Raw genomic sequence first — 72,089 nt, 5'->3', positions numbered from 1 at the left:
TGAAGTATCATGCTAAAAGCTGAACTCTTTATTTTCGTTTAATTCATACTGTTGTGAAGCGGGGGGTTTGAAGCTACATCTGAGCAGGTTCAAATTTAACGGGCAGTCGTGTTAGCGTGCTAAAAATGATGACCTGCTGTTTTTGCAGGTTAACGGTTACGGCTCAGTGCGCGACCAAGTCTGTCTCGTCTCAAGTCTGCCTGCCACGGACCACGGAGCTGTGTACACATGAGCGGAGGAGCTACATCTGTAGCACTGGTAAGCTAACCGTTTATTTTCTTCAAACTTCAATTATAACACGGTGTGTTGTCAGGACAATACTAACTTCTGTTTGGGATTGAGTGCATTTTGCAGCAAAACGCTACAGACGAGGGGTTATGTTCTGCATTGCATAGAAACCCCAGTGTTTTTCAAATGTGTTGGCGCGAACTGCAAGCAAACAACGGTGTGTTGCCAGGACAATACTAGCTTCTGTTTGTAATTGAGTGCATTTTGCAGTCATAGTTATAATGTCTACTGAGCGGGGGGTTTGAAGCTACATCTGAGCGGGTTCAAATTTAACGGGCAGTCGTGTTAACGTCAACGCCGTCAACGTTAACGCCAGCCTAACGGCCCGTCTACACTACAGGCATAAACAAATCTTGAAGCTGGGCGTGTCTGAAGCTTGGCGATTTTTTGCGAGCAACGCGACCAACAACCAATCACATGAATCTCCCGCCCCCGACATACAAAGCAATAGCAATGTTAAAACGAAGTAAACTGGATATAAAATCCCCAAACAGGCGAAAACCTTCCAGTTTCACCCACTGTCTCTGCCACCTCCCTCCATGCCTGGTTCCTCCGGTTTGTATCCCGGTAAATAGTTCTGGTCGGAAAGAACCGGGTGATTTGCTACCGTAATTTCTCGTTTGGAATATGAGGAAATGAACTGCGGTCTGGCTCTCCCAGCTTGCACGCGGTTTGATTGGCTAGCGCTTGTACTGGCGGGAATTGCAAAAACGGGATTTGATTGGCTGACGCCAGCTTCGAGCAAGCATCGAGCCTCAAAAGTTGAACATTGTTCAACTTTTGACGCCGATAGACGCTCGCGATGCTTGCAACGCCTTGCCATGCTACCCACAATGCAGTTCGGCGAAGTTTGAAAATATCCTACGTCACCCCATTCAAATGAATGGGCGAAGCGTTGAAAGCATTTTTTGACGCCTGTAGTGTAGACGGGCCGTAAGGCACACCTGTGCAATAATAATGCTGTCTAATCAGCATCTTGATATGCCACACCTGTGAGGTGGGATGGATTATCTCGGCAAAGGAGACGTGCTCACTATCACAGATTTTTTCAGATTTGTGAACAATATTTGAGAGAAATGGTTATTTTGTGTATATAGAAAATGTTTTAGATCTTTGAGTTCATCTCATGAAAAATGGGAGCAAAAACAAAAGTGTTGCATTTATATTTTTGTTCAGTGTATGTCCACAGCAGTGCATTGCTTAGCTGTCTGCTGGTTCTCCTCTCTGTTTCTCCAAACTGTAGCTCCAACAACCCCCCTTCAAACAATATGAACTACCCCCTAAAAGCAAGTCAAATTGACATTACATTTATCTCCCCTTAACCTGCAAATACACATACATACATTTTTGTATTGATGGTGAGCAATTTAACAGACCTTAAAATGTAATAACATGTGTCCTAAAATTATTTTGTGAAATGTTTCAGGAAGACAAGTCTTGTTTTAATTTAGTTTGAGTTGTGTTTTTCTTCTTTTTTAGGACGATCATGCTATTCTTAAAGGCGATTCATGCTGAGTGTGGATCGAAACATAGTACAGGACAACATCCCCTCCTTGGTGTCTGCCCTGTCCATGATGTTTGGGAGCTATTATTGCTTCAACATCGCCTACCCGTCAGAGCTGGCATCCATCCTGGAGTTTGTCCAGAGGTATGTGTTTTTTGGGATTGGCTTTATCCAACAATTTATTTTATTAAACTGCAACAAATCTAAAGCAGCTGCTTCAGTGAATTGGGGGTTAAGATAATTGTCATTTTGGCTTCAAAATAATAAGATTGATGTGAAGTTTTTTGTTGTTAGGCAAGCTATTTTATTATTCATTCTGTTGTTTGTTTGTATTTTTGTTTTAAGGTGTTTTTTCTCCATCAACCCAGAGAAGGGCACCAAAGTGGAGAAGACACGCGCATCCCGTCTTCAGGTGAACCCGAGAGTTCTCACCTTGATACAGGAACTTTCGGACCATGAGTGGCGTGATGTCTGAATATGGACAGTAAGATCAATGGCATGTGGCGATGTGCCCAAGTTACAGTTTGTTTGATTGTTTAAATCGTAGTTAAAATTTGAAGTGCCTTTTTTTTATGTTCTTTTAACTAATTAAAAAAAATGCAATATGTAACTCTCAAAATGTCAAACTATTCTTTTAAGGTCATTGTAGCCACTCTTGCAGTTTGCTGTTACAAAGTGAAGTTGCTTAAACAATCTTCATTTGGCTTATGTGGATGTAAAAGCTCAGGACATTACTGTTAATATGTATGTTGAGAAATTATGTTTTTGATCACTGCTATTATATAATAAATTCTTGGAAAGGCAAGTTCTTGTTGGAATTTGTTCAACTTTTAATACAGTGGCTCTTGAGGTTTATCTAGCTTTGCATTTTTTATTTTAAGTGCTTAATCTGTGTACCCTGGATTACATTCTTCACATTTCTGGTAATAGTCAAACATATATATTAAATCTTTCAATCTGACTAATGTATAGGAAACATTTTTTTTTTTCACTGAGCAATAATCCTTACAGGCGGTTTTATACTATACATTTGAGATTGATATTCATAGAACAGTTTTTTCTGCATTTTAATTGTAATAAATACGTTTTACAGAACATTTAAATTGCAGTATTTAGATGTTGCTTTCACCGTAAAACACTGCATTACACTGTGTTTTTTTCTCTTCTTTTGTTGTCTTATTTCTTCTCATGCGCCCAAAGGACATTCAATTATTTCAATGCATAGAAGAGTGCATACCCATGACATTCAGCATGAAGTAGGAGAATCCTTGATCTTAAAAGAACGTTTCTACATGATTGCATTGCCAGGCAACAGCTTGACTCCATGACTACTTCCTGTCAACTGTGTGAAATCCACACATAAAGAATGTTTCACATACGACTGTGAAAGAGATGAATGGCTTTATAAAGAAGCCACCGACCACAAAGTATTCGGTTATATTATGTGCTATAATATTTATTTCGGAATTTGTCCATGAAAATCATGGTTACCTAAAACAAATGTCCACATTTTAAGGCCTTGTGCTTTACATGGGCAGACTAAAACATGAGTATGTGAGAATATACAGATTTGTAATGATTTTTTGTTGTAACTTCAGTGCAAACATAATAATCTGCATCAAAGAAAACAATTTGGACAGCAGTCTGTAATTGAGCAATCTGATTAAAGATGTGTTATCTAAGTAATGCTCTTATCATTTTACTTTGAATTTGAGTTAAGTGTAGAAAGAGACCTGTATCAAAGATGGATGGACAACTCTTTAAAATAGCTCAACAAACAGAAATTCCCTAAATTCTGATCAATTTCTGCCACAGTTATAATGTGAATCACTCTCTTCGTTACTATGAATTATTCCCTATGATTATGGAATATCATTTTAAAGTGAATGATCCACAAAAGATGCCCCTTGCTGCCCTTCAATTCAGAGGGAATTACATCAAAACCTGGAGTTTACAGTCAATGTTTAAGATCAATTGAATGGTTGAGTGAACACTGACTGCTACTGGTGATGTTTTGTCTGCTTCCTTCTCAGGCCAAACTGAGCAATGAGTCTTCAGAGGTGAGCAACCAAATCAAAGTGGACCTTGACAATACCTCTTTGTAAAGCTTGCCTTTGATGTCTTTCACTTTCTCCCTCTATGAGAGCCCTGTGCGACAAGAGCCATTGAGACACTCACTACCTGGAAACCAATTGTGGTTGTGCCATTATTTCTCTCTCTCTGGGTCAAAGACCAAATAATGGAGCCATGTTTCCACCTGCTGTTTGCTATCAATGTCCTGCCATGGTCATCACTTATGTTGGACAGTGGGACAGTGGGTCATTTTTGACAGACAACATACATGTAGAGATATCAGTGTTTCCCCTAGGTCAGGGGTCGGCAACCCGCGGCCCTTTAAGCCCTCTGCTCTGGCTCCCTTGAGCTTAGACAAAAATAAGAAGGAAATAAAATAAAAGTATTTGTAGGACTATTTATATTTTATTGCATGGTTGAAAATGTTTCGTATCTTGTATTTTGAGGTGATACTGTGACACATAAATAAAAAACAAAACGGTTTTAATTAGGTCAACTAAAATATGCATCACATCCTGCTACGGTCCCGCGCGAGAGCCTTTTCTTGACCCCTGGCTCGATGAGCGAACTATAGATAAATCAAAGAAAAGTACCGGAGGAACACAGGATTTAATTCTGTGTGGACAGAGTTATATGCTTTCACAGCAAACGATGCTGGTTTACCGGTATGTTTGATATGTAGAGAGAAGTTGTCAACGGTGGTGCAGCCTTTACGTATTGAGGACCAACAAGGGAGAGGAAGACAGCTGACGATCTTCAGACATAATTCAATGGGGTATGTAATTTATTTCAGAAAACACTTTTTGTTATATTCCATGGAATGCTCTTAACGTCCCGATAGCAATGAATATATTAAATGCTTTGACAATAAATACATACAAAAATTAATCTCTGGAAGCCGTAGTAGGCCTACTGTAAAAAGCACGACCAATCATCTGAGCCGGCCCGGCTAAAATAACTGGATGGCCTAACTGCCTGTCAGCCTTCCATCTGTGCACAAACTTATCTCGTGCCCTCATTGGTCATGTGCGCGTTCGTGTGTGTTGGAGGAGGGGCTCTGTAAGAAAGTCTGAAGGAAGAGGCATATTTTTTCCAGTTGTATACTTTACTTTTTTATTTATTTCAAAGTGGGCCCATTTTAATAATTTTTTTTTTTTCTTCAAATGTGCAGAGGACTCCCCAAGTGCTGTGTTTAATTTATTTTAAAGTAGGCCTGTGTATTATTTGTTATTCTCCTTATAAGAGTTCTTTGTTTGTTATTAGAAGTTAACAGTTTTATATCATGTAATAAATAGCCTAATAAATGCAAAAAAAATAGTTTTTGTCTGATATAACAATAAAAAACTATGAAATATGTTTTGTGGCTCCAGACAAAAAATGTTTTTGGAAAAAGGAGCAAAATGGCTCTTTTGGTCAAAAAGGTTGCAGACCCCTGCCCTAGGTTTACTGCCTTGGCAGGGTGCTGCCCCGAAACATTTATTTTTATTTTGTGTATCCTCTGGAGCAGAGAGAGGAGCTGTGGATTATTGTTATTGATATTGTACAGTAACAAAGTATTTGTACATTAAAAAGTAATAAAGTACAGTGTTACACTGTACTGTATTACTTATATTCAAACTGTATTCCCTTCTTATCATGTAGCCTACACTTCTTCCTTTCATTGATACATTTAAATCACCTGACTACAGCATATAACATACCTGCTGCAACCTTGTGCTGCTGCTGCTTCTCTCTGCCTCATCCTCTATTGCTGGAGGCAGCTCCACCTAACATTCTAACATTAAACAAGCAGTCTGCTTGTCATACATTCCTGACGATACATTTTAAGAGGCAATTTGTTGAGTCACTGCCGCTAAATGCCGGTAGCATCAAGCTAGCAAATCCTGCATTAGCCTCACATCAACAGGTGTAGACCATATACTGTATAAAGGTGTAGTAGACAGAACATCCAACTATCCTGAGCTAATTTACTGAATAAACCAACTCACATCTCCTGTCTTTTTTTTCACCCAACTCATTAGACTATTCTTCTGCTGGCGTTTCATTGTTGTTTTCTGTGAAATTCAATACTATAGTTCAAAACCACGGTACCTGCTCACCATCTGTGAGCTATTTTTAGAATGCGCACGCTATGTTCGTTGTCGCGTTCGCGCGCGTCCACCTGGGCAGGCTGTGGCCGTTTCTCAATCGCGAGGATACTGGCTTCCAAGCCAATATTTCAAGGATGCTACGTCATCGAGTGCCGCAGAAGGACTGTTCCAATCTCCAACATACTTGGAATTCCACCGAGGCAGCGTCCTTGGTTTGGGGGAAATTTCGAGGCTGCACATGGGTAGACTTCGCGTCCTTAAAATCCCCACAATGCTTTGCGCACGGACCAATTTCAAAAACCCTTACGGCCCGTCCACACAGCGGCGTGCGTTGACGCTTGCTGGCGGGCGTGTCTGACACTCGACCAACAACCAATCACATGAATCTCCCGCCCCTGACACACAAGCAGCGGTTTGATTGGCTAGAGCTTGTACTGGCATATGATTCGATTGGCTGACGCTTCTGCCGAGGCGTCAAAAGTTGAACATTGCTCAACTTTTTCAGCGAGCCACGCCAGCAACGCTCCGCGTCGCTTCCCACGATGCAGTTCGGCTAAAAGTGACGTCACCCCATTCAAAGTGAATGGGCAGAAGCGTTGGAAGCTTCAACGCACGCCGCTGTGTGGACGGGCCATTACGGAGAATGGCTGAACCGACGCACCACACATTTAAATGTAAGTATGTAGTGGCGTAGAACATGTGTTGGTAAATATGTTACTTTGTTACATTTGTTTGTTATCATAATTAGATAGACATCGTAAGGTATTTATTTTCGGTACAGTTTATGTTGAAACCGTTAGAGAGAGTGGCACACTTGTTAGCCTGTTCCATTATTCTTCGTTTTCCGAAGCCGTGGCTTGGAAGTATACTTGCTTCGTTTCTGAAGGAAGTGACTTGGAAGTACGCGACTACCAAGCCAGCATCCTCGAGATTGAGAAACGGCCCGTGTGTGTCCTTCTCCTCCGTGACGATAACGGCTTGAGGTTAAAAAATTATAATAAACAAATGTGAAACTGGGGGGGCGGGGACACAAACGGGCAGACAGCAGAGCTCGGGGAAATAATGCAGATTTGTTTGACTTTTTTACACTTTGTTGTTCTCCTCCTTTCCTCCGCTCTTGTCTCTGATTGTGAGTGTGTGCATTTGTGTGTGTGTGCGCATTTGTGTGTGTGGGGGGGGGGAGCGGAGCGCCCTTTAGAAACAGAGCGGAGGGAGAATGTGGCCATTTCTCAATCGCGAGGATGCTGGCTTGGTAGTCACGTACTTCCAAGTCACTTCCTTCAGAAACGAAGCAAGTATACTTCCAAGCCACGGCTACGGAAAACGAAGAAGAATGGAACAGGCTAACAAGTGTGCCACTCTCTCTAACGGTTTCAACATAAACTGTACCAAAAATAAATAACTCACGATGTCTATCTAATTATGAACTCCATACTTACATTTCAATGTGTGCTGCGTCGGTTCAGCCATTCTCCGCAAGGGTTTTTGAAATTGGTCCGTGCGCAAAGCATTGTGGGGATTTTAAGGACGCGAAGTCTACCCATGTGCAGCCTCGAAATTTCCCCCAAACCAAGGACGCGGCCTCGGTGGAATTCCAAGTATGCTGGAGATTGGAACAGTCCTTCGGCGGCACTCGATGACGTAGCATCTTTGAAATATTGCCTCGCGATTGAGAAACGGCCTGTGAATAGAGAGGCGAAGTCCCTCCCTTTCCGGTGGACCTCCATGGGACCTTATTTTGGAAAAATCATGTATTGAAGTCAATGGAGAGAGAAAGATTATCTTTTGATCACGTTTGAATTGTGCAACGAATTACACATATGATGTTTGTCAATTTAAAAGATAATTTTGCAAGTCAAAAAAATAAAAATGTATCGTAAAACTGTGAAGTAACACATTTTTTTTGTGTGAAGCGCTCAATGAACTACAACTCTGGTCTTGCATACGTCACCAACACCAAGATGGCCGTCACATTAGCACATTTCACCTCTTTCTTTAAGAATGAAGTGAAAAGTATTAATATAGGTGAAAATCACTACAAGTCTGGCCATGTTGAGAACTGTACATACACAGAAGGGGAGTTAGTCGGTTCCGTAAGAGCCAGCATGCAGGACCGGCTTTACAAGGTTTTGGTGAGTAACACGAGTGTAATGTGTAACGTTAATGTACGCGACTCTGGGATTTGTAGTCTTTCTAGTTGCGTATTTTTCATAGTCTTATATTTCAACAGTTTTAAGACAAACTTTTTTTTTTGACATGGAAATTATTTTTTAAGATTGACAAACATCATATCAATCAATCAATCAATGTTTATTTATATAGCCCAATATCACAAATGTTACATTTGTCTCAGTGGTCTTCACAGTGTGTACAGAATATCAGTACAATACGACACCATCTGTACTTAGACCCTCACATCGTACAAGGAAAAACTTCCAGAGAAAACCCCACAGTTTAAAGGGAAAATGATCCCTCTCCCAGGAAGGACAGACGTGCAATAGATGCCGTATGTAAATCAAAAAGATAATACATTTACAACATAGGTAGTCCAAATGTTTGGAAATGCATGTGTCTATAATAAGAAGATGAATCCACGAGGATGTCAGCAATCTTGTGGGAGCCATCAGTGAAGTAGTATGGTGAGAGTCTGGCAGGACCGCAGAGACAGGTTCAGCCACGACTCGAAGTCCAGGACTCAGATCCAGTGCTCAGGATAGAGGATCCAGGACACACGACCACAGCAACATGATTAGCCTCGACTCAGGATCCCGGCGTATATATGGACACAAAAAAGAGATTTGGGGGAAACTGGGTTAATCGGAACATGAGAGTACACAGGTACAAACAGCCAGAAAGACGGAGTAAGGTGCCCCCCTCAACAGTCCAAGCCTATAGCAGCTAAACTAACGTGTCTACATACATGCACTCCCTTAGGATAGGTTGAGGGAAAAGGGTAGCAGGTAAGAAGTAGGAAACAGAGGTGGAGAGGCACACAGAGGGAAAAAGGTCCCCATTGGAACCTGAATTTGTCAGACGTAGGAGTGCGTCAGTGACGATGTTCCACACTCCCCGGCCGGGCTAGGCGTTCTCTGCAACCTGTTACCCTCTAATAAACCTTGAGAGGTCATAGAGGGGAAAGGTTTGGATAAAGTTTTAAATATAAGATCTAAGTTTTTAGGATTTAAGTGAAAGAGTAAGAACTAAAATGTATAGGTGAAGAGGCACAACGTATCTACGTCAATGCACTCTTATTAGAATATTTTATTTTATCACTATAAGCTTTATCAAAAAGGAAGGTCTTAACTTAAGCGTATACTCTTAAAAACGGATAGGCTGTCTGCCGCCCGAACACAAACTGGAAGCTGATTCCACAAATGTGGAGCTTGATAAGAAAAGGCTCTGGCTCCCATTGTACTTTTAGAGACTCTAGGAACAACCAACAACCCTGCATTCTTGGAACGCAATGCCCTAGTAGGACAGTAGGGTATAATGAGTTCTTTAAGGTAAGATGGCGCCTGCCCATTAAGGGCTTTGTAGGCGAGAAGAATAATTTTAAATTCTATCCTGTGTTCTATAGGGAGCCAGTGTAAGGCAGCCAGAACAGGAGTAATGTCGTCCCTTTTCCTAACTCTGGTTAGTACACGAGCTGCAGCATTTTGAATCAGCTGAAGCGACTTGACTGACTTCTTGGTACTCCCTGATAATAAAGAGTTACAATAATCCAGCCTAAAAGTAACAAATGCATGGACTAGTTTCTCTGCATCGTTTTGAGGCAAGATATGCCTAATTTTGGCAATGTTGCGTAGATGGAAGTAGGCAGTCCTTGAGATTGATTTTATGTAGGCGTTAAAGGATAAATCCTGATCAAATATAACACCAAGATTCCTTACATTCCTGGGGGCCAAATAAATGCCATCCATAACTAGTATATCTTTAGATAGTTTGTTTCGTAGATTCTTTGGGCCGAGTACAATAACTTCAGTTTTGGTCGTGTTTAACATCAAAAAATGTAAGGTCATCGACGTTTTTAACTCCTTGAGGCAGTCTTGAATTTTATTTAGGTGATTGGTTTCATCAGGCTTGATGGATAAATATAGTTGAGTATCATCCGCATAACAGTGGAAATTTACAGAATGATTCCTTATAATATTGCCTAGCGGAAGCATATATAGTGTGAACAAAATAGGTCCAAGCACTGAGCCCTGTGGCACTCCATGGCTAACTTTGGTTTGCATGGAAGATTCATCGTTGACACGTACAAACTGAGAGCGTTCAGATAGATAGGACCTAAACCAGCCTAAAGCAGTTCCCTGTATGCCAACTAAGTGCTCTAGTCTTTGCAATAGGATATCATGGTCGATAGTATCAAATGCAGCACTGAGATCGAGCAAAACAAGAATAGAGACAAGTCCCTTGTCTGAGGCTATTAGAATGTCATTTGTGACTTTAACCAGAGCTGTCTCTGTGCTATGATGTGTTCTAAAGCCAGACTGAAAATCTTCAAATAAATCATTGTTTTTTAAGTAATCACACAACTGTTTTGCGACCGCGTTCTCAAGAATCTTTGAGAGGAATGGGAGATTAGAAATAGGTCTATAATTGGCTAAAATCTCTGGATCGAGGTTGTGCTTTTAAGAAGAGGTTTTATTACTGCAACTTTAAATGATTGTGGAACATAGCCTGATAATAAAGACATATTCATAATATTTAATAAAGAAGTGCTAATTAATGGAAAAACTTATTTTAACAGCTTAGTTGGAATCGGGTCTAAGATACACGTTGATGGTTTAGAAGAAAAAATCATTTAATTTAATTGTTCAAGGTTTATGGCTGAAAAGCATTCTAGTTTACTATCTAGTGTAATATTAGAACTTAGGTTTCCGGGAGCTGTTGATAACACTATACTGGTCAAAGGCAAGAGGTCATTAATTGTGTTTCTAAGAGTAACAATTGTATCGTTAAAAAAGCACATAAAATCATTGCTACTGAGTGCTATGGGAATAGAAGGCTCAATCGAGCTGTGGCTCTCTGTCAGCCTGGCTACAGTGCTGAAAAGAAATCTTGCATTATTCTTATTCTCATCTATTAATGAAGAGTAGTAGGCTGCCCTTGCTTTACGTAGTGCTTTCTTATATTCATTGAGAGTAATATGCCAAATTAAACGAGATTCTTCAAGTTTAGTGGAACGCCATATCCTTTCAAGTTGTCTCGAATTTTGCTTTATTTTGCGGGTTTCGGCATTATGCCATGGAGCTAATCTATGTTGTTTTATTTTCTTCTTTTTCAAAGGAGCAACAGAGTCTAATTTTATTCGCAGCGCATCTGTAGCACTATCAACAACATGATCAATTTGGGGTGGTGTACATTTTGTATAAGTTTCCTCCCTTACATGCAGACATGCTATCGAGTTAAGTATTGTTGTAATCTCTTCCTTAAATTTGGCTATAGCAGTAACAGATAGGTTTCTGCTGCAGGAGCTTTTGACTAATGCTTTGTAGTCTCGTAACAGTACTTCAAAAGTTACCAAAAAATGGTCGGATAAAGCAGGATTATGCGGTTCGACTAATAGTTGCTCAATTTCAATACCATAAGTCAGAACAAGGTCGAGAGTGTGATTATAGCAATGGGTTGGTTTATTTACACTCTGACGAAAACCAACAGAATCTAATATAGAGTTAAATGCAACAGTAAGGCTATTTTTATCATCGTCAACATGAATATTAAAGTCACCTACGATAATTACTTTATCTGTTTTAAGAACCAAAGTTGATAAAAACTCAGAGAATTCTGATAAGAATTCTGAATAAGGACCTGGTGCACAGTACACTGTAACAAATAAGATTGGCTGCAAAGTTTTCCAGGTCGGATGCGTAAGACTAAAAACGAGGCTTTCAAAGGAGGTATAATTTAATTTAGTATTGATAAGTAAATTTGAGTCAAAGATGGCTGCAACTCCACCTCCTCGGCCTGTGCCTCGGCAATATGAGTATTGATATGGCTGGGTGGAGTGGCCTCATTTATGCTGACATATTCTTCATGTCTCAACCAAGTTTCAGTGAGACAGCATATATCAATATTATAATCTGATATTAAATCATTTATCAATATTGCTTTAGATGCTAGAGATCTTATGTTTAAAAGTCCACATTTAATCTTCCTGTTTTGTTGCACTGTAGTAGTTGTTACATTTACTTTTATTAAGTTATTATGTGTGACACCTCTATTAGGTTTTACTTTAAATTGTCCTTGGGCAGACACACACACCGTTAATATTGGGTATTTTATTGGAGAGAGCGCAGAGAAACATATAAAACTGCGACTCCTCCTCCTGGTCTCAACTCCAGTTTGTCATGGATTAAGTCCACAAAGCTCTGAAATGTTTGCTGAAATGAGATCTGCACCTTCCAAAGTAGGATGAATGCCGTCTCTCTTAATCAGACCAGGTTTTCCCCAGAAGGCTGTCCAATTATTTACGAAGCCCACATTGTTTGCTGGGCACCACCAAGACAACCAGCGCTGAAATTATGACATGCGGCTATACATGTCATCATTGATCAGATTGGGGAGGGGACCAGAGAAGATTACGGTGTCCGACATTGTTTTAGCATAACTACACACCGACGCCACATTAACTTTGGTGCATTCTGATTGGCGTAAACGGACATCATTACCACCGACGTGAATAACAATCTTACTGTATTTACGTGTATTCTTAGAATTACATATGTGTAATTCATGGCACAATTCAAACGGGATCGAAAGATAAGTATTCTCTCTCCATTGACTTCAATACATAATTTTTCAGAAATAAGGTCCCAAGGGGTGGAAGTAGATGGGCGTGACTTCGCCACTCTATACGCAAAGCAGTGGACACTGAAACATGCACATACATTGGATAAATAACATAGGCGTTTAGTTTATTTAATAAAAGAGCACATGTTCAATGTGAAAAGTGACCGTAGATAGATTACTTCAGTTGCAATTTGGTGCTATATATATATTATTTTTAAATTGAAAAATGTTTTAAAAACACCTTGAATTTCAGGCGGGGCGTGGGGCTCCGTTGGCAGGGCGCAGCGCCCCGCCAAGACAATGGTAGGGTAAACACTGGATATTTATCTGAAAAAATCTGTAAATATGTTGAGAAGTAGATTGACGAGAGTGACATATTGTACAGTGTCATGTTCCATCCATCCATCCATCTTCTCCCGCTTATCCGTGGTCGGGTCGCGGGGGTAGCAGTTCTAGCAGAGAGCCCCAAACTTTCTTTTCCCTGGCGACATCAACCAGCTCTGACTGGGGGATCCCAAGGCGCTCCCAGGCCAGCGAAGAGATATAATCCCTCCACCTGGTCCTAGGTCTACCCCTTGGTCTCTTCCCAGCTGGACGTGCCTGGAACACCTCCCTAGGGAGGCGCCCAGGTGACATCCTAACTAGGTAACAGTGTCATGTTATCTGATTATTTTTCTGATTTATCAATGTAGTCTGTTAAATCTTAAATTGTCAGATTTGTCTTGTTACATTCTATTCATTCTTAAGAATCTGGAGTTTGTCAGGGCAACACTTTTCTCACAAATGGGAAGATTTTGACACTTAAGTAGTTTTTTTGTTGCTCTTTTCCAGCATGTTACATTCGTCTTTGTCTGTTTTATTCCGTCTTTGTTGTGACAATGATTTTATATTGCATTATTTGCCAGATCTCTCTTGAAAAATATATCAGAATCACAATAAACCTTTTAAATCTTGGAACAATGGAAGGAGGAAAGGCATCCATAAGAAACCCAGCCAGAGGTTACTGTGGGTGAAGTCAATACCAGTCTTATCAGGTGATTAATTATAAACAAAGACGCTCTAATATCTCCTTTGCCTGAGACGTATGACATTTTTATAACCTAATTACAGAGTTTAATTAATTTGACCATAATAACATTTCTATCATCATTTTCATTGCCTGCGGGCTAAAACCTTGTTTGCAACCAGGGTCCATTAAGGTTGAAAAACAATTAAGCGTAATCTGAGAACACAGAGCTGATGTGTGCTTTGCGGACAGTCATGAAAGAAGATATCTTGTTTTTTCATAGCTCAATTAAACACTGCACATTATTAACTTTTAAATCATTCCATACTGTAACATGTTTTGTTAAACCGGAAATTAGAAACTGACAGACCTTGTTGATTTTAATCCAATAGCCAGAAATATATTATCCTATTCCTTAATAAATGAGCAGCTTGAGTGCAGTTTATTTTCTACAATACACAAAGATGTACATTCAAGAAAGTTTTATGTGTTTCTAATTCGTCAACAGACAAATCAATGTGCAGTCTGTGCTGTCAAAAGACAAATTACACAGGCATTTTGTCCTCATGTTTATTAATACAGCTGCTGTGATAAGCCTTGCATGTCATTTCTACCGCAGTATGTTCCTGCTCTTCATCGTCAAATTAGCAATTAGCCGCGACCTACTTCATGAGAGGGAAAAATACTATTCTTAAATTGCCTCGGATCCTGGAGAGCAGCAAGTGGGGTATGTTTTATGTAATACTGCCAGTCAAGCTGCTGGAAAATAACTGGGAAAATGTTAATGACGTGCGTTGAAGGACACTTATCAGGAAGTTAATGAATAATTACTAACTTAGATCTGAAAAAAGAGAAAAGATCCCATTTAATTCAAATTATAATAAATCAGGAGAAAATTGATGTCATGAACATTGAGGGAGAAGATATATGCTAAATGCAAATGGAAATTATCCTCCGGCAAACTATCAATGTATGAAGATAAAAGAAACCCATTTAGGTGAATGGATTGAAGCTTTTTAGAGTGGTTCTCCTTTATTAAACTCTGGATTACTTCTGAATGACAACTCTTTCTGACCTGAATGTCTGACCTACTGCACACTTTTCATGTTCCCAAGGTTGAGGTTGAATATTCAAGTTGCACTTTTAAAGTAGACTTCCAACGTTGTTGTCGTTTTCTGAACGTGTGTGGTCATCAAACTAGAATCAAATGTTAGTCCTGCAGAGATAAAATAAGGTAAACGATTCAAATGTGTATCTTTCCAAGGCAGATGACATTTTGGTCACAGATGACTAGTCAACAATGCTATTTGCACCCAGATGAAAAGGGCTATTTGCACCTGGGTGACTATTCTGAACAAAGTCGTGTCCCTTCAGACCTGACGGGACATAATCCAGGTTTTCGCGAGTTCCTTACCAAATTAAGAGTGGCAACAAACACCTACAGAAGAAAACTCCCTTTGGATGTTTGCATGTTAAGTCAATACATTTTTTGTTTTGCAACTTGCCATTCGTCCTCAATATAATTGTTCTTCTTCTATGGACTGGTTGATATCTGGTAAGGTCATTTTGTGGATCATATTCTGAATTTTCTTTTTTTCTTTTGTCTTTCCCTCCCCCTCTCTGTTCCAAACAGTATTCTCAGAAGGCTTCAGTGTCACCATCTTCCCCTGGTACACACACACAGTCCATACAATTGAATCATGCCATGCTCTCTGACAGACTCTCTCACTCACTCTGTTCATTAACATCCCTCCTTCTTACCCTGTCTCACCTGTTTTGTCGACAGAGATGAAGTCCTCATTGGGAAACTCTTCATAACTCATTCTCCAACTTCCTCCATCCAGCCTCCTCCTCTTCATTTGTCTTTCCTCTGCTGACCTTAGGCAAGGCAAAGCAAGGCAAGTTCATTTATATAGCACCTTTCAACACAAGGCAATTCAAGGTGCTGTACATGAATGCAAAGATATTAAGAGCATTAAGAAATGGTGTAGCAGGAATCATATAATAGAATGACATTTAAAAACTGTAAAACAATAAAATACACATAACACAAGCTAGAATAATAAGCTGCATAATAAGGCACACATTTAAATGTTGATTAGTTATAATCACATTACAGACACACAAACACACACACACATTAAAAAGATATTAGGATCTAAAAAATAAAGGAAGACAAACATCTTTCTTTAATAGAAAGAAAATGTCAAGGTTCCAAACTTGATCAGCAAAAGAAAAACATGTTATAAAGCCATAAGAAAAAGGTCAAATAATGAAGTCCTTTCTCAAGATGTGTGGGTGTTTAAAATAACTTGTAACGCGATGCATGGCAACGCATCACACTTGAGAAAAGAGGACTGCTGAAAGCTGCTGCACAAATTAAACAATTAAACCTGTAATGGATATCAGAAAGACACACATATCACACAGAAACCTGTCTCTATGCTCACACGAACATCATTTAATTAATCATAATTGCCGTTCTCTTTTCTCTCTCCATCTCCCTTATTAATTTCTCACAGTGAGAGCAATTCAAGAGGAGAACATTGAACCTGCATTTTCCACTTCATCAACATTCAGTTTGTCAGACTATGGTTCGGTGCACAAGTCATCAATTTAGAAATCTGCAGAAAGGTAACCTTTGAATAATAAAGTTGTGTTGTCTTTGCAGCATCTACAGGAGATGTTTGCTAACCCTTTCTGGTCCAAGAAAAACAAACTGTTTTAATGTTATATTGCCATGGGAAAACATGGGAGCGGTGGAGTGATGAGGAGGTGTTAGCGCTTCTGCCGATTTACTCGGAAGACGTGACCCAGCAGCTTCTACTCAAGCCAGTCTCCAACTCCGGGGGACTTCGGGTGGCAGTATACGCCGTGAAGTTGTTTGCGGCCTGCCAGTAAACCCAAAGCAGAAGAAGAAGAAGTGACGTCTGCCGTTTCATTTGCGTAATCCTCCCTCAGGGACTTATTCCGGTGAGAACGCGATAGATAAAGAGAACTAGCACATTTCCAGGGACTAAAGAGTTCGGGGGGACAAAGTACCGGGGACTAAGTACCGCAAAGTAGGTGTGAAAGCGGCTATTGTCCTGGAAAATAAAAAAATTCAAGCCGAACTAAAACTGTTGGATAATTTTTCAGGACCTTTATGTAGCGCTCAAGAGTGTGCGAACATCCACTAAATAACGTTTCTAAAAGGGGAAGGGGAGCAGCACCTTTCACTGGGAGGTGGATTAGAGCCAAATTAATCAATCAGAAGTTAATACCTTCCTAGCCAGTCTTAACCTGCATCTTCTACACACACACACACACACACACACACACACACACACACACCCACACTGTCACCTACACTACTGCCAGATAACCATGGAGTGGAGATTGATTCATGAGGCTAGTGTCAAGTTCAGACCAAGGACACCCGAGCACCTGCTTACAGCCAGTACAGCTAAACAACACACACACACACACACACACACACAACACACACACACACACACACACACACACACACACACACACACACACACACACACACACCCACACACACACCACACACACACACCACACATTACATTACATTACATTGCATTTAGCTGACACTTTTATCCAAAGCGACTTACAATAAGTACATTTGACCAGGAAGACACAACCTTGAAGAAAACAGAATCATATAAGTACATCAGGTTTCATAGAGCCAAACATTTCAAGTGCTCCTCAACTGGCTATAGATAAGCCAGTCCTTTATTAGTATATAAGTGCTTTGTACACACACACACACACACACACACACACACACACACACACACACACACACACACACACACACACACACACACACACACACACACACACACACACACACACACACACACACACACACACACACACACACCACACCACACACAACACAACACACACACACACACACACACACACACACACACACACACACACACACACACACACAAATGTATGCCACTAGGCCAAAAACATTATTTATGAGAAATAATGGCCAGAAATAACTGAAAGTTGTTATGGACAAAATAAAAATGTAATCTTGAAAGATTATCACATTAATACTTGCATGTGCAGCTGGTAGTGATGATTCAAATGTCACTATTGCATGTTGTTCTCCAATGCCTAGTGTGTGTTCATTCAGTTGTGTAGGTATATAATAGCACGCAAAATACAACAAATGCTAAATACCCAATTTGTATTGAGATACAAACATATACACATAAGCAAATATAACTAGTGGGAACCTCACCAGCCTTCGGTTCAACCCTTCATCATATCATTGAAATATAACCTTTGACTTTATAAAATACTTCTGTTTTCGTCTTATTGTATAAACTGTATATGTAAGTTAAAACGTTTTTTTTTTATTAAGTTGAACGCTTCCATGATCATACTTGGTTTTCAATTAAACACACACACACACACACACACACACACACACACACACACACACACACACACACACACACACACACACACACACACAGAATACTCTCTCTTGTGTCTCTCCCTCAGTTTCTGCCCCTGTGTATGTGACTCACATGCATCAGAGCAGAGGTCAAACCTCGCCACTGAATCAAATTCACGACTTTGCCTTCCTGCTGGAAAATGTCCGGTGGCTTCAAGGTAAGCAGATGATGCCTATATAGCAGCTTAGCGCTGTCATCCGGATTAGTGTGTCATCGTCGAGCAGCATTTAAGGTCGTTGATGGTCGTGTGACAGTCAGGAAGGGCGAGCCAATTATGTGATGGTGAAGAAACCTGAGGGACACATTCACCCGGCCGTTCACTGGAGGATACATTTGTATTACTGGCAACCTGAGAATCTACAGTGGCTTTGACATTGACTGTACTGTCCAGTTTTTAATACATAATGTTACATTTGTTCAATGGTTGAACACATCATGTTTTTAAGTAGGTACGAATGAACCTTAATAGGTTGGAGATTGCCAAAGCAGACCACCAATCATATCCACAACCTCCATTTTTTTCTCATATTTGACAGCACATAAAAATATCTGTTTTTGACATATTTATATGGGTTATTGACACATGGATATATATTAAAATGAGCTTATGGAGTCATCACCCAGTAACATAATAATAGCTTCCTGGCTAACCCTAACCCTGACCTAGATAAAACGAGAACACGTAAAGAAGTTTTTCTTTACATATAGTTTAACTACTCGTGAAATTAAAGCAACCATGTTGTTTCATATAAGTTACTCAGTTCAAGATCTGTAAGACCAGTCAGGTGTTCCAATTCCAAATAGGGTTTTCCATAACAGTAGCCTGATACCTGTGGACCAACCAGTGCAATAAATGGAAAGCAAATCAAGGAGATTGAAAGAGAGAAGAACAGTAAGAGCAAAACAAATACATATGGAGAAGGAGACAAAGGGTGGAATAAAGAGAAGGAAACATACTGTACATGAAGTGAGTGAAATAGTTGGAAATAAAAGAGGACAAAACTTTAGATTGGAGAAACAATCAAATTCGTCATGAGTACAAACTCACAATAACAACATTCTATAAAAACAATATTTTCATGAACTGCATTTCACATACTGGGCTCACTGTTTCCCCAGGCAACCCAGGCTTTTTGCTCAGGTGGAAGAGAGCAGCTGCCTTGGGCCATAATAACATATTTACTTGACTTGTAATGAAGGGAGTGGAGTCTCAAAGGCCCAGAGGTCACATTGCCTCTTGCTGACAGCATAGGCTGAGATCATACCATCTCATCTCCCTTTCAAAGCAATGAGTCATTGATTTTCAGATAATACCCTTGTGGATATCATTTGTGGATTCCCAGTCCTCCCTTCTACACGGGCGACAAAAACAGAGAGAGCATTTATTTTCTGGGTACATTGAGACACACTACAGTAGCAATTATGTGTGGGCATGTGAATATAATCTTCACCTGATGTAACAGCACAGTTGAACCACAAACATAATTGATGCATGCTTACCCCTTCAGATAAACCTCTAGAATGTTTGCCCCGCCTAGATTGATCTAAATCGGAAGATCACCATCTACACGGTATTTCCCCACGAAAATGGTTGAACATATATGGAGTACACCTGTATAACCGAGAATAAAAACGGAATGGATAAGAGCCGCAAAGTTATACATTTCTCAGGCCCATCCAACCCTGTTGTACCGCGTGGGATTACAATTGTTGTTATCACAGTGGTCAGTGTGCGGTGCTGATGGGGAGTAGGTGGTGGCAGCGGTTCTGGCCTCCAGGGCACCTTGAGGATGAGACTCAGCTGAATATATATGAGCTAGTCTGAAATTAAGGTTTCAGATCAAGGGGTGGCCAGGGAAAAGGTCAGTGTCCTCAAACCTGGATTGGAGAAATTTTTCTCTTAGACCTTTTGTCAGTGACGGACGAGGCAAAGGTATGTGCTTCTAGTACAGAAGTTACACCCCCACATCTAAGCATCTTTCACAACCTGCACATTAAGGGTTGTGTTGCTTCAGGCTACTGTGACACTCTAAATATATTTTAAAAGTTTGAGTAAAGGCTCCACGAGTTTAAAGGCACAACTAAGAATGATGATCATATAAATAGACAGACATCCCTGTGAAGTAATCATTGCTGCATTTTAAAATTGTTTCATTAAAAACAATTGTCTATTGCGAACAGAAGCTACACTCAGTTCACATCCAAAGCACTCTAGCAGACATTACTTTTAGATAACCTTTGTGGCTTTTAAAGGAAAAATGTTTCCTACTCAAACATTAGATCAACATAACAAATTGGCACACATCCCCTCTAAGTAATTGAATGTCTGAAAAGGCTTTTGACTGTCATGATGTGTTGCACAGTGAGCAGCAGAGAGCAAACAGTGGGGAGCTACATTTAATTTCCTCTCCCTGGAGACTTAGAAATAGATGACCAGAAAGATAATTGTGAGTGAGAGCTGGAAACGAGAAGCAAACTGGGAGTATGAGGGTGCAAATGTCAATCAGATAATACTGTGTCCCACAGGGCAACACTGCCATTTCATCATGGATCACGGTAAGATGTATTATGATCAGCTATGGCTAAACTGTGAAGAAGCACACTTCCTGCAGAACGGAATTGGAAATTAAAAAAACCGCATGGTTTAAAGGAGGCAAAATAAACATGACAGTGAGGAAAGGAAATTTGCAAGTGACTCCCGCCATATTTTATCAAATGGAAGGAAGATTGTTAAGGGGTGGTATTGAATTCAAATTGTTATTCAATCAAAGTGATATAAGAGCCCTTGACAGTGTGTAATTGCAATCAGTTGAATTGCTTAATTCAAACAGAGAGCCATGGGAAACCACAATTTGCAGAGAGAAAGAGAGAGAGAGAGAACAAATAAGAGAGAGAAGTAAAGAGAGAGCGAGATTGTGAGGATTTTATTTATTAAATCCTAACCACCTCTAACTATGTTTACATCAGGAGGTGCAATTCATTACAACTGGATATTATGTTGATTTGATGATGAATTAAGGCAACTGACTATACATACTGAATCAAAGGGAGTCCTGAAAGTGCCACAAAAAGCAAATAAAGAATTATCAATTATAGATTTACTGGATAGTTTGGAAGTATTTATTTATGCACAGCTGTTATTTTAAGCAACACATCCTCGTAGGTGGAGTTTGCCTGTGCTGTTTCTGTGTGAGACTTTCTCTCTACACAAAGACATCTATTTTTATTTTTTTGCAATTTTGGTGAAAATTATACAGGTCCTCTAGCATTTTTTAGTTTTTGGAAAGATTTCTGTGCAAGTGAAACACCTTCACAATAGAAAAAAATGCATATTATCTTCCTCTTGGTCTCCTTTTTAGTCTTCTTTTCAAACAACAAAAATGTGCTTCAACATCTGGGAAGGAGTGGCAAAGACCCAGACCAGTTACTCTGCTGAGTCTCAGTCCATTAAACATCTGTTTCGTCCCCTGTTGCTCACTATAATCAGCTGTCCTGTATTTTAATATGTTTGGACATGATCTGGTTCTTCTCATTTGCTTATTTTTTGTGTTTAATATGTATAACATTCATCCACACGATGACCCTGTCCCGCTCCTTCCCTATATGTTACATATACGTCAGAAAACTATGGTTACCAGCTCATTGCACATCTGCATATTTCATGGTCGAGTGGAGTGAGACTCAAACAGAAGGTCATTTCAAGGGAGGAATTTTTCTTTGTAGATTGACTGAATCATTTTTGCGATATTGAACGATCCATAAAATATGAATTTAAAGTTACTTTGTTTGGTGGTGTTTGATGATTTACATGCATACGATGCATACTGTCAAACAAACATTCTTCGACTTTTTCTACAATACCTGGTAACTACTGAGACTCTTGATTGCTGACGTCAGAGAGATTCCACCTGATACCAACCTTGTTAAACTCTTGGCTCACAGACAATGAGCAAATGTTCAATAACACCTTTAATCAACAATAGAAAACAATTACCATAGAGCAGGGGTAGCCAACACGGTGCCCACGGGCACTCAGTCGCCCGCAGGGGCAACGTGAGTCGCCCGCAGGGGCAACGTGAGTCGCCCGCAGGGCAACGTGAGTCGCCCGCTGGGCATGTTCTAAAAATAGCTCGCCAAGCAAATCCAAAATGTATAAAATACACAAAACAAAAAAGGAAATGTAATTAAAATAATCTACCCTATGCATAAACGACACATAAATCATAGCGAACTCTATCTACTTACTACAACTCTATATCTAACGCCCCTCCTCCCCCACCCCCACAATGAATATCGAACAATCACGTTCTTGCTTGATTTGCCGGACCAGCGTTGCAGTCGGGAAGAAAAGCAATGTGGCACCTCCCCGCTGATTTTCCTTCTGGCAGAATCAACACAACACATCAGCCCCATTGAACAGCCCATCATGCCAGCCTATAGGCCTACAGCACATGAGGGCCAGAGCTTTACTCTGTGTGTTGTAACTTGCATATATATTTATTCCACTTGACGCACACACACACATGGCGTAATCTCCACTGGGAACAGGGGGGGGGGGACATGTCCCCCGCACTTTTCGAAATCCCGTTTGTGTCCCCCCACTTTACAAATATGTTTATTATTTTTTAACGCAAGCCGTCCTCGCCACGGAGGAGCACACAGTCTCTGTGAGCGAGCGATACAGAGGGAGAGAGAGAGAGAGAGCGAGGGAGGGAGGGAGGGAGGGAGGGAGGGAGAGAGAGAGAGCGAAAGAAAGAGAGAGCACACTTTTATCTATGTAATATAGATAAAGTAAGAAATCATTCCAATGTGTATAGGACAGTACAACAAACAGTTTAAAGGGGAATGATTAGTAAAATATGCATAAATAAAAAGAAAGAATGCTAACTACTAGGTAACATAAGATAAGAATAAACCAGTTTAAATGATGTGTTATTGGTTGTGATCATATTCTAAAGATGATTGGATTATTGAAAAGTATACATCTCCCTTTCATCTGAGAGTTGAGAGCTGTATCCATAAATTCATTTTGTGCTCAAAGTGCACCAGATTGATGCATTTCACTTCAACATTTTAAAAAACATCTTCCCGGGGGTGCATGCCCCCGGACCCCCCTAGAGGAGGTGAGGACCCCCCTAGAGGATGTGAGCCCCCCCCCCCCAATAAAGGAGGTTAAAATAATTAAATTGCATACATGTTCTTTTAGTAAACACTGAAAACGGGTCCCACAGACCCAAACAGCACACAAAGATTAAAGGTAAGCATATAATAATGTTAAAATGTGATAAATATATACACTGCAAAAAACAAAAAAAGAGGAGTAAAAGTAGCCCCCGACTTGTTTTATTTTTTTAAAGTAGCCCTCACTCTAAAAAAGGTTGGTGACCCCTGCCATAGAGTCTATCCTGGATTACATATATTATTCCAAAACGTATCAAATATGTGTGCAAAAACTCCTTGCTGCATAGACTTACTTTCCAAGCAACACTGAAACTGCCACTAGTATAAATATGTGTATGCCATAGTGTATGGCAGTGGTTCCCAAACTTTTTGTGCCCAAGGCACACCAAAGGACAAGTAAAAATCTCAAGGCACACCTATTGTGCAAAATAGCCCTTATAACACGTGTTATCACTCATATCATGTAAAATATCTGTAAATGTGCATAATTATTTACTAATGCCAAATAAAATGTGACAGACAACTATTACTCATGAAATATTTATTAACGAAATATTTCAGAAATTAATTTGAAACTTTATCAAATTAGGCTTCATCAAAGCAGCAATACACTCATTTAAACCAGACAGGTCACACAATTAAAAATTAGGCAAAGGAAACTCAGCAGAAATTCAGCACAGAGAACTGTCAATGCAAGGAAGCTGCATTGTCCATGGTCCTGAACTACACATTATAAATGTAACATTTCAGCAATCAGCATTGAAACATGTGCTATTGTAAATATTTTGCCGACTTACAAATTAGTGAGATACATGTGCCTGTCGGGGCGTGCAGATTTTTTTTATCCTTGGTGGCACTGAGGAGAGGGCCACTCACAAGTCCTGTTCAACAGAGAGCCGTGACCTCCTGTTGTTCTTCATGTAAATCAGAGTAGAGAACGCCAACTCCAGAGATGGGGTCGTTACTAAAAAAAAATAATATATTACATATTACTTTTAAAAAAGTAATATATTACACTACTTCGTTGCTATCTACATAAAGTAACTCGTTACTTTACTCGCCGAGCACGTACGAACTGCGCATACGTGAGTGGCAATAACTTTATTTACCAGCAGGCGGCGGTAGTGTGTATTTGTCATTCAAAACAGGCAACAACCGGAAGACAGAGAAGAAGAACAGACTACGTGATATAAACAAACAACAAATAGCGTGTGCGGTAGCTTCACCTTAGCATGTGTTCTTTGCAGGTGCTTGTTGAGGTTTGACGTGGTGTTTCCAGCAGTGGATAACAGCTTCTGGCCTGGACACAGTTTGCACCTAACCGTCACATTCCTGTCTATTCTTCGGACGAACTCAAAATAATGGGCATACCTCCACCCCTCGAAAGTTATCGCTGACTCAGCCATGTTTATGCAGCACTGCACGTGGAGATGTGGACGCGCAAGTCGCGCAGATTACGTACATATAAACCTACAAAGTACTGAAATAGTAAATTAAAAAATAATAATTGTTGTGTAGTTGTATATTGCAATAATAATGTATGGTTGTCACAAAATCCCACGGCACACCCGGACTTGCCTCACCGCACACCAGTGTGCCGCGCATGCCCAGCGCCGTGGGAGGGCCAGGGAGGGCCAGGCCCTCCCATTTGACATTCTTGCCCTCCCCCAATAAACACGATTTTTATTATTTATAAAAATGTAAAAATATTTTTTTTTGTTATTAATAAACTGTGAACTTTTATGCTACGATGTATGTGATGTCAGATAGTAACTAAAACAAAAAAATCGCAGGCTACATCAAATAAATTCATGTGTCTGTTGTGATTCGTCCACATTTAGACCAATCACAGCGTCACACTCTGCCTCCTGTTCTGGATTTGTTTATTGTGCATTCTGTAGACTCCCATTTAAATTTGAATTACACAATGGACATCAGAAATTGGCTCAAAAGGTCTAAGGATTAAAACGAAATAGCGATGAAAGAACTGCAGCCGATGCAGCTGCTGGCGACCCTGCACCTGCCGTTGCAGCAGCACGCCTTATGTCACAAGCTTGACCTCGGCAAACCCCGGGGCTGAGTTAGCAAGCCCAAGCCTTGACTCATCAAGGCGGCCGCCACCAACGCTGTCCTCCGAGGCACAGCTCCATGTACCCCTACCATCACCACCTGCGTTGCCACACCCTGTACCACACCCGCCATGCATCCTCCTCCTCCTCCGTGTCGGTGCCTCCACTAGATGATACCTTGCAGCACATCAACAGGTACTATTGGGCCAGCAACCGCTCAAAGACCAACAGCCCCAGATGATCTTGGGGTTAATAAACCCAACCAGGTGAAACTGGATCGTTATCCAGGGAGATTGTTTTCAGGAAAGAAGCCACTTTTGCCACTGCATGGTACAACAACAGACCATGGCTTGAAGATTCGTTAAAAGCAGACGCAGCCTTTTGTTTCCCCTGTAGACAGTTTAAAGTAAATACGTCTTCATCTGATGCGGCTTTTACTGTCAAAGGTTTTTGCGACTGGAAACACGCATTACAGACTGATAATAAAGGACTGCTAGGCATGCCGCATCAAAAGAACACATTTCATGTGAGAGTTTGTGGAGAGAGAGAGACAGACGCAAGGAAACAAATAAGGAAATTAGAACTTTGGTGCGCACAGATCAGCTGGCACAGAGCCGTTATTACGTGTCAGCTGTCGTTGATATTATAGCTTTTTTAGCTGTCAACCAACTCCCTCTCACCCCCAAAACACACCAGGAGCGTCTGCGCCGCGTTACGTTGCGGCTGCGCCACGCTGCGACCTCCTGCTGCGACAACACACACCAGACGCGTTTCAAAACGTTGCGGAAGCGGAGCGTCGTGTGTGCAGCCTCGCAGTTGTTGTTGATTTTGGAATATTTCCTGGACATTTGTACTTCTACAAGTAAGTAGGCTATACGTAGTTAAATGGTTTATGTTTGTGTCTGTTTAAATCGTGTTTATTGTTGTTATTTCCTATTTTGTTGTGTTGTAGACTACAGACACAGTTAATAATAATTGTAATATTCCAGTTATAAACGACATGAATCAAAGATGTGTTGCTGTATTTTAGTGGTAAAAAAATATGCATTCATCATCATAATTATTCTATATATCATTTACAGTGCCTGTAAACCGGAGGAGAACGCTGGCATGTATTCTCCTACTTGAAAGACTACGGGGATGGGGGGAGGAGAAGGAGCCGGTTATGGGTGCACCCCCTCAACCAGCAAAGGAGACAACAAGGTGATTGTGTTGTGGGGTCTGCTAAATTAGTATATGTGGGGGATGGGCCTGGCCCGGATGCTCACCTTTCCACTTCCTGCGAGGGGGGGGCTGCCTGCCCGACTTTACCTTACGGCTGCGCCGCGGCAAAAATAGGATTCATCCTAATTTTAGAGAAGCGCTGCGCCGAGCCGCTTCTGGGACGCGTCTGAGCCGTAACACAGCGCGTGTGGTGTAATAGCACCCATTGACTAGAGTGGCCGCGATCCTTACGACCGCCGCAGCGCGGCCGTAACGCGACGCAGACGCTCCTGGTGTGTTTTGGGGGTCAGAGGTGACCACGATTCACTCCACAGCATGTCTGAGTCAGGCAGTGGGCTCTTCCTATCGCTGTTTGAGTATGCAGTAGGCCTACAACAAAGATGCAGAGTTGGCCTAAATAATGGAAAGCATTCCCCACACAGCAACATACACCTCTCACGACATGCAAAATGCCACAATAGAGCTAACAGCAGTTCATCGTCTCCGTCTCTACTATTTCTCTCCGAGTGCAACGATGAGGAAGCTCCCATCCTTAACCAGTGTGCCTTGCTCGTGATTTACCAGTGTTTGTGCTGCCACGCACACAATGTTTCAAAAGTAGTTTATTTGTGTATGTATTTGCGATAAGTGTGCGTCTTTGCGCAATGCTGTTGGCCTTGCTGTTTGATATATATATTGTGCCGCAGGCCCGCAGCACGTGATGGTGTTGTGTGCCCTCCCATGAAAATCATATGCCCTCCCTTTAGATTTGTTCTGGCGCCGGGTCTGGTGCCGCGGCCAGGGGCGCCGTAAGGGGGTGAAAAGTTAGGACGATTCTAAGGGCCCGTGACTGACAGGGGCCCCAAATATTTTTAGAACATTAAGAAAAAAAATGTAAGTAACCTTTCATCAATCATCAATAATTAACATTAAAATAAAGTCATATTGATGATGTACTCACGAAACTTACGATTCATTTAACTTATTTTCTTCCAAAAGTTAATTATCCAAAGCATCGAACACCACCCTCTATTTACATGTAATGGTTTGGTCCTGCCTCCAAACGCTGTGCAGGGCCCTTTCTAGCAGAGTGAGAGCATGTGAGCAGGGATGCTAGTACTTACGTGTGTACGATGTCTCAACGACTAACAAAGTCAGGCTTTCAAGAAAGAAAAGAAAGGAGAGAAAGACAAGAGAGAGGGACTAAAGGGCGACAGTATGTCACCCAGTCTTTCAAAAGAAAAGGTGGGTGTGGTCCATGAGTGGTGGAAATTAGTCTGTTAGCTAAGCTTAGCTTAGTCCATTGTAAATAATAATTGTAATGTTTTGCTGACATTAAGTACTGTTAATATCTTCACAGAAAATTCAGAGGTTTTTCCTTTTACTCCTCTTTTAGCTGACATTTAATAAATGCAGGTACATTTTTAGCAGCTATTCATATAAATCAGTTGGTCCTCCCCCTGGTGCCAGGACCAACAGATCCATCTTTAGGCTCCTCAGCTCTGACCCCCCATAAGGCTTTGCAGTCTTGCCATGCTGTCCATTGAAAGCCAGTTGGCTAGAAAGCTGGACTTCAAGGACTTGAGCAGTGACTTCGCCTGTAAGAAGGCTAGGCGCTGGGCTCTTGGTGAGTAAGGCTGAGCAAGGGCTCGTAATAACTGTTAAAGGGCAAGGCTATGGTAACGATATTGGATCACTACACACAAGATGCATGATGAGAAAAAGACTGAGAACAGGCTCTGATTTAGCGCCACCATCAGGCCTTTTCATTTCCATTTCCGTTTTGTTGTCCGTTTACACTTTAATACCCGCTTATTTTGTAGTTGGTATATTTAATTAAAAAATCTGCTGCTTATGTTATTTTTTTGTTATAGCATTTTATAAATTATAAATAATATTGGTGTTAATGTTCACTTTATTTTAATTTAAGAGGTCATGTATATTTGAGTTATAGTTATTTGATTTTTGAATGTTCCATTCAAAAATGTTATTAAAAAGGCATGTACAGCATAAAAGATGACTATTGAGGTCTATTGTCAGGAATGTTAGTGTTATATCAAATAGTGAATTATACTGCAGCAGAATGTTGCACGTCTGCACAGTGTTATATGTTCACCGCTCAGTGTCAGTAAATATTGTGCAGTTAGTATTGGACTACAAGATAGATGCAAGCCTGTACAGGTAGAGTTATTTAAAGCATAAATGAGTGGGTTGGGTTCTGTAGGTGTGGTTACAGCATTGTGCTTGGTTGGCGTGGCCTGTGCCTGGTGGTGGGGCCCAATGTGATATATTTTCATGGGGCCCAAAATCCCTGGCGGCGCCCCTGGCCGCGGCACACCGTTTGGGAACCACTGGTGTATGGTATTAAAAAGTAAGCTATTCACTGTAGACCTTGGCCTAGAAAGTACATTAGAGAAAAGTAGATGAAACAGAAAGAAAACAGAAAAAGAGAAAACACAAGGAAAAAAAGACATTCACCAGCGATCCAGAAGAAACCAGAGAAAGAAATAACGAAGAGGAAAGAAGAAGGGGATGAGAAGGAGGAAGACACAAGTAGCTCTCTGTCGCATCCTGCCATTATTTCATCCAGTGAAAGAGTCCTCTGATTGAAATAATACATTTGGAGTGTTAGTAATGCCACCTTAAGTGCTGCTGGAGGAGTGGGAAGAATTAATTGCTTCCCTGGCTCGATCTCAGCCAATCACATTATCCCTTGATTTATCTAACAACGGACCTAACGCCACAATAACCTTGAGACCAAGAGGTGGAGAGTAAATCAGTTCTCTGTGGATTTCCAAAATGGCAAAAATGGACGCGATAAGATCCCTTTTGAATCTAATGTCAAGAGTATCAGTAATAACTTTTAACATGTATATTTGAGTGCTTTTTGCTTTTTAAGACTTTAGACACTATGTTTTTATGTAACTACACTTCCTGAAACATTGTGCAGCCTTGGTCCAACTTAAATTAGATTGATCAAAGCTAAAAAGCTAATTCCTAAGCATATGACACCAAAACACTGCACAGCTGTTTTTTATATTATGAGACAGGATTTGTACAACTGTAAAAAATAACCCATTCATGTTATTAAGTCAATTATATTCATCTGTGCACATTGGTGAACACAATGGCAATGCCAGATTAAGTCACGTTATATTTTTGACAAACGTTAAGGTACTTTTTGTTTTTGTTGCTGTTGTTTGTTGCTACCCTTGATGTGTCTTCACAGTAATCCAACTATATGATTGAAGTGCTGCATTTTCCATGCAAAACTAATGATGGTCTAAACACAGCCTTAACCAGTGTTCAACGATACCAAAGTAAAATCAGGCATCAAAGTTGGATTCTTTGTGATCACTTCTTTGTTAGGTGCCTTTGTGTCATCTTGCCATGGGCGTAGTCTGAACAGCACAGTGGTGCCATGTTGCTTTCAAGTCCAAATACAGAGCTGTGACCTAAAGCAACATGACTTCCACACAGCCTTCCAGATTTAATGGTTCATCCCTTTGGTTATTAATTGGACCCTAAGGACACAATTTGCATTGGAGCAAAAGTTCACTTCTGTCTTAATATAGAAAGCAAAGCTGTGACACACTTACTTCATAACCCAACCAGCTATGCATATGGAATCTTTCATAGAAACTGATGCTGGGCATAAGATCACAACTATGTATAATTTCCTGGTTATTACAACCTCTCAAATCAGTCATTACAACTTCACGAATCTGCTCTGTGGCAATATAAATCGAATAATCTGCGGCCTTGACTTTTGCTAAACTTCTTGCGATGAATGTGTCGCTAAAGTAATTTTCACCTATAGATGTTTGGGGCAGGAACATGGGGAGAAACGGGGGTTGGAGCGAAGGGGCGGAGCTAACAGAACGAGGATGCGCAAGCTCGGGTCAATCACACAGCCATGTCAGGTCGAACCGGATGACTGTGGGGCCCCGCATGTTGCCCCTTTCACACCAACGCGGTTTCAGGGCCGGTTCGGAGCTTGTGCCTGACTTTTTTTTCTCCTGTTCACGCCGCAGCGGAGCCGGCTCTTTTCCCCGAAAACCAGTTCTTACCAAGCTCGAAAAAAGTAACCGGATCAAAGTAACAGTACAGTCCGCGGCATATCACATCATAATGTATCATATATTTCCGTCAGCTTCTTGAGCCGTATATGGCCGTGCAACACTCAGTGTCACATAGGTTACTGTATGCAGAAGTATAATTTTAAGCAACACAGTAAGTTGACGAAACACTCGAGTCAAATGAAATGAAAGTCAGATCATGTCATGTCAGTGATATCATAAACCTGTTAATGTACGCATTCAAACACTTTTTCTGTTACCAGCTGTATTCACATTGCAGGTGTGGTTTGTGGCTTTTATCCTGGATAAAGTGTTTAAGTCATGGATGTTTAAAGTTTAACTTCTTCATATGTCTAATATTATAGTTGACTTTTCATTCAGGAAGTATGACGCACTGCACTGTTAGTACGATGTCCATGTTTGTGATTGGTCGAATACTCCAAATACCACCCCTTCATGTGAACGCGCACGTAACTAGATAGGACACGGCTGGCTTGAGCGATCCACTTGATAACCCGCGTCGTAGTACCGTTTAGCGAGAGCGCGTATGTTTTGGATTAGGCCAACCGGCTAACTCAAACATATCCAGGTTAGGTTGAACCGGCTTCGTAGTACAGGCCTCTGCGCAATTGCGATTGTCACTACCCGATCCGTATCCCTACCCGATCCGCACTGCGCATGTGCGAGATGGTCCGCCATGTTGGACAACTCCATACGGCAACTCAAATAGGACATTTGACGTCTAGACGGCTGCCCGATTTGCATCGTGCATGCGCGAGTCATAAACGTCTCAAATATCTATACAAAAATATTTTTTTATTTGATTTGAAATCAAATGAAGGACATTCACAGTTAATGTAATTAGATTTACATTATGAATGCCATACATATATGATATTGCATACATTCACAGTCAATATTTCTTCAGTATGATAGCTGTCTAACATAAGTTACATCCATTTCTCACTTATTCAAGCCGTTGCGAGTCTCCGGCTGTTACAGTCCACTACTGCCCGCGAGGAACCAGGTTAGATTCCGGCCTGAGGTCCAGAAAATGTATTAAAAAAATTCATAATAGTCTCCCATTAATCACGTCCATTCGCGATCCACCTATCACATCTCTGTGCCCCACCAGTGGGGCGCGCCCCACACTTTGAGAAACGCTGCTTTAGTGACACATTCATTGCAAGAAGTGTAGCAAAAGTCAAGGCCGCAGATTCGTCGATTTATGTCTGCCACAGAGCAGATTCGTGAAGTTGTAATGACTGATTTGAGAGGTTGTAATAACCAAGTTGCAGTTGTAATGGAAATTATATTTAAAAAATATATATTTTTCTGCAAGTGAACATTTCATCACTAAGTTCATTTTTTTTCTACAAGCTACACATTTTTTTTTTTCTTCTGTGACTTCAAAATTAGTTCACAGATATGTGGATATTTTATACAAGTGTAAATGTATGCACACAAGCTCACATTTTTTTTTCTGCAAGTGCTCACATCAGGTTTTACAAGCTCTCGCATTTTACCTTCATATCCTTGGTCCATTTTAAAAGAAGGGTAATTATACAAACAGAAAGGATGCAAATACCGAAGTAGACCAAAGAAACAAAACTCAAAATGTTTTTTTTTGTGTTAAAACAAATCATCTTCTATTACTTTTAATTCCCACTGACTCTGTGACCGACTCCCCGGCTTTATTCCCAGGAGCATCTGAGGAAGATAACAACCAGAAGAGTCAGCACCGGCACCAGATCCTCGTCTTTTGACAGGCATTGTGGGTGATTGGATTGCCTGTATCAGTGTGTCGGGGGCGAGAGGCACACGATGCTGACCCTGAAGCTGATTAAAGGCTGGCGCTGCTCGCCACCTCCTAAACAGCTTGTGACAGGCCGGAGTCCTGCAGGCTCGACGGAGGGTCCTGCTGGAGTCTGGAGGTGCCATCGCTGCTTAGACTGCGTTTGAAAGGAGCATCTTTACAGAAAGACGGACAAAACCCATAGAAATCAATGAATTTTCAGCAGCAGAGTCAAAGTTCTGTTTGGTTACTGCTGTTGTGATGTGTTCAAGTAATCTGCACTCTGATAGCTGATCTATGTTGTTAGCTGATGGGTTTAAGAGAGAGGAACAAGTAAAGATAGAAACCAGCTAACCAGAACGTCCTTTTCAACCTTAGAGGACTATCTGCATTGTTGAATGGCAGACCAACAAAAGGTGGGATTGAACATAATGACTTTTCACAATACAGAGTCCCTCTCAGCTGAAAACAAGTAAATGGCTGCTATTTTCTCAGAATCAGGAATACAACATTATTCAGAGCCATTAGGAACAAGAGATTACCAGGTCCTTACTTTTTTACTTTGATTTCTCTCAGTTCTTTTGGCTCTAATTGCCCCTATGTATATTCAAAAGTAAGCACACAGCATTTTACCATTTTAAGCCACATCAAATAAAGCAAATTACTTTGTATGCAGCAAGGTAATATAGCCTGGTCATTTACTTGCCTCTTTTGAAAATATGTATATATTATGCACTGGGCCACAGAGACTGTTCATGATTCACTAATGTATGCAGAAAGAAAAAGTTGTCTGTATGTAGCACTTGCAATTGTTTGGCTTATTGATAGCTAATGTAGCTGCAACATTCTTGCTTTGTTTCTCGTGGTTGAATGCACTTCCTGTTGTCACCATAGGATAAAAGCGTCAGTTAAATTAAATGAAATGTAATGTAATAAGTTGAATACATCATAAGCCATTACATATGTCCGTAAGCGCAAAAGCCAAAAATGCACATCTACAAATGTAAGGGGTTTCTAAACAGTATAGGCAACAGTAAATAAAGCCCCCCCGCTTGTTAAAGTTGTCATACATTTGATGTATCATTCCAATAACTAGCTTGATACTGAATAAAGCTGTAAAACACATCTCCATAATTACATTAAATATAGTGCAGTTAAGTGTCATCCCTACAGGTCACACTGAGACAGAACTTGATTACATTTCCTTGTTGAAAAACTGAAGCACGCTTACTCACTTACATCTATTAAGAAAAGGACATTCTAAAGTCTAAATCAATTAGGCAACCCCCATAAACATACTCTTTTGTTCCATAAAGCAAAGCCTTGGTTGAATGCACTTCTGATACTGTGATTAACTAGCATAGTGTGTGGACAAACAGCCTTTGTAATTAGTGATATATAAGCCCTATGATAGCAACTGTAATAAAATACAAAATGTTTACTCTCTGTTTTAAAATTAGAGTCTGATGAGGGAAAAACTATAGGTTACTTACGTAACCCCAGTTCTCAGAGTAACATGAAGTGAGATGTCTCACTATGGGATGCGCCTCATCGCGGAGCAAACAGAAGCATCAATCTCATTACGCCAATCCTGATTGGCTGGTGATCTTGACGTCAGCGTCAGGGAATTCACCCCCTATAAGTAGCTTGCGCCACGACGCATGCGTCATTCAAAATAAGCACCTCTTCTCGCTTCACCATAGCAAGGAGGGCCGTCTGGTGAGACATCTCACTTCATGTTACTCTGAGAACTGGGGTTACATAAGTAACCTATAGTTCTCATTCATAACACTCCATTCGATGTCTCACTATGGGAAATTGTAGCTCCCGTATTGTCAGACGAGCTTATCTCGAAAATCACCAAACCAACCAAAACTTAACAGGTAGAGCTCTGACTCAACCAGGTGCCCAGCACTGCTTGAGTCACACTGGGAGCAGAACGTCCAGCCTGTTAAGAGGCGGACAAAAGTGAGCGGCGAGGACCAGCTTGCCGCTGCACCAATGTCTTTGATGGGAGACATCCTGGACAGAGTCCAGAATGCAGCCAGACCCTGAGTCGAAAGAGCTCGCGGACCCGAGGGTGCCTGCGAACTCTGACTGGTATGAGCCCCAAAGCAATTGCTTCCACAAACCAGTGGGAGAGCCGTTGCTTAGTAACAGACTTGCCCTTATAAGGGTTAGCCCAGGACACAAGGGGTTGGTCATTATGACAAAGCACCCTTGATCTGTCCCTGTACGTGCGTAAAGCACGGGCTGGACACGGCAAATCCAGCCGCTGTTCCCCGGAGGAATACAGTGGCGGGGAGGATGCCTCAATGTCAAATGTGGTACCTGAACCAACCGCCTTAAGATAAAGGCAGGGTTGGGCTTCAACCACACTCTGTTTGCCCTGGGGCGAACTGAGTGCATGAAGACTGTACAGATAGTGCATGAGTGCCACTGGCTCGCTTGGCAGCTGCCAGGGTCAGCTTCATGTCACACTGTATTCAGATTGTACCACTCACGGGCCAGGCCCATAGAGCCAAGCGCTCTGGGTGTGGGTCAAGCGGCAAACTGTGGGGTAGAGCCGGGAAGCCAATACGGAAGTGCCACACACTGCAGTTCATATATTGGCCGATAGGCGATGGCTGCAGAAAGGAGCAATTTCCATAGACCCCCATGTTAAAATGCCCAACTTTACAGCAGAAAAAAACATGTTTCTACCCCTGGCTCCATACATTTTATTATCGATATAGTTAGATTCCACCTTCATGATTATGGATCTGTGAGTGAATTGTTTTCTAACGCGACCCTTTTATTTATATTAGGTCTTAAAGTTTGTGCATAAATTAGGGAATGGTCACATTGAGTGACGGCTGTGTCAAGTGCCTGCCGCTGTTAGCTTCTTGTCTCTCTGCTAGTATGGCGTTATATTTGTGCCTCTATCCTGAGCGCGCACTTGAACAGTTTTGAGCACAGAGAAATATATTTTCTCTCGTAAAACTCCTGCTGCGTGCGCAAGCAGACCGCTGCACGCGCTCTCTCTCCCCCGCTCGCTCGACCTCTCCAGCCTGCGCGCGCTCAGCTTTGCCTGCGCGCGCTCAGCTTTGCCTGCGCGCGCTCAGCTTTGCCTGCGCTCGCTCAAGTTGTCACAGCGTTACAAATGTGCCACAAAACCAACCAATCGGAGAACTCGAGAAGGTCAATTCTGATTGGCTGGTCCAGCGCCATGTAGAGAGAAGAGTTGCGACAGCGGAAGTCCAAAATGCTTGATCGTCACGTGGTTCAGAGACTCAGAAAGTTCCCGGAAGTTCGTGGCGGGCCATTTGAATCACGATTTGAATGCATTAATAACAGGATATAAATGCAATTTTTGGTAATTAGTGGTCAATAAAGGTTTTGATTTGCAATATTTATACAACATATCGATATGTGAGTAGTTACATCAATGTGTGTTTTTTTTTTTAAATGTGCTAATATTTGAGGATTAAGATAAAATAAGAAGTAGCCTACTTTATTGATACCAATTGGGGAAATATTTACGCTGCAGCAGCAAAAGACAAGGAGGCATTGTACATTAGACAGTTAAAAGACTATAATTAAACAATCGAAAATGTAAACATCTTAAATAGAAATAACATAGCATTACAACGTAGAAAATATACAGTGTGAACAGCTATCTTACCTGTTAACATACATGTTAGGCTAACGTTGCCTTGGTTAAAGAGCCTGTTGTTTATTGCTTTGAATTCTTTAAAACAAATATTATCTTCTTAAACTTGTATGGTAGTCAGGAGCATCACATCCTAATGTTTATTGATATATTTAGAGGGAGGGAAGGAAGGTTTAAAAATTCTGATTAGATACATTTCTACAATTCATGGTGGTTTCAGTAATCCCCTGGTAATAGAGGACCTCCATCCATCCATCTTCTTCCGCTTATCCGTGGTCGGGTCGCGGGGGTAGCAGTTCCAGCAGAGAGCCCCAAACTTTCTTTTCCCTGGCGACATCAACCAGCTCTGACTGGGGGATCCCAAGGCGCTCCCAGGCCAGCGAAGAGATATAATCCCTCCACCTGGTCCTAGGTCTACCCCTTGGTCTCTTCCCAGCTGGACGTGCCTGGAACACCTCCCTAGGGAGGCGCCCAGGTGGCATCCTAACTAGGTGCCCGAACCACCTCAACTGGCTCCTTTCGACGCGAAGGAGGAGCGGCTCAACTCCGAGTCCCTCCCTGATGACCGAACTTCTCACCTTATCCCTAAGGGAGACACCAGCCACCCTGCGGAGAAAACCCATCTCGGCCGCTTGTATCCGCGATCTCGTTCTTTCGGTCATGACCCATCCTTCATGACCATAGGTGAGGGTAGGAACGAAAATGGCCCGGTAGACAGAGAGCTTTGCCTTCTGGCTCAGCTCCCTTTTCGTCACAACGGTGCGGTAAAGCGACTGCAGTACCGCTCCCGCTGCTCCGATTCTCCGGCCCATCTCACGCTCCATTGTTCCCTCACTCGAGAACAAGACCCCGAGATACTTGAACTCCTTCACTTGGGGTAAGGACTCATTCCCTACTTGAAGTGGACAGTCCATCGGTTTCCTGCTGAGAACCATGGCCTCAGATTTGGAGGTGCTGATCCTCATCCCAGCCGCTTCACACTCGGTTGCGAACCGATCCAGTGAGTGCTGAAGGTCGCAGACCGATGAAGCCATTAGAACCACATCATCTGCAAAAAGCAGTGGTGCAATCCTTAGTCCACCGAACTGCAGACCCCCTCCCCCATGACTACGCCTCGAAATCCGATCCATGTATATTACAAACAGGATTGGTGACAAAGCGCAGCCCTGGCGGAGGCCAACCCTCACCGGAAATGGGTCCGACTTACTGCCGAGGACCCGGACACAGCTCTCGCTTTGGGAGTACAGAGATTGGATGGCCCTGAGTAGAGACCCCCTCACCCCATACTCCCGCAGCACCTCCCACAGTAACTCCCTGGGAACTCGGTCATACGCCTTCTCCAAGTCTACAAAACACATGTAGACCGGATAAGCGTATTCCCAGGCCCCCTCCAGGATCCTTGCGAGAGTAAAAAGCTGATCCGTCGTTCCACGACCAGGACGGAATCCGCATTGTTCCTCCTCAATCTGAGGTTCGACAATCGGCCTGACCCTCCTTTCGAGTACCTTAGAGTAAACTTTCCCGGGGAGGCTGAGTAGTGTGATGCCTCTGTAATTGGCACACACCCTCTGATCCCCCTTTTTAAAAAGGGGGACCACCACCCCGGTCTGCCACTCCTTCGGTACTGTTTCCGACTTCCACGCAACGTTGATGAGACGTGTCAACCATGACAGTCCCTCAACACCCAGAGCCTTCAGCATTTCCGGGCGGATCTCATCCACCCCCGGGGCTTTGCCACTGTGGAGTTGTTTGACGACCTCAGTGACCTCCCCCCGGGAGATTGGTGTTGATCCCCCGTCATACTCCAGCTCTGCCTCTAACATAGAGGGCGGAGTTGTCGGGTTCAGGAGTTCCTCAAAGTGTTCCTTCCAACGCCCTAACACTCCATCAGTTGAGGTCAACAACGTCCCATCCTTACTGTACACAGCTTGGATGGTTCCCTGCTTCCCCCTCCTGAGGTGTCGGACAGTTTTCCAGAACAACTTTGGTGCCGCCCGAAAGTCCTTCTCCATGTCTTCTCCGAACTTCTCCCACACCCGCTGCTTTGCCTCGGCCGCGTGCAGCGGTCTGCTTGCGCACGGAGCAGGAGTTTTATGAGAGAAAATATATTTCTCTGTGCTCAAAAATGTTCAAGTGCGCGCTCAATAGCATTTCCTATGCTCAACATGTTTCATTGCGTGCTCAGGATAGAGGCACAAATATAACACCATACAAGCCCTCCCGTCTTCACATAACTCGCAGAGACGGCATTTAACCCTTCACATTCCAACAGAAATAGAGGACCTAAGTAATCTAAAGTACTAATGTAATCTTTATGACTTTCAGAAAGGACAGGAGACCGGCAGGTGCCTATCAAAGGACTACCAGCAGCAGCATGATGATGATGATGATGATGATGATGATGATGATGATACATGTGTTGTTTTAGGAACATCCATGTAAATAAATGGAATTCAATAAACATTGAATAGCATATCATGCAGTTTGTCTGTGCCTTTTCCTCCGTGTTGTCCTGGCATATCGTCTCCCCCATGGTTTGCTGTGCTGCCTGGGGATGCTCCAAGCGCTCAGAGAAAGGAGTATGAATGTAAAGTTTCCCCACTGACACAGAGAGGAGGAAAGAATGGCTGGCTCAAGTCAACAGGAGCAATTTAACTATCACAAAAGACAACAACAGCAACAACATATGTGAGGTAATCATATTTTTCACAAAACGAAGACCACACCATTGGGAAGCTTAATGTCTGTTTAATAAAAATAAGGAACAGGGAGAGGCTTGCAAAGCTCTGGGAGGTGAGACTCAGGTGCAGGGTGAGGGTCTCAGTGCAGGTCTTCAGGCTCCATTGAATCCCTGTGGGGTTCTTGTGCTGAGAGAGGGAGACAGGAGAAAGGGTTAGATACATCTAGCAACCTATAGGATGGGAAATTGCTGACCTATTTTAAACTTACCTTGTGTTTTCGCTCTCACTTAAGTCCCTCTCCCTTTGCCATCAATCCAAAATCAGCTGAGCTGCAACATAATACAGACAGGTAATAATCAACAGAATCACAAGGACATTATATGGCTCTGCTAAAAACACTCACCCATAAGTTACGTTTTTGTTTACTGTTTAGAAGTCTCAAATATCCACTCTAAATCCATATCAATAGCGATGTATCACACAAATAGCTCTCTTCCTTATTATTGTGTAACGTTCGTTAACTATATTATACTAGCTTGAACTCCAAAATCGATATGCTCATTTCACCACCTCCACCCACTACAATCACACGCCCCAATGTTATATTTAACTAATATTTAACTCCCTCCACCCCGGATAAAAGCACGTTAAGAAGCCTCTTTTCTCTAATTCCACAACGTTGGAAGAAATAACATTAAGAGAACGGATTAATAGGCTGTTCATGGTTAACGTGTGTTGCTAACTTTATCCGGTATCCTAGCCTCATCTGTCCGGTTGGAAATTAACTCAAGCTCTATGCCCATTGTAGAACAGGAAACAGAAGTTGGTCCAGGTTCTGGTCAACCCACAATTGTGATAGAGAGAGAAACATGTTTTGTCATTCTGCCACCTCTAATGCTTACAGCAAGTAATCAATACCTCAGAAGGGTTCATGTACATGTATGCTACGGTTTGTTAGCTGTTTGCTTAAACTACCCCTATAGCTATGTTGCCGGCTAGCAAACTCAGGCATTGCAAACAATAACGTGATATCAGAAAACTAGAAATGTATAACTCACCTGACACTGTGGCGTGCTATTCTCTTCATTCGAGTCTGTCATGTCCTGTAAATGTCAACGATAGATGTGTAATAAGAACGTCAACAGCCTGATGGCAACCGAAAATCTCTCTCTCATCTCAGATAGAAGATATGATTGGAGACGACCAGCCAATCAGAATTGACCTTCTCGAGTTCTCCGATTGGTTGGTTTTGTGGCACATTTGTAACGCTGTGACAACTTGAGCGAGCGCAGGCAACGCTGAGCGCGCACAGGCTGGAGAGGTCGAGCGAGCGGGGGGGGGAGAGACCGCGTGCAGCGGTCTGCTTGCGCACGGAGCAGGAGTTTTATGAGAGAAAATATATTTCTCTGTGCTCAAAAATGTTCAAGTGCGCGCTCAATAGCATTTCCTATGCTCAACATGTTTCATTGCGTGCTCAGGATAGAGGCACAAATATAACACCATACAGGCCCTCCCGTCTTCACATAACTCGCAGAGACGGCATTTAACCCTTCACATTCCAACAGAAACTGAACAGGCAGATTCGAAGGATTTATTTCTTTGGAAATACTATTTTAAATCCAATTAAATCAAGTTATTTTGGTAAAACTAATGAAAAATGTAACAACAAAAAATATAAAAATTAATATTTAAAAAAAAATGTTTTTTTTTTAATGTTTTCAAATATTATTATTTTGAATATTTTAGGCCCTCACAGAGGGCCTAGAGGGCGCTGCCGGCTCGCCACTGGCTTGTGTCATTCAAGCTTGGCTCTGTGTGTGTGTGTGGCAATAGCGCATTCAGTGTGATCGAGAGAGAGATAGAGGGAGAGAGAGATAGAGGGAGAGAGGGACCATCTGGTTAGCTAGCTGCACTAATGGACATAAGGAGCTGTCATCAAGTCATCATGTGCATGGAAATGCTGTTCAACAATTAGTGAGACATTAAGGGGGTAAAAACGCAAATCCCGGCAATTTCTACCGGAGAAGATTTCTATATTAAGAAATAATTTATTGCCTCGGCCATCGGCACTTTCGGCAAGTTATTCTCATGCCTCTGTTAATCTGGAGATCAACAGACACTAGCGGCCCGCGCATATGATTATATAATCAGACAATGTCCGTTCAAAAACATTATAACATAATGAGACGTTCTGCAGTAAGGAGGGGCGTTTCACCGACGACAGGTGTTCTTACTTTTATGTAGTTGACGGAGCATTTTTACTTAGTTTACACGACACTGTTCAACACTTCATTCTGCTTCACTCTTTAAATTAAAAACCGCGGATGTCTTGAAAGACTCTTTCGCTAAAGATTTTTGAAGACATCTGCGTACTTGTGACACGTAAATACTACGCTTCCTATGTTTTGGTGCGGACTGCATTCACACCAGCAATGAACCGCTCCAGACTCTTTTTTCATACTGTACAAAGAATCAAGAAAGATATTGGTTTAAATGAATGAAGTATTGACTTGAATACACTGATATACATTCCATTAAACAATACTAAATACTAGATCACCTACACATCGGTTAAGTTGAGGGTTTTTTCCATGCAAAAAGTTACATTTAGATGATAACAAGCAATATGACTTTGTCAGCTTTCTAATTTAATGTATTGAAGGCAAAGATATTTAACGCATAGTGAGAACTGCTACTATTTTTTACATTTTTACATTACATGTTACTTGTTAGACGCTTTTATCCAAAGCGACTTACATACTCAATACTGTGCAATCCCCACAGGAGCAATTTGGGGTGAAGTGTCTCAGGGACACAACGACATGCTGACTGCAGTGGGGTTTGAACCTGTGCTCCCCTGATCCGAACACCAACGCTCAACCCACTGCACCACACGCCTATTTATCTCTCAATATTGTCTGTAAAAAACGTGGTAAAAGTTATTCTTTCAGTGAGACAACAGAGCAAGCTTCTACAGTTGCACTACGTTTTGATAACAGTTAAATATTATTTTGATAATAATATATATTTCAATGTTGATGAACTTCATACTGTTCATTCATAATCTGATTGTCTTTGTAGCTTATTGTTGAAATAAAAAACAAACATTACAATTACAAAGTAATGATATCTACAGCCCCTAAACACACAAACACACCGCTTTCATAAATAACACACTTGTTCTGCAATAATATGTTTTATGTTTCCTGTCATTTTTGTTAGGAAAGGACATGCCTGAAAGACAGGACATTTTCTCCTTCTCTGAGGGTCAAGAAGAACATCCAAGAGGAACATTAAAAGCTGATGTTATGAGATTTGAAGACCAGTACAGGACATTCACTAAGAAACTACTTTTATTGTAAAAACAGTCAGCTGATCGAATGCAGCTATTTCCACATCTACACTCCATCAGCTGATTATTTATATTTGCCTCACTTTATGAGCTTCACAACATGTACCTTGTTTTGCAACGTCACAAATAAATGGGGCCAATCTTCAGTCAGATGTGAATGTGTAATCTAACATTTTCAGTAAGAATAATGGACAAAAGGAGTGCAAATACAAATACAATTTATTGAAATGTGAACCAAAAGTTAATCAAATGTTTTAAATATAAAGCACATATGGACAGAAGGTGTAAACCTATTAAATGTATAATTGAACACATTTAGTCAAATAAAGTGACAGACTAGGCCTGTGCAGTTGGTATCAGCTTTGCCCAGCATGGGCTCCTTCATCAGCCCTGGTCCTCCTCGCAGAGGAAAGACCCTCAGTCCTCTCCAAACCAACAGACAGGACGTCCATCACACGGAGGTTTCTCCCTGAAGTCTCTGCAGCTCTCTGGACACCATGCTGTCTCAATCCGTCCACACTGAATATGAGGGGGAAAATGAAAATAATAAATGCTTTAGACAATAAGAAACATAAAGTTGACTGTTGAGTTGCTCAGTTTTTTTAGATTGTCAATACTATTACTGTATAACTAATATCTCAGGTTAAGAGGCACATTCAAATAAAGATTGGTCTTTAAATACATTTTGTCTTTTGAATTGTTTGTCTAAAGTCAAGGATCTATAACTGGTACTTAGTTTTAATGATACAGTCTGGTTATTATGCTGTTTGGAGGAGGCCTTACAGGTAAGAGCACTAACTAGCTACCATCACATGTACCTTAGCTTGACTTAAATGTATTAAACTTATAGTTAAGTGATATCAAAATATAAATAACTAATGTCATGCAAACATATTAATATTTGCTTGATTCCAGTGTTGAATTTAGCACAATTGCATACAAACGTTAAGGGGTTTTAAGATTCTGAAGTATTATGCTAAAAACTCAATAACTTAGATTATTATTTATAGTTTTGCTGAATAGTTTCATGTCCGCTTACCTTAAAAACGTAAAATGCGACGGCAGTGTGCAGATGGAGAGCATGTTAGCTTAGCTTGGTAGCTTCAGCTAGCTCTGGAGCTTCCAGCTCGGTGGCAGCAGATCCCGCCTCGGCTCCGCCTCTTTGCCCTTATTTGGAGCAGGCTGGAGAAGGCGGGAGTTGAACTCTGGCGTCACTGTCGAGCAGTTAGTGGCCGACTCCGCCTACTAAGGGCTTCACGGCAACTGCAGAATCCTATGGGTGACGTCACGGACCCTACGTCCATTTATATATACAGTCTATGGTGTGGGTGAAAGATCGCCCCCCCCCCCCGCTTGGGACAGTATGTCCCTGCGTAGTGGGAGCTGCCATGGCTCTCCGCACAGCAGCTGATATATCTCCGCTAGCCAATACATAGCTGGCCAGTGCGGAGCTATCAGGATAAGTGTGTGGCGTTGCTCTCTCACTCTGGCCAGAGTTGGGGGTATCAGAGCCAGGGGTGGGAACGCGTACAGAAGGCCCGGGGGCCAATCGTGCGCGAGTGCATCCACGCCTAACGGTGCATTTAGATCGCGCATCGAAAAGAACAGCTGACACTGAGCGTTGTCTTTCGATGCGAACAGATCCACCGCGGCTCTGCCGTAACGCACCCACAGCTGGCTCACAATCCTTGGATGTAGAGTCCAGTCTGCATAAAGTGGTATACCTCTGGACAGTAGATCTGCCCCGAGGTTCATCACTCCCGGTACGTGCGTCGCTCTCAGAGAGAGGAGACGTCTACCGCTCCATAGGATCAGTTTGCACGCCAGTGTGTGTCTCTGGAGAGAACGCAAACCCCCTTGGCGGTTAATATACGATATTGTGGTCGTATTGTCTGTCCTCACGAGGACGTGATGTCCCCTGAGGAAAGGCAGAAAGCGTTTTAGGGTGAGAAAACACCGCTAAAAGCTCCAGGTAATTTATGTGCGCCCGCTGGAGGTCTCTGCTCCAGAGACCCCTCACCGGGCGACCTTCATAAATACCTCCCCCAACCTGTCAGACATGCGTCCGTGGTGACCACTTTCTGTGAAAGGACAGCACCCATAGGCACACCTCGTACTAGAAAAGTCGGGTGCAGCCAGTGGTGCAGTGCCATTACGCATTTCACAGTAACCATCACTTTAGTTTTAGGGCGGCCACCCAGCGCTGAAACTCCCTCATGTGTAAGCGTCCCAGTCGTACGACCAGGATGGCTGACGCCATGAGCCCCAGCAATCGCAGGCATGATCTGAAGAGAACATGTTTGCGCAGCTGGAAAAGAGCGAGACAAGCTCTGAAAGCTTTCACTCTTTCGCTGACAAGCGAGCTGAAAAGGGCACCGAGTTCAGGCGTAAACCCAGGAAGAGTATAGTCTGCGCGGGGCACAACATGCTCTTCTCTGTGTTTATTATGAAACCCAGGTTGAGCAGGTGCTTTACGTGGACATTTGTCTGCGTAACAGCCTCCTGCTCCGACTGTGCGAGAAGCAGCCAGTCGTCCAGGTAGGTCGCCAGGCGAATACCCTGTTGTCTTAACGGGGCTATCGCGGCTTCCGTACATCGTACAAACACCCTTGGACTGAGAGACAGACCGAAGGGGAGTACTCTGTATTCATAACAGATCCCCTGAAATGCGAATCTCAGATATTTCGTGTGTGGGTAATATACTGGGATGTGAAAATACGCATCTTTCAGGTCGACTGATGTAAACCAGTCGTCTTGTCGCACGAGCCGCAGCAGAGATGTGTGAGTGAGCATTCTGAACTTATATCTTTTTAGATATTTGTTCAGAGCCCTCAAATCAAGTATTGGCCGAATTCCGTTCCCTCCCCGTTTGGGAACGAGGAAGTACTTGGAATAGAAGCCGCCCTGACTCTGCTCGGCGGATACAATAGAAATAGCCCTCTTTTCTAGGAGTGAGAGAATCTCTCTCTCCAGAATATGGGCTGACTCTCCTCGGGCCTGCGAATGCAGAATGCCCGAGAAGCGAGGGGGGGTGACAGCGAATTGGAGTCTGTAGCCCCCGTGTTACTGTCTTGAAAATCCCCTCTGAGTCTCTATTTGTTGTGTTATGGGGCCCTCTAGTGTCTGAACACAGTGGTACCCCTTTTCGACAATCCCCACCTATACACTGCGCATGCGCATGACGGTGGTGCCTTCACAACCCCAGCCGGCACTGCGCATGCGCGTGGCGGTGGTGCCTTTAAAGCCCCAGCCGGCACTGCGCATGCGCGTGGTGGTGGTGCCTTCACAGACCCGCCTGTAATCCGCCTTTTGAGAGATGCCGTAGCTGCTCTCAGAAGGGGAACAGTTGACGGGCTGTTTATTGGTTTTATTGTTTTTCTTTTCATTTTTTTGAGCTGCGCCCTCGGCCTGAAGCCTGGATGCGTCAGCGGCAAATGTTTTATGACAGAAAAATCAACAAATGTGTGACATGTGTTTGTGCGGACTTGAGGATGGTGTTGAGGCATCTCTCGAGGCGGCGGGAACACATTTAGAGCTGGGGAACCGTGGACTTCCAGCTCTGTCACAGAGGGGAGAAGGAGGGGCTGTCACGCCGCTCGCTTCTTCTTCCTCGACTGCTGGCCGAAATTCTGGGTTGGCTGCGCCTGAGCTGCAGCCGGAACCGGAGATTTTCTAGGCCAGCTCGACCTCGTCTCCAGCCTGGGCTGGGGACTCGGGGCGGGCTGCGACCTCTGTGTCTTCGGTGTTTTAAACCGAGCAGGGTTCGAGGCAGCTTGGGCGAAGGACTGCTGCTGCGAAGGCAGCGGCTGGACCCTTCGAGGGAGGCAGAGGTGGAGTGCCTCGTCCTCCTTCTTTTTCGACTCACACCTTCTTTGCATGGAGGCGAGAGCGGAGCCGAAAATTCCCTCGGGAACGATGGGCATATCCAGCACATCCTCCTTTTCCCGGTCTGGGAGGTTGGTGAGGTTGAGCCCCCGTCCTCATCACCGCGCCTACGTCAACCACCTCCCCCCCCTGGCAGCATGTCCTCTACCCCCGCACCATCTAGCCCGTCTCCATCACCGTGCCTACGTCGACCACCTCCCCTCCCTTCGAGGGGGCTTCTGCAGTCTCCGAAGCCTGATAAGGATGTGTGTGTACAAAACACAACAAACTCTTACTGATATGTGATGGGTCCAGGCTCAAGGGCGTATGGCACTCTCAACTCTTTCAAGGACATGTCGGGGCCCTGCCTGCCAGTAGCTTTGCCGATATCTGTGTTGATAGGTAATAGATTAAGAGCGGTGAATCATAGAAACAGGAAGCGCTCAAACGTTTGTGTGAGTGTATCTAATTTAGCAGTGATTGCATGTCAGCCACAGCTTGTTACAAAAAACATGACTGATAGTGTGTTTAACAAACTTAAACTAGCTTTATTAAATGTCAGGTCTTTAGCAGGAAAAACATTTTTAATCAATGATTTTATCACTGAGCACAATCTCGATTTTATGTTTTTAACAGAAACTTGGATTGAACAAAATAACAGTGCAGCTGTTCTTATCGAATCAACCCCTCCCAACTTCAGTTTTATGAGTCAGGAAAGAATGCATAAGAAAGGGGGTGGAGTTGCTATTCTGTTCAATGATGCCCTTCAATGCAGGAAGACATCTTATGGAAACTTTGATTCTTTTGAATATGTGGCCCTCCGGCTGAAATGCTCCTCTCGAGCTCTGTTCCTAAATATCTATAGACCACCCAAATACTGTGCAAGCTTTTTTGATGACTTTACTGAACTGCTGTCTATAGTGTGTATTGACTTTGACCGTCTAGTCATTGTTGGTGATTTTAACATCCATGTTGACAACCCCCAGGACAGAGGGGCTAAAGAACTGTTTTGTGTTCTTGATAGCTATGGACTGACTCAGCATGTGACGGAGCCCACGCACAATAAGGGGCACACTCTGGACTTAATTATCTCAAAGGGTCTGAATATCTCTAAGGTTGTGGTGACTGATGTTGCACTCTCTGACCATTCCTGTGTTTTCTTTGAGAGCTCTATTTCTGTTCACAAAAATGTTCAAAAAGAGGTAACCACAAAGCGATATTTAACTGAAAACACTAGGGAAATGTTTACTCAGAATTTCTCTTCCACACTTGCCCCTGCCAACATCTCAGTAAATGAGCTAGTAGATCATTTTAATTCAAAAATTAAAATGTTATAGATGCCATTGCTCCAACTAAGGTAAAGGAAGTGTCTGGCAAGAAAATATCTCCATGGAGAAAGGCCATGACCGTGAAAACAGAAAAAAGAGAATGTCGAAAAGCTGAACGCAGGTGGCGAAAAACAAATCTCCAGGTTCACTTTGAAATCTATAAAGAGAGACTTGGCCTCTATAATTTGGAATTGAAAAACGCACGACAATCGTTCTTCTCTGACATCATTACCAAAAACAAAAACAACGCACGTGCCTTGTTTGCTACCGTCGACAGACTAACTAACCCCCCAGTGTCAGTAGCCTCTGAATTTCTATCCACCAGGGCGTGCAATGATTTTGCCTCCTTTTTCACTGACAAAATTCAGAAAATCAGACAAGCAGTCAGTGCCTCTGCATCAGGAACAGTAAATGTGTTGTCCCTATCTCCACTTAACATCAATTCAGACATCATGACACAATTCCATCAGATTAATGATAAAAAACCTAGAGGACATTATTCAACTTCTGAAATCCTCCTCCTGCTGCCTTGATATTATTCCAACAGGATTTTTCAAAGATGTTTTGCCTTGCATGGCCTCAGATCTACTTCATATAGTAAACAAATCTCTTCACTCAGGTATTTTTCCACAGGCCCTGAAAACTGCAGTCATTAAACCGCTCTTAAAAAAGAATAATCTAGATGCTTCAGTAATGAACAATTACAGGCCCATATCAAACCTCCCATTTCTAGGTAAAATCATTGAAAAAGTTGTTTTTCAACAGTTGAGTAATTTCTTGCATTTAAATGACTGTTTTGATGTGTTCCAGTCAGGCTTTCGTCCAAACCACAGCACTGAGACTGCTCTTGTAAAGGTCTTTAATGACATCCACTTAAACACAGACAGTGGCAGAACTTCAGTGTTAGTATTATTAGATCTCAGTGCTGCGTTTGACACTGTTGACCACAGCATATTACTAGACCGACTGGAAAACTGGGTGGGACTTTCGGAAACAGTTCTGAATTGGTTTGAATCCTACTTAAAGGACAGAAACAACTTTGTTTCTATAGGTAAATACACATCTGAGTTGACAAATATGACATGTGGGGTTCCTCAAGGCTCCATCTTGGGGCCTCTTCTCTTTAACATCTACATGCTACCACTGGCTCAGATAATGAAGAACAACAAAATAAGTTACCATAGCTATGCAGATGACACACAAATTTACGTAACAATTTCACCAGGAGACTATGCTCCAATTCAAACACTGAGTAAGTGCATTGAACAAATCAATGACTGGATGTGTCAGAACTTTCTCCAATTAAACAAAGATAAAACTGAGGTAATGGTTTTTGGAGCCAAGGCAGAACGTATAAAAGTTAGCGCTGAGCTTCAGTGTGCAATGTTCAAAACAACAGATAAAGCCAGAAATCTAGGTGTAGTCATGGACTCTGACCTGAGTTTCAACAGTCACATTAAAACTGTTACTAAATCAGCCTACTATCACCTAAAGAATATATCTAGGATTAAAAGACTAATGTCACAGCAGGATTTGGAAAAACTTGTCCATGCTTTTATCTTCAGTAGACTGGACTACTGCAATGGTGTCTTCACAGGTCTCACTAAAAAATCTATTAGGAAGCTGCAGCTAATTCAGAACGCTGCTGCTCGAGTCCTCACTAACACTAAGAAAGTGGATCACATCACTCCTGTTCTGAAGTCTTTACACTGGCTTCCTGTGTGTCACAGAATAGATTTCAAAATACTGCTGCTGGTTTATAAAGCACTGAATGGTTTAGGCCCAAAATACATTTCTGACCTCCTGCTAAATTATGAACCATCCAGATCTCTCAGGTCTTCAGGGACTGGTCAGCTTTCTGTCCCCAGAGTCAGAACTAAACATGGTAAAGCAGCGTTCAGTTATTATGCTCCAAATATCTGGAACAAACTCCCAGAAACCTGCAGGTCCGCTGCAACTCTGACTACTTTAAATCCAGGCTGAAGACTTTTCTTTTTGTCGCTGCTTTTAATTGAACTATTCATATCTTAGACTGCACTGTAACTTTTATCCATGTACTTTTTTCTTTTAATGTTTAATTGACAGCACTGTAACTTGTATCCATGTATTTTTTCTTTTAATGTTTATTTTATTAGCTTTTCTTTTTAATGACTGCCATTTTCTTAATCTCTTTCATTTTTTGTAAAGCACTTTGAATTGCCTTGTGTTGAAAAGTGCTATATAAATAAACTTGCCTTGCCTTGCCTTGCCTTGCCTTGCCTTGAGCCATCTCGCTCTTTCCTGCACCACCATGATCCCCATTGCCTTGCCCGTGGCCTGGACGGCGCAGCGTTGGACACGAAGACAAATGTCCGTGACCGCTGCCATCTCGTCCAGAGTGGCTTCCCCCGGGTTACCCGACAGGTCCTCGTGGAGCTCCGCTTGGTAAGCGGTTAGCAGCGAGGACACATTCAGGGCCCTTGCGGACAACGCTGCGGCTTTGTAGGACCGTTCAGTCATTGTCGACTGAAATCGGTCCGACTTTGCCGGCAGCGTGGGGTTCCTGCTTGGTGACGGGCCCATCCTCGGTAGGAGGTGGGCCACTACCAGCGGTTCCATGGGCGGTATGCGGAGCAGGCCGAGCTTCTCCATTCCGTCACAGTCTAGGGAGGAGGCACCCTGGATTGGGACCTTGTTGCTGAAGGCCCGGTCTCTCCACGAGACCGACACCTCATCCAACATCTCCGGGAAGACCGGAAGGAGTTGCCTCTTTGTCCGCGCTGCTTGGGGAAAATGTTTCCCTTCGTAGCGGGACCTGGAGGTCTCCTTGGCCATTTCAGGCCACGGGATGTCGAGTCTGGCCGCGGCGCGTTTACACACGGCCTGCAGGTCCATGCTCAGACAGGGCGAAGCTGGTGTGCTATCGCCCAGGAGAGCAGCCCTCGCTCCAGGCTTTGCAGCCTGAGCCGATGACATGAAGATGTCCTCTTCATGTTCATCCGACTCGGACAGGAGTGTAAGAGAATATTTTTATCTGATCTGTTTATCCATCCATCCATCTTCTTCCGCTTATCCGTGGTCGGGTCGCGGGGGTAGCAGTTCCAGCAGAGAGCCCCAAACTTTCTTTTCCCTGGCGACATCAACCAGCTCTGACTGGGGGATCCCAAGGCGCTCCCAGGCCAGCGAAGAGATATAATCCCTCCACCTGGTCCTAGGTCTACCCCTTGGTCTCTTCCCAGCTGGACGTGCCTGGAACACCTCCCTAGGGAGGCGCCCAGGTGGCATCCTAACTAGGTGCCCGAACCACCTCAACTGGCTCCTTTCGACGCGAAGGAGGAGCGGCTCAACTCCGAGTCCCTCCCTGATGACCGAACTTCTCACCTTATCCCTAAGGGAGACACCAGCCACCCTGCGGAGAAAACCCATCTCGGCCGCTTGTATCCGCGATCTCGTTCTTTCGGTCATGACCCATCCTTCATGACCATAGGTGAGGGTAGGAACGAAAATGGCCCGGTAGACAGAGAGCTTTGCCTTCTGGCTCAGCTCCCTTTTCGTCACAACGGTGCGGTAAAGCGACTGCAGTACCGCTCCCGCTGCTCCGATTCTCCGGCCCATCTCACGCTCCATTGTTCCCTCACTCGAGAACAAGACCCCGAGATACTTGAACTCCTTCACTTGGGGTAAGGACTCATTCCCTACTTGAAGTGGACAGTCCATCGGTTTCCTGCTGAGAACCATGGCCTCAGATTTGGAGGTGCTGATCCTCATCCCAGCCGCTTCACACTCGGTTGCGAACCGATCCAGTGAGTGCTGAAGGTCGCAGACCGATGAAGCCATTAGAACCACATCATCTGCAAAAAGCAGTGGTGCAATCCTTAGTCCACCGAACTGCAGACCCCCTCCCCCATGACTACGCCTCGAAATCCGATCCATGTATATTACAAACAGGATTGGTGACAAAGCGCAGCCCTGGCGGAGGCCAACCCTCACCGGAAATGGGTCCGACTTACTGCCGAGGACCCGGACACAGCTCTCGCTTTTGGAGTACAGAGATTGGATGGCCCTGAGTAGAGACCCCCTCACCCCATACTCCCGCAGCACCTCCCACAGTAACTCCCTGGGAACTCGGTCATACGCCTTCTCCAAGTCTACAAAACACATGTAGACCGGATAAGCGTATTCCCAGGCCCCCTCCAGGATCCTTGCGAGAGTAAAAAGCTGATCCGTTGTTCCACGACCAGGACGGAATCCGCATTGTTCCTCCTCAATCTGAGGTTCGACAATCGGCCTGACCCTCCTTTCGAGTACCTTAGAGTAAACTTTCCCGGGGAGGCTGAGTAGTGTGATGCCTCTGTAATTGGCACACACCCTCTGATCCCCCTTTTTAAAAAGGGGGACCACCACCCCGGTCTGCCACTCCTTCGGCACTGTTTCCGACTTCCACGCAACGTTGATGAGACGTGTCAACCATGACAGTCCCTCAACACCCAGAGCCTTCAGCATTTCCGGGCGGATCTCATCCACCCCCGGGGCTTTGCCACTGTGGAGTTGTTTGACGACCTCAGTGACCTCCCCCCGGGAGATTGGTGTTGATCCCCCGTCATACTCCAGCTCTGCCTCTAACATAGAGGGCGGAGTTGTCGGGTTCAGGAGTTCCTCAAAGTGTTCCTTCCAACGCCCTAACACTCCATCAGTTGAGGTCAACAACGTCCCATCCTTACTGTACACAGCTTGGATGGTTCCCTGCTTCCCCCTCCTGAGGTGTCGGACAGTTTTCCAGAACAACTTTGGTGCCGCCCCGAAAGTCCTTCTCCATGTCTTCTCCGAACTTCTCCCACACCCGCTGCTTTGCCTCGGCCACGGATGAGGCTGCTGCCCTTCGGGCCTGTCGGTACCTTGCAACTGCCTCGGGAGTCCCCCGGGATAACAAATCCCTGAAGGCCTCCTTCTTCAGTCGGACGGCTTCCCTGACCACCGGTGTCCACCAGGAGGTTCGAGGGTTACCGCCCCTTGAGGCACCTAGGACCTTGAGACCACAGCTCCCCGCCGCGGCTTCGGCAATAGAGGCTTTGAACACCGACCACTCTGGTTCAATGTCCCCTACCTCCACAGGAATGCCCGAAAAGCTCCGCCGGAGGTGTGAGTTGAAGGCCTCCTGAACTTGGGCCTCCTCCAGACGTTCCCAGTTCACCCGAACTACACGTTTGGGCTTACCAGGTCTATCCAGAGGCTTCCCCCGCCACTCGACCCAACTCACCACCAGATGGTGATCAGTTGACAACTCCGCCCCTCTCTTTACCCGAGTGTCCAAAACATACGGCCTCAGGTCCGATGATACGATAACGAAATCGATCATGGACCTTCTGCCTAGGGTGCTCTGGTACCACGTACACTTATGAGCATCCTTATGTTCGAACATGGTGTTTGTTATGGCCAATCCATGACTAGCACAGAAGTCCAGTAACAAACCACCACTTATAGAGTTTCTTATTGTTTTATAGAATCTGTGATACTGCAAACATCTGCTTGTAGTCAGTCAGAGACTCTTCTGTAGGTTGAGGTCACAGGTCAAACGCTTCTCCTATGTCCGTGGGGGGTTGACCTGGCAGCATCTCTTTGAGACAAGCAGACCATTGTCTCGCATCGGCTATTGATTATACGCGGGCTTTCTGGGAGCCCGCCTCTCCTCGTGTTGGTTAGATGTTTTGTGTCTTTTGGTTCAGAGATTACCTTGGTGGAGCACAAGGACAGTGTGAAACTAGGATGATCTCCCGGCCGTATGTAATTGTCTGTCTCTCAATAAATATCAGTGTATTGACAGGCGAATCCAGTTTCCCTCATTTGATGATGCGCTCAACATTGCTGCAAAGAAGTTTTTACTTCACAATTTGGCGTCACGAACAGTTACCAACAAATCGTCGAGCTGGTGAGTGTAATTTCAAATCTATATTTTGACATTGCCTCGCCAGACTCTGTGATTGACGGTATAAAATTACCTGTGGAACAGATAGATGCAATATTTTTGGTTTCCTCTGTGTGTGTGCACGGCAAATATTCGGAGAGACCTTAAAGAGGGCATCAGTAATGTGGAACTTCGGTTTAAAAGCAATGTAAAGATTTGTACTGAAACGAATCGCCGAATTCTGGAGATTTCAACGGTTTAACTAGTTAAATCAACTCGCCTCGAAATGTTCCTGTTGCTGCTGCGGGTGCAGGGTGTGGGTAATTCCCCCCCCCCCCCCCCTGTGGGGAGCAGCACACACGAGGATAAACAAAGCACAGTGTCGTATCTTCTTAAATCGCACCATTATGAGTTTTGGAACTAAACAGAACTCTTATTAACGGGAAACGTGATACGAAATATTACGTCACGCTGTGTTTCATAAACTGAAGGGTTGTTGAATTTGGCTGTTGTTCAAATAAAGGGTACTGAATTCATTAAAAGTCTCTGCTCTCCGGATCGGGGAGGGCAGAGCACCACTAAATTAGCATAGTGGTTGTTGATTGAGAATAATGTGGTTATTACTCTTCAGCAGATTCCGTTCTTAGAATTAATTTAATTAATTAATATCTCTGCTCTCGGTCAGGTTGAGCAGTTTTACCACTACATTTGCATAGTGGTTTTGATTGAGAATAAGGTAGTTTATTGCTCATCAACTGAATTAATGTTTAACAACACAGACTTGTATTTTCTGTTAATCACACCATAAGCTCAAGAACTAAATTGAGCTATTAAATGGGAAGGGTGGTGGCAGAATATTACATTCACACTGTGTTTAATAAACTTACGGATTATTGAATTGGATTTTGTTTAAAAAAATAAAAAAAATAAAAAAAATAAAAAAAACAATAAGTAAAAATAAGTACTGATATTTCCCTACCCCCGCTGAAGTTTCCCTAATTCGGATTAAAATTAAACTGGATGAGTTTAGCTGTCACCTGATATTTGTTGCGGGTTCATGTTTGTTTGTATAATTGTTTCGTGTTTGTTTGTATACCTGCCGTCTTGTGCATGTTTTGTAACAACTAATAAATTAATCAGTCCACAACCAAGGTAAAATGAATCTAAATTTCCGCAAAAGGTAAATAAATAGCAAAAAAAAAGCCTCTGTTTTACACCCGGGAACCTCAGAGGCATAACTGCGGGTCATCTGTCTGCTCAAATAGGTCAATGTTGTATTATTTGTTTCATTTATTCTTAATCTATGTATTGTATGGTAATAATAAAAATAAAATAACCTAATGTATTGAACACATTCCGAAACAAAGCAGATAAGACAAGACTTAGACACAATGGTGATTGAACCTTTTTGTACGATTGATGCAAAATGAAAACTTTGTCATTATCTGTTTCCAACTGGCCACTGGAATCAGATAATGGATATGAGTTGAAGTTCAATTACAGTTTTAAATATAGTTCAACATCCTTTTCTATACTCTGCTTGGTGCTGCAGAAGAAGAAAATAAAATAAAACGCAAGACACGGGGTCAGAGACAGGCGTGACCTCTGGAAGGAGAAGATAATCTGAAGCAGACCACGGCGCGACCCATTGGGGGTTTTATGACCACAGCACAAAGAGGAACATCTAATTTCAGCAGTCAGTTTTTTTTGGCAGAACTTTTGAGCATTTTGAAAATGTCTTTTCTTGCCTCTGTGCAAGGCTTAGTCTTTCTATCTGTATAGCCACTGGTGTAAAGTAACTAAGTTCATAAACTCCACAAGTCCTATACATGGGCACAATTTTGAGATACTGGTACTTTATTTGAGTATCTAAAATGTTTTGCTGCTTTATTTTTCTACTCCACTACAGTTCAGTGGTACATGGTGTACTTTTACTCCACTACATGTATTTAATACCTTTAGTTACTTCACAGATGTGGATGAATGATGTGAAATATAACCAAGTGTTGAATCAGATTTTAGTTCCACCTGGAGTAAATCCACCAGCTACCCTGCAGTATACAAAGTCATTCAAACTAGCTGCACCTTTACCAGCTTTGAGAACACTTTAATGATCAATCATTATAAAACATATCATATATATTATTCTGAAATAAACCAATCTGCACAGTGACTACTTTTACTGTCGCTATTTTCACTATATTTTAATGACAATACTTTTATACTTTTACTTGAGTAACATTTTGAATGCAGTACTTTTACTGTAACATAGTATTCCTACACTCTGGTACTTCTACGTTTACTCAAGAACAAGATCTGAGTACCTAAGCTAACGTTAGCCAGAAACATTTTCAGTTCGCTTCAAGCTCTGCGCTTCGACAGGGAGCTCTGCTCTGAACACCCCGTTCTAACAGCTGTTCTCCAGCGGTCCAGTCTGTGCCACAGTCACTCCGGACCACACAGCTAATATTAACGAACACATCCGTAGGCAGTAATGTACATGAACGCGTTCATATTTTGGGCGAACGTGAACTGAACGTACTGTATTTCCGCTAGATGAACGTAATTGAGAACGCGTTCATTCTCAGCGCTGTACATAACGGCGTTCAAGAGTGCGTTCATTCTCAGCACTGTATTATAACGGTGTGGTGTTGTTGCAGGAAGTCCCGACGGGGAATACTTTTGCGGTAGTACATCTCTATATACATCGATACAACATTACGTGTTGATAGAAATCATCACATAATGAAATAAGACCCCACGGTTTGATGATTGACAGGTGTGTGGGCTATCTTCCATTTTGACACACAGAACAAGGGGGGGCGATCCACCCGTATCCAAAAATGTAAAGTAATTCAAACAGACTCGTCCCTCTGTGAGGAGCAGCAGGTTCAGCTTCATTTAAATATGTCGTGCAGTAATAGATGGATTTATTTTTTTCATCTCAAGAGAGAATGTGTATTTTATGTTAGTATTTCAAAAATCTCCTGGGGGAGAATCCCCCCAGACCCCCTGCGGGGGTTGGGTTTTCAGCATGTCAACTCTTTCACTTGTGAGGAAATGGCAGGATTGGCTCCAGGTCGCCTTTTTATTTACTACAAGACAAATGTTTTTATTTTATTTTAATTTCATACAGTTCAATTTGGATTGAGACAGGAAAATATTCTAAACCTCACGCGTGGCGTTTCACTGACAAGGGGGCGATATAGCGTGTATGTAATTACATTTCAAATACTGATTTGAGCCCCACCACTGTATGGGTTAGCCCTACCATAGATTATCTAACACAAATACTCGGGAGCCGATAAGTCAATAAGTTGCTTATCGCGACAGGCACACAATAAAACAGTGGAAACAAACATGTGTTTGACTTTCATTATTTAATGAAACTGTGTGCCCTTTATAGTCTGTGTCCAATATTGTGTATTTGTATATATATATTATATATATATATCCTAAATATATGCTAAGGTCCCGCTACGGACACGATAGCAGTCGCTTCGTGCGCATGTGTGTAATTAAACCCATGATATCAAAATCTCACTCCAGCCAGGTACCCAAAGTTAGCAACCCTGTCCATACCCCAATAATATTTTATTGATGACAAGTTTGCATCCCTGCCTGTTATCGTTTTCATCACGGAGCTGGAAAAATGATGTATTGATTACTGATCTGTGCAAGTCCAATTTGTTAACTGACTTTGGTTCTAATGTTAATGTTAATTTGATTTCAACCCATAAGTAATTATTTAAATTAACTCAACATTCCACATGATGGATTAGTGTTCCACATTTTTCCCACTAATTTGTTTATGATTAGGCCAATGGTAAAGAGAGACATTGATGACCCTGTGTCCTTTTGTTAGCACGTGGTTCCATTTTGTCTAATGGCGTTGGACAGCTTCACTAAGAGTCACCCAGTTCTACCCTGCTACAGTCCGGCTGAGTGCAGTCACAGAGATGCTATGGCTGCTCTACATGACATTAATGGTTTGGTCCGAGAATGGACACCATTTCCTGCTCCCAGAGAGAATGACGCTCCTCACACTGAACAATACAGCCATTGGTACACTGTCTCACGTGGGTCTGCTCCCCCCCACCGAGCCATGAACTGGAAGCTGGAATTCTGCTCTGAACACTTGGAACTGTCACACCAGCACCAACCCTTGGGTCAGTTAGATGAGACTAACGGCTTCACTTAGGGCATATGGGTCAGAAATATGACTCTCGTTACCACGGAGTGGGTTGTTTGTTTTTTTAAGGCTATTCATACTGCTATGCAGAGTGAAGAGCCCCTACTATTTTAACAAATACGCCTGATGTCAGGGGCCTCTTACTGTCTACTTCTGCATGTATTCACATTATATGGACCATGTTTACACCTGTTGAAACTAGGGCTGCACGGAACTCAGGCTACAATACAACCATTTTGTTCTGCTCTAACGATTCAATTTATAAATTCTACATCAAAATAGTTCGGTTTTATTGTTTCTAATGATAACGTCACCTTAAGTGGAGGAATGCAAACCTGTTTTAAAATGTAAGGTTTTGAATTTCTTTGACATTTCTCAGTAATGACACCCTCAGACGCCCACTATCATTTATGCCAGTGGTTCCCAAACTTTGTTGTGCCCAAGGCACACCAAAGGACAAGTAAAAAATCTCAAGACACACCTATTGTGAAAAGATAGCCCTTATAACACGTGTTATCACTCATATTATGTCAAGTATCTGTAAATGTGCATAATTATTTACTAATGCCAAATAAAATGTGACAAAGACAACTATATTACGAAATATTTCCGAAATTAATTTGAAACTTTATCAAATTAGGCTTCATCAAACCAGCAACACACTCATTTACACCAGACAGGTCACAAAATAGAAAATGAGGCAAAGGAAACTCAGCAGAAATTCAGCACAGACAACTGTCAATGCAAGGAAGCTGCATTGTCCATGGTCCGGAACTACAAATTATAAATGTATTACTTTAAAAAAATGTAATATATTACACTACTTCGTTACTATCTACATAAAGTAACTCGGTACTTTACTCGTTACTTTCCTCGCCGAGCACGTACAAACTGCGCATGCGTGAGTGGCAATAACTTTCCTTACCAGCAGGCGGCGGTAGTCAAGCCCCCAGGTAGTGCGCCGGACTCAGATGAAAATATTCGTGCTGGCCAAACGGCGGTACTACACTTCCGGTTTGGTTGCCAGGCCCGAAAACACTTTTCCCATTGACTTACATGGGGAAAGAGTGGTCTGTAACTCGTTGGATACTTTTTTTAACTAAATAAACTACCCAGTATGAACACTTGTATAGCCCTTATTAAAAAACATTCGTTCCTCAAGTTGTAAAACATTTGCTAATAACGTTATTCTGAGAGTTATTTCCCTCTGCATTATGAACGCGCATCTAATCCACGGGACCGCGCAGCCCGGCACATTCATGTTACGTGTCCCGACCAATCAGAGCACACTGTGCTCACAGGGAGGGTGCTGGAGCCAGGCTCTGGCTGGAGCTTTTGGAGCTACAACGAGCGTTAAAGGCAGAGAGTGAAATTCAGTGAATACACGTAGTTTACAGAGATGCTGTATGAGGAACCAATGTGAGTTGCGTTTATCTTTACCCATGGATGCACAATGGGAACGGATCCATATCGTCTTACTGCCATCCCACGGAAGTGTAATAATGGATATATTGCACATGTTTGCTGTAATTCATTTTCATACTACATGGGCTGTATGATTGAATCTTGTACCGTAAATGTTGTATTAAATGGAGTTAATATTACCGATATCACTAGATCATTACTAGCTAGCCGCTAGCTGCTAACTGCCGCCTCGTTCATATCAAATCCATGGCGGTAGTGTGTATTTGTCATTTAATACAGGCAACAACCGGAACACAGAGAAGAAGAATAGACTGCGTGATATAAAAAGAATGGGCATACCTCCACCCCTCTATAGTTATCGCTGACACAGCCATGTTTATGCAGCACTGCACGTGGAGATGTGGACGCGCAAGTCACGCAGATTACGTACATAAACCTACAAAGTACTGATATAGTAAATTAAAAAATAAATGATTATTTTTGTATAGTTGTATATTGAAAAAATAATGTATGGTTGTCACAAAATCCCACGGCACACCCGGACTTGCCTCACGGCACACCAGTGTGCCGCGGCACACCGTTTGGTAACGGTGGTAACTCAGATGCTTACATGGACTTGTATGTTTTTCCTTCATATCTAACAGAAATAAGAGAGAAAGAGATGGGAAAGTGAGTAAAGAGGGATAGGAAGGAGGAGAGATATTTGCGAGTTGCATACTCACTCTGAGTTTTCTCGATTAATAGCTTATATAGACAATACCATGCTTAAATAGACTCCTAAGTTATTATTTCATATGTGACAATATGTAAGAAAAGAGGGGAAGAGTCAAATTATATTGAGAAATTGAGCAATTGATTTCATATTGGAACATTCATTTCTCAAACCTATGTTTTATGGAAGAGGAAATGTACTTCTGATAAACTAATCCTTGATCAAACGGTAAATGGTGAATTAATATAACATTTATAATCATTGAGAAAGGGTTATTCCACAGGGACTAGCTCACATTTAACTTCAAATAACATGTATCTGCTTTGGATTGATGAGTATATGATTCTTGCATGTTAAATGACTAACACAAATCTTACATTTATAATGTGCATGTCTCAGGAAGGCTCCCAAATAATTCTGAGGGGGCCTATCCTATTTTTGTAATTGAATGATAATGTGCTAATCCATTACCTTGAGTTGTCTGCACTCAGGAAAACATCCCTATCAAGTGTTAACCCAATAACTAGGAGAGCTCTGAAGGCCAAGGGTCAGAGAGAGAGGATCACACTCTGCGGCTGCAGAGAGCAACTTATCCACGGGCAAGGAGGTCGTTCGAGATGAGAGGATTCTAATCTTCAACTTTCTGATGAGATGGGATGCTTCTTCATTTTCGCTCGCAGGACGAGCGATGGTTTCAGAGGCTTCATACAAGGTTTCCATGTTTCATTGGAGGAGCAGATGTTTTCATAACCTCTCCCATCACGGGGGGGGGGCATCTGGATGTGCCACTTGGAATAGGCAGGTGCACTGCTCTCAAGCAGATAGCAGAAGGAATGCAGGCAGATGAGCCTCTGTTTCACTGGGAGATCATAAAGCGCTCACTGAATTGAGCCACAAAAGCAGAGCAATTGGGGGGGATTGAGATATGGCGCTCTGATGAAGAAGAGTTTTGAGCCAATCAGCACCTCAGTGCTAATCTACAGATAATTGAGTTATGGCGCTCTGATGAAGAAGAGTTTTGAGCCAATCAGCACCTCAGTGCTAATCTACAGTATCAGGATGCCTTTACACACCAGACATTCTGTGTCATAAAGAGAGGAGGAAAACATGTCTTCTAGCTCTCGTACAAAGATAACATTTGAATTGAATGACCAGATGATTACAGATGTACAATTAATGATTGTTTTTGTATTCCCAATGAACAGATATGTGTTAAATAGTGGTGATAAATATATTTTATCAGATTACACTTTCACACTAAACTAATTAATTAATTGATATTTTCAGATTTATAAGGTATTGAACAATAAGATATTTCTAATATTATAACAGACAATGTTACTATCCTTAATCATTACCAGGTAAAACAGATGTTTTGATATTGATTACAGTTGATGCTCTGAATAAAGAACAGATGTTTTGATATTGATCTCAGTTGATGCTCTGAATAAAGAACAGATGTTTTGATATTGATTACAGTGATGCTCTGAATAAAGAACAGATGTTTTGATTTTTTCCTTTTCAGGTTGTTATACAATAAAATGTTTGATTCTTCAGATTGTTAAACATTTTGAGAATTGTTTAGCTTTCCCTTCAGATTTTGAAATGACATAATGATTGATAGTTGAAGTAATGTAATTAATTAAATATCATGCCTTACTCTTGAATAAAGCGTAATGAAGTAAACGTAAAGTAATGTTAAAGATTGAGGACACTGTAACTTTACAGATTACAGATTGATCGATTCATCACTGTGAATGTATACCTTAACTAGGAACCTTAGCTGGATCTCTCATGATTCTGATTTAATACCTCAATTGGATTTATTATAAATCCTAAATTCTAATTGTGTTTTAATAAGTAATTGCCTTAAAGTAAATCTTTGAGATGTAAGATGATTTAGAATTTGTGTTTGATGAATGAGATTAACTGAGTGATAAATGATAAAATATCTTATTTTTGAAACATATATTTTGCTATAATATTGTTGTATTTCATGTGTTTATTATTGTGCCTTTTGACAAAAGATGCCAAGCACTGAAGAGAGATGATTTTTATTATGATTGACTGTGTTCAATCAGGGTGATTGAATTGTTTTCAATCTTGTTCTATTTTTAATGTAATGAATGTATCTGAGCCCACCCAACTCTGAAGACGCTTATTGATTTTAAGTATTGACTGAAATATTCTTAGACTAATGTTAATTGGTTATCAATAGATTGATAAAAAGAGTGAATCTGTAAGAGAATATTTTCATCTGATCTGTTTATAGAGTTTCTTATTGTTTTATAGAATCTGTGATACTGCAAACATCTGCTTGTAGTCAGTCAGAGACTCTTCTGTAGGTTGAGGTCACAGGTCAAACGCTTCTCCTATGTCCGTGGGGGGTTGACCTGGCAGCATCTCTTTGAGACAAGCAGACCATTGTCTCGCATCGGCTATTGATTATACGCGGGCTTTCTGGGAGCCCGCCTCTCCTCGTGTTGGTTAGATGTTTTGTGTCTTTTGGTTCAGAGATTACCTTGGTGGAGCACAAGGACAGTGTGAAACTAGGATGATCTCCCGGCCGTATGTAATTGTCTGTCTCTCAATAAATATCAGTGTATTGACAGGCGAATCCAGTTTCCCTCATTTGATGATGCGCTCAACATTGCTGCAAAGAAGTTTTTACTTCACAAGGAGGAACACCGAGGCGTCCTCTTCGTCCTCATCGTAGTCCAGCTCGAGGACATCCTCCGCGGGTGAGACCATGGTGAGGTCTAACCGGGAGCCCCAGCTCGGTAAAGCATGGGGTCCCTTTCCCGCGTGTCTTGCCGTCACCGGGTCCCGGCCTGCCAGGGCGCGGGATTCCGGTTCTGCAGCCATCGCAGATAATGAGCCCCAGACTGACACGGAGAGGGGTTCACTCTCTGCGGCGGACGCCCCCGCGTCTTGACTGCCGGCCGGCAGGTCAGTGGACACGGGGGGGGTCCTGCTCCGACAGGAGGCTCTTCACGGTGAAGCGGACACAATGTCCGCACGAGCCGGGGTTGTCGATAGCGCCTCGGGCGTGTTCCAGCCCGAGGCAGGACAAGCAGACCTGGTGTGTGTCTGTGCCCGAGATCTTCAAACCGCAGCCACAGAGTCGAGCCACCGAGTCCCTGACTCCTCTGGTGTGAGGGAGAGAAGCGTCCATCTTGTTCGCCTCGTGGCGTGGAGAGGACCCGCTCTCAACAGGTAGGTTGAGAGAAAAAAGGTGTTCCCACCCTGTCCTTAATCCGGAGAAAAGGACGGTGTGGGTCTTTTATTCCCGGAGAATACTGACTGGTGTGACAGTATGCTCCTTTAATCCTTTCCTCCTCCGTGGGGAAGAGAAAATAAAAAACTTCCTCGCTACCGTGGTGTCGATAGTGAGGGAGCGAGCTAACGCTAGCTTGAAAAAATCAGACCTACCTTACTTTCCGGGGAAAGAGAACGGCGAGGTCGATTTCAATACTAACTGGCGTTAGTATTACCGTCTTCCTGCAAAGCAGAAGGAGTAGCCGGCGAGCGCCCGTCGACCGAAATGGTTATTTGGGTTCAGTCTGTGGACCGTTAAGCTTGTCCGGCTACTATAGAGATGTGCTCTGAAGCGAGAAGAGGTGTTTGAATGACGCATGCGTCGTGGCGCAAGCTACTTATAGGGGGTGAATTCCCTGACGATGACGTCAAGATCACCAGCCAATCAGAATTGGCGTAATGAGATTGACGCTTCTGTTTGCTCCGCGATGAGGCGCATCCCATAGTGAGACATCGAACGGAGTGTTATGAATGAGAACTAGCAGCAGTACAGGTAAATCAGTTCAATGCGGGATCATAACAATGGTGTGTATTGTGATTGTGTGAGAGAGAGCAAATTGCTTACGCTCCCTCTTCCTGAGAATGTACAAGGTGACAGTGCAGGCCAGACAAATGACCATTTGCAAATACATACAGACTTTTGCTTAGGGTCAAGTTTTAGAGAGCCACAGATCCATTATCTAGATCAGCCTGTAGAGGTTCCAGGTGTCTAGACACAGAACACATTACATGATTAAGGGCCGTTAAGACGGTACACAGGTTGAGTGTGTAAGTGTGTGACCGGAGGTTTTCTCCCTCTGTGCCGCTGCTTGGCACCGGGCCAGCGCACCAATTGTGCGCACCGGATATTTAAGCTCAGGTGCCAAACTGGGTCTCCCATTTCCGCTTCTCCTGTGGTGGCTGCAGCCTGGCGTAGTAACGCAAATTGTTTGGCGTGGCAGAATTCATGTACTCTCTACCGGACAGGTAAAGCACTGTGCAGTCTGTCATTTATTCATGGTCAGAAGCTACACACTGCTGACACTTTCCCATTTTAGCGCAGCTGACGTCCAGGGCGTTAGAGGAGGCATTTGCTCCGCCATTCTTTATGTCACAGCGGGATTTGGCCGTGGGATTTGCAGGTCTCATTCCCTCCCTTGTCGGCTCTGTGGCTGCGCCTGGCTGCACAGGGCAGTGGTGTGGCCCAGGCCCACCCAGTTTACTCATTGGCCCACCCTGAGAAAGCTTCGGTGTCATTTTAAATTGTATTATTATTATTAAAAAAATGTATTCACTCATTGAGAATATCCAAGAATTCAAAGTGAAATTCAAGTGAACAAATATCGAGTTTAATTAATGTTGTATGTGTTTTGTCCTCTGAACCGAACTCATTTACGGTAAAAAACTGATTGTTGGTTCCGGCGCGTGCCATAATAACGTGAGAGAAGCAGAGAGCTGCCTGCAAAATAAATGATGGCTCAAAGTTCAGTTTTTTTTTTTTTTAAAAGCCAGACTCCAAGAAGAGCCCCCACTGCCCTCATCTAGCAGTGATCTATACGATCATTTTCTGATAACGATGAAATAGCCCCGCCTCCCTCTCCCCACGTCTCCCTCTCCCCACCTCTCCTGCTGCTGGGCTGTCAGAAGAAAAACAAATGTTAACGGAAACTCTGCCGCACGGTTCCCTCGTCCCTTGGGAGAGGTGGGTGTTTTTCATCTGCTGGTGGACAGTCCAGAGAGATATACACATGCAGGGCCGGCCCTGACCAATTTGCTGCCCTAGGCAAGATTTTAGCTGGCGCCCCCCCCCCCCCCAAATGCAGACACTGACACTTACTATGACTCGCGAGTGCACGGTTGTGGCATGACCACCAAAACAAAAAGACTGTAACTGTATTTAGTTTCCTATCCATTTGAACATGATTTAAGTGGGGGGGGGGGGACCTCACCTCCTCTAGGGGGGTCCGGGGGCATGCACCCCCGGGAAGACTTTTTTTTTTTTAATATTGAAGTTAAAAGCATCAATCTGGTGCACTTTGAGAGCAACATCAGGAAATCTATGGATACATCTCTCAACACCCATATGAAACAGAACTGTAAGCAGATTTTCTTTTTCTTTATGGATATTTTACAAATCACTCACCTTTCAAACTGTATTCTTGTTTATTAATAACAACTTTTTTGTACTGTCATATAGTATTTTATACCTGTTTTTCACCTATTCTCTTATTTTTTTATAACTATAATGATCATATCAAGGTGTGCCTTTACCTCACTGAGCTGAGGTTCAGAGCCGCTCAGTCTTTCAGGAGAGAGCTCTCCAAAGCTCTCCCCCCGCGGCCGCTTAAACAGTAAATTCCAATGTTAATAAAAGCACACAGAAGCTGTGTACGTTTTTGAGGAGTTTGATTTATTTTAAATTAACACAAATACAAAATTAAAACCTATAATTGCACACTAAAACCATTATTTCAAAAAAAGAACAATTTCACATAAACCTCTGGTTTTTACTGGGGCTGGGGCAGTTCAACTTGATTTGGGGGGGGGTGTGTGCCATAGTTTATGGGCGCTGTACGCAATATAGGCGTAGTTCTGTTACTATAAGATAATAAATGTACTTTGTTGATCCAAAATCAGGAAATGTTGTTGTTATGAAATACACATTTTTTTTTTTTTTTTTTTCATTTCTAACTTTTTTTCCCCCCCCAATTTTCGGCGCCCCCTATGGGTTGATGCGCCCTTAGCATTCGCCTATACTGCCTATGCCGAGGGCCGGCCCTGTACACATGGTTGGGTTGTAACGGAATACATGTAATGGCGTTACGTAATCAGAATACAAAAATCAAGTGTATTCAGCTGCCGTTACATTTGAAAAACGAGTAATCTGATTAGTTACTTTCGTAAACCTAAAGTGAATACATTTTGGAATACTTATTGGAATTATTGGTGGAAAAGTTTCCTCACAAAATGTAATATTCATTACCGGCAGAACTGTGTGCACACTGCACAGCGTTGCAGCATGTCTGTGAGCGAGAGAGAGATGCAGCGTGTCTGTGAGGCCCCGCCCCCGCACGCAGATGAGAGAGAGATCTCTTTTAAAATATATTCAAAGTTAGAAACGGAGATGGTTGTAAAATGTGCAAGATAATGTTTATGTAGCATTTCTTTATTGTCGAAATGATGACATTTATAACGGGATAAAATCAAAGTGAATGGCCTGCTGCTGCTGAATGCATGGGGCCAGTGACTGGAAAAAGTTTTAAAAGTTATCACATCGTTTCAGATAATAATAATACATAATAATGATAATTCATTCTATTTAGGGGTGCCTTTCAAAGCACCAAGGACACCTTACAATTCATAACATATTCGAAGGAAAGGTTTTAAGACGGTACAAAGAATGCAGTACGGGTGATGTTTTTTATGTGGGGTATGAGAGAGCTGTCCAGAATGACACCAAGATGTTGTGTTTGAGTTCTTGATAAGCCATTAAAACAGTAAAATACGTGTCTCCTGTTCACCAAAACATACCCATCTGTTATGGAAAAATAAAGTATTCCAAAAGTATTCTAAAAATAATCTGCCACCGGTACCGGCGGGGATTGTTGTTAGCTTCTGATGCGCAGAAGAAAAATCTGGCCCACCCTATTTTTTACAGGCCCACCCTAAAGTACTGGCACATGGTGGTACGTATGAGTATGATTTAATTTGTTTATTCCTTGCAGTCCTTTACATTTGCTTTAAATTTGGTTTAATTTGGTTATTCATTTGTTGTTTACATTCATTCAGATAGTATTATTGATTTCAAAAATAGTTGTATTGATTTAAAATGACATGCATCCACTAAGAAAAATAGTCTGTTGTTACCGTTTGAACTACGTAGCAACGGCAGGAACTGCTTCGATAGCTTTTTGATTCCATATTTGAAAACATCGTTGCTTGCTTTAAAAGTAGCACAATTCATTATCAAACCTTGGAAAGTATCTAGATATCCCTGCCCTAATGCCAAAGTAACTGGCAACTGAATATGTTTTGCCGTCTAATGTCTGGACTGTTGCGTAAAAAGGGCCGCAGCTCCGTGTTGAGGGTTTCTGCCCCGTAGCTGATCAGCTATAGTCTTTAAATGAGCCTAGTTTCATAGCCCATAATGTGGTCCGTCTTTTCGCCTCTCTTACTTCTCCGCTGTTTTCTTGTTCCTCTTTATTTTCTTCACTGGGGACTCCTCAGCCACTAACCATTCATCCTGTGCTCTCCAAATATATTATTAATATTAAAATCCTCCATGTTGCTCTCAGACGGTAGACAACGGAAAACTAAAAACAAGCAAACAGTTTGATGAAACTGTATAAATCGACCGGACTTCTTTCTGCAGATGTGAGCGTCCTTAACAACGGTCAATAAATCCTTGACAGCGGTCTGTACTATACTGGATTAACAACGTGTCACGTGTTCTGAATTGACCAATCAGAATCGAGTATTCAACTAAGCCATGTAATAATCAATATTAGTAGACACAACACTCAAATAGAAAAAGGGAGACTTAAAAAGAAAATGATTTAAAGGTTTTTATGCAAAATCCACTTTTTCATGTCTTTTATACATAAATATGTGTCTGCGTTAAGAGATTCTGAACGTTTCAGAAGAAAAGATTTGCTCACTTTTTGTCCTGAACTATTTATAAAAAAACTTGTCTGAAAATTAGCTGATCCGATTTTGCCCACTTTATGATGTCATACTGTATTTTGGGTTGTGTAACCAGCACTTTTGAAACAGGGCTCAGAGGGGTTTATGGCATGCGACAATGCACGATCTGTTTGATATTTGGAGCCAAACACTTCAGAGACATGTTTTGTATATATCTGAGACCTATAATATATTGATGAAAAAGAGTATAATAGTGAACCTTTAACCCTTGTATGGTGTTCATATTTGTGTTACTCAGCCAGTGTTTGTGGGTCTGGTGGACCGGCTGCCTTTTTGGGCTTCAATTCAACACAATCAAACTATTTTATGTTAAAATACTCAACAGATGTTTACTTCATCTCAATTACAAGCAATATAAACAACATATATGGTTAATATTTGCCCTTTTACATTTGTTAGATCACATTAATGAATTAAAGTGCTACTCGTTTTTTTGCCCACTGACCGGCTGGTCCTGTGGCTCATCTTTTTTTTGTAACTAGCTGATGCTCAATCTCATCCTCTTCTTCAAAGTCACTGTCAGACTCTGAATTCTCAGAAATTAGATCCTCACATTCTGAAGCCTCTTCCTCTTCCTAGTCTACATCATCATCAAATGGTTCACTCTCTTCCAGAATAATTTGCAAGGGCCTCTGAGCAGAGAATCTTTTGGCCACCTTAATCAGTTGTGATAAGGACCCAAAATGGCAAAGCTTTATTTATTGTGTCTTGCCCCAAATGTGCAGCTTGGATAGAGTGTGAAAAAAATAAAGATTGGTTCCCGCAAAACATAATGCGGGAATGTGAGAGCAGACAGGTGCTTGAATTTATCAACAATGTTGCAACCTTGTGCAGGAATGGGAATGGCAGGGGCAGAAGAAGAAGAAAAACACCACACACACACACACACACACACACACCACACACACCCACACACACACACACACACACACACACACACACACACACACACACACACACACACACACCCACACACACACACACACACACACACACACACACACACACACACACACACAACACACACACACACACACACACACACACCCAACACACACACACACACACACACACACACACACACACACACATACACACACACACACACACACACACACACACACACACACACACACACACACACACACACACACACATCACACCACACACACACCACACACACACACACACACACACACCTTTGTTAGCCCCGAACACCCTGTATGCAATGTAAATGTGTAGGAGGGGGGGGGGGGTACAGAGGGTGGTCATTGAAAATGTGTTCTGATATGTTCTTCACAGAAAATGTGCCAAGGCCATTGAGTGTGGGTTAGAAAAAATTATTTATCATATAATTTTTCTTAGCTAAATAATGAAAACGGGTCTCACAGACCTGAATACCATACAAGGGTTAAGGAAACCTCAGAGAGGCTAGACAGAGGAAGTGAAGGAGAGGCAGATACCTGTACGAGATTGGGTCGAACTCCCTTCTTGAGATGCTCATCATGCCTGTTTGAATAATGACAGGGAGAAATACTGCCTTGCAATCAGACCATAAATATTTATCGCTCTCAAGCTTTGACATAAAAAAAACTCAGAGTAAACAGTCCCCACATAACCGATATAACCAAAGCTCTGTATTTACGGCGCTGTTGGTGCTGTATGTCTTATAAGTTGATCACCATCAGATTGTCAGAAAAATCAATCTTAATCTGAGAACATGCTCATTGGTCCATTTTATGAGGGTCTGGACCCAACCCCAGTTGGAGCTGTTGCCCACTGAGCTACCAATGGAGCATATCACAGTAAAGAAAATAAAAAACCAACATTACCACTCAAGGGCAGCATTACTGCATCCACTGCAGGCTTGTGTCCTACTGGTCACTTTTTGATTCTGAGAAATGAAACACACCCTTTTATCCAATGTTACATCAAACAAGAGGCAAACCATGATACTATATTAAAGAAGAATGGATATCCCATCATGGAAAGAGACAGCTGTATCATTTACCATCACTGACTCTTTGAAGTGATAATTGCATGGCAGAAGAAAGGCTCCTTGAGGGATTTCTTTTTTACTCAGCGCCCTGGTCACACTTCTTGTTCTGATAGAAAACCCCAGAAAACCAGGAAAACAAACTGGAATTGGAGGCACATGGTGATTTAAATTGTATATGTTTTGCATCTGAAAATAAAAAATGAATGTTGCGGTCCCAGATGTAAAATTTCAGACACTGGATCTTTAGCATCATCATTGCTTCAGGTTACATCTGTACAAAGACATGCTGCAAGATGAACCTAAAAACACAGTTGTGTATTCAATAGTATGTTACCTCTGGGACATGCTGAAGTTGCAGTCAACTTTCTGTTGTTCTGAGATTTCAGTCTTTAGATAATACATGCAGAGGACAAAAGTGGGCAAGAATGCATATTAGCTTCCAGACTTCTCCATCTTCTATCAAACAGTCCCCGCAGCTGGTTGTCCTTGAGTATTGATACCTCCTGGAATCTTCAACACAATCTGCAGAAAAGATGAGGTTAATTTATCTTTTTAAGTGGGAAAAACATGCTGAGATGTTTTGCCGTTCGCAAAAAAAGCAACCTTCCCCCAAAACAAACTTGCCTGCAACATTTCCTAACCAATTAAGGACGTAATTAATGAAACCTAGCACCTGTAGTGCCAGAGCAATCACCAGAGATGGGACAGTGAAAAATGTAGCAATCAAATTAATCAAGCAAAAGGCACAGGCCAATTACTCACACACCATCTAGAGTGTCTTGCTGCGCTTTGCGAACAGGTGATAGTTATCATTAAATTAGAAGGAGATCAGCGGCTCAGGCTGTTTCATGATGTGGGACTTTGATGAACAGCGGGCCGGGCGACGCATTTGTAGTGGGCAGAGTGACAGACAAGGCTGCCCATGTGTTCGATTATTTAAGAAGAGTAGAGGAGTGTTTGGATAATGATTAATGAAAATGTGAGTGACTCTGTGGCAGCAACACAACAACATCTGGTCCTGCGTCGGGCCCTTGTGTACATCCAGTCGATGAGTGGTGGTCTTATAGGGGAACACTCATTCTCTCACCACCCACAATGACAGCAGAAGTGGTAAAAGTATGCACATTCTTTCTTCACTTCTCAATCTGGATGGACAAAACCTGAAGAACTTCCAGCTATGTTGGTGGAAATTATTATCTGGTTTCTCTATAAGATGTTGGAGCGTCCTTAAAAACAACAGTCTTAACAGTTCTATATACACTATATTATAACCTATCGTGATATATTTTCCCTTTCAAGTCAGTCTGAAGTCCTTTAAATTGTTATTATAATGAAATTAGGAAAAAAGGAGGAATACTGGAAGTTGTTCTCAGACATATTAAACATGGTGTCCTTTGTCAATACATGCTAATGATTTGGACAGTAAGACACTATGCATCAGCATTCTAAATAAAAAGGCTAGGTAATCACATTACATTCTTAGATACTAGAACACAGTGGAAGCTATTTAAGCCATTAGTACAACATATACCACGCTTCTTGGCCACAGAAGAACAGCCTTAGCCTCAAGTTATCTGAATTTATTTTTTACTTCAAACAGTCATTTATTTGTACTATCCGGTTGTGGATATCAAACTCCAGGTATGTTACAGCTTTTAAAAATGACTGATATGTCTGGTGCCACACTACAGAATGTTTTTGCAATATGAAAAATGTACACTTTACAGCTTTAAGTGCTTGGAACAGATGCAAAAAGATGGAACATTACAAAGAAAACGTGTGAGTTCTTGTGATACTGTATTTGAGAAGTTTTCCAGCAGTATCGCATCAATAAGTATTCAACGCCAAAATGTTTCTTCTGTTTGTGATCCTGCCTTTGGTTTGTTGTGTGTCAATGAATAAATGATGGTGGAGGGCTGCTGGGGCATGAAGTGGAACAAAGGCTAAGTGTACTGGAGTGTGAACAGAGTTGTGCATTTTAATCGAGGGAAGCGGTGGTTGAGCAGAGTGAAGTGTTAGAGGTGCTTTCCGTAGTGCTGTCTGATGGACTTTGTGTAATAAACCATGATGACCTGCTGCTAATCCAAATGTTGGTGCCCAGGGTCACTAAAGCTCAGCCAATGCATGGAAAACTGCCCATTCCCCACCATGTACCCCCTTTGGTCATGTATACAAAGCACAATTCAGCTATATTTAAAAAAAAATTGTTTTAGGCCATTGGTGACTCTAATTCAAAGATAAATACAAAATAAAATGCAGCACTTGTTTCAGCCTGTTTCTACATAATGAATTATGTCAATGTGTGGAAAGATTGCTATGAGGGTGTTTCCTACATCCATTCAGTTAGTGAATAGCTGGCAAACAATGTTGAGCATTAGGCTGCTAGTCAGATGTTTTCCCCAATTCAAAGATTCTAAATCCTGGGCCTACATTTG

At 42.4% G+C, this 72,089-nt stretch overlaps 2 long non-coding RNA genes across 3 annotated transcripts in view; one reads left to right on the top strand and one right to left on the bottom strand.

The window, feature by feature from the left end:
• The window catches only part of LOC117562769, a 2,733-nt gene extending 298 nt beyond the window's left edge, over window positions 1–2,435 (top strand). The window contains exons 2-4 of the long non-coding RNA XR_004571615.1: window positions 149–258; window positions 1,768–1,936; window positions 2,138–2,435. This is a non-coding gene — a long non-coding RNA (uncharacterized LOC117562769). The remainder of the gene's footprint in view (window positions 1–148; window positions 259–1,767; window positions 1,937–2,137) is intronic.
• Window positions 2,436–12,142: 9,707 nt separating this feature from the next.
• On the bottom strand, window positions 12,143–70,594 carry LOC117562768. Of its 2 annotated transcripts, XR_004571614.1 has the most exons (4): window positions 69,667–70,594; window positions 69,488–69,549; window positions 69,119–69,164; window positions 12,143–15,631 (listed from the first exon to the last, which is right to left on the bottom strand). It is a non-coding gene; the product is annotated as an uncharacterized LOC117562768 (long non-coding RNA). The 2 variants fall into 2 exon arrangements; XR_004571613.1 differs by having other exon boundaries at window positions 69,488–70,594.
• Window positions 70,595–72,089: the final 1,495 nt, after the last annotated feature.

This window comes from Gymnodraco acuticeps, unplaced genomic scaffold, assembly GCF_902827175.1.
Source record: "Gymnodraco acuticeps unplaced genomic scaffold, fGymAcu1.1, whole genome shotgun sequence".
Lineage (NCBI taxonomy): Eukaryota > Metazoa > Chordata > Actinopteri > Perciformes > Bathydraconidae > Gymnodraco > Gymnodraco acuticeps.
This window is presented reverse-complemented; position numbering and strand designations above follow the sequence as displayed.